This window comes from Aethalodelphis obliquidens, unplaced genomic scaffold (genome assembly GCF_003676395.1).
Source record: "Aethalodelphis obliquidens isolate GAN/ISIS:26980383/991018 unplaced genomic scaffold, ASM367639v1 scaffold26, whole genome shotgun sequence".
NCBI classification, from domain to species: Eukaryota; Metazoa; Chordata; class Mammalia; order Artiodactyla; family Delphinidae; genus Aethalodelphis; species Aethalodelphis obliquidens.
The window spans coordinates 18,601,694-18,657,927 of NW_020837970.1; the positions used below are offsets into that span (position 1 = coordinate 18,601,694).

The window sequence follows — 56,234 nt, forward strand, 5'->3', positions numbered from 1 at the left end:
GTGTGTGTGTGTGTGTGTGTGTGTGTGTGTGTGTGTGTGTGTGTGTGAGAGTGTGTGTGTGTGTGTGTGTGTGTGTGTGTGTGTGTGTGTGATTAAACTACTAGGCAAGAAATAGTTGGACCCCAAAGAGCCTAATGTCTGTCTGTCAATAATGGCACCTGGAAAACTACAAATCTGGGTTTGTATTTGCCTTTGGGAAGATCAGAAGGCACCAGGGGGGATATATGTAGGCCTAGGATCAAAGAATTGAGCAATATTTATTTCCAGAACCTAAGTAATAAATAAATGTGCCCTTCCATAAGAGCAAGGACTTGGGGCCTATTAGCTCTGACTCTGCCTCCTTAGGATAGGGAATAAGGATAAGTGTCGAAGAAAGTAAAGATGGAGAGATTAGCATACATTTCTCCAAACATGTACCATGCGCTAGGTACTGTGTTTTACATAAAGGACGAGATATGACTACTAGGTCAGGAGTAGAAGGGTAAAGACACATAGGGGACAGGACCATGTGGGTGGTATTAGTAGTTAAAGGTACAGAATTTAGAGGACCTAGGAAGAGGATAGAATAATTTACATAATCAAGAAAGTAAGGTGGAGGCTTAGTTGAGATTACAGTGATTAGAGATAATCAGCTCATGGAGAAACTTACTTGGGGATGGGTGAGAAGATGCTGAGGCCAGCTCGGAACTTCTTGATGGTACCACTTGCCTTGAACCAGCTGTGCCTCTTCTCCTGCTGGGTCTTTAAGAAATCGTTGCTGAGATGTTTCCATTGTTGGGATGTAAACATACCCAGGATCCTAAAGAATTAAAGAGCAACAGGCTTAGAGAAGCTCAGGCAGGGGAAGCCCAGGTCAAGAAATAGGACTATGAAAGGCAACTAATCTAAAATTCAGACCCAGGGACTGCAAAGCTAGTTGTTGTAGGGGAAGGTGTGTCTCAAGACCCCACTGATAATAATCTTAGCACATGGAAATGTACTGTCCTAAAGTACCTCTTTACCTTCGTGGGTAAATTCCCACTCCCTTACCTAGTCTAATGGACCAGAAAAATTCTTAGATGCTTTGCCTTTAGAGGGAGATCTCAAAGGTGAGTCTTCAAAGGCTGTGAACCTGGCAATTTACTGCCAAGAAGAGCTATACTGAAAGTGGAACAGAAGTGGTGAGTACCACCCTCTGCCTTATGAATAGTGAAGAAAAGGACAAGGGACACGAAGGGTATGACATTGTTAGGCAAAACATTACATCCCCAAATTTATGGTTTCCAACTTGGGCTGGGCCCTCAGCTAGTCTTGTCAGTCCTTTCACTTGTCCTTGATCAGTTCTCTCTAGTATCACTCTACCTTATTATTCTAAATCCTTATCACCTTCTTTAAGCTCCTAACTTCACCTACAACTGATAATCTCTCTTCTCGATAGAAAAAACTGAAGGCATGAGACATCATCTTCCATAATTTTGCAACCCTACTACAGAATCCATTTCCATTTCTACCCTTACTTGATCCCTCCATTCTCTGGAGACAAGGTAACCTTCCTATTAAGGATCAATTGCTCTGTTTGTCCTCTAGATCTCAGCCCCTCATGGGACCTTGATCTGTCAATCATACCCCTCTCCTGTCAGTTCCTTTACTGAAGTCTACAAAAAGTTTCAAGTTTCTTTACCTCAGCCTAGTTATCTCTCCCTCTTCCCCTTATATCCTCATCCAAATTTCTTAATCCACACTTATTGTTTCTATTTTGTTGCCAATCACTCACTTCTCCAGAATACTTACTGTATTCTGGTTTCTACCTTCACCACTCCACTACAATTGCTCTCACCTTGATGCTAAATCCAACAGAAACTCCTAAGTTCTCCTCTTACTCATCCTCTCTGGCATCTGGCCCTCCTTGTAGAAATGCTCCTCCTTGCCTTCTCTGATTCTATTCTCTTCCCATTGTTCTCCAATTTCTCTGACCTACCTTCAGTGTTTCTTCTTCCTCTACCTACTCCTGCTATTTTGTCTGGGTTAAGGGGTGTTCTGCCCTTGATTTTATTTTCTTCTCATTCTATCATGCTCTCCTTTAGCAATCTCATATTCTACACTGGGTGCAAGTCTCACCCATACATTGCTATATAACTTCAACCTGAACCTCTCTTGTAAGTATCAAATCTACATATCTAACTCTGTATTGAGCATCTCCACTGGAATATCCTAAAGTTAACTTTAAACAACATGTTTAAAATGGAAATAACTATCTGTCCTCATCCCACAAACGTGCTCTTCTTCCAAATCCCCATATAAATGAGTGGTATTATAATTTACCCAGACATCTAGGCTGGAAACCTAAGAGTAATATTCCACTATTCCTTGGCTCTTATCATATACAACATACCCAAATCATTCTTCAAGTCTTATTGATTTTAAACCCTGCAAATTTCTCTAGTCTATCTCTCATCTCTAATCTTACCTACAGTTGTACTTTGGTTCAGGCTTTCATCATCTCATGTATGGACTTCTACAAATGCCTCCTATTAAAACAGTTCTGGTCTCTTATCTCATCCCTCCTACCAATTTTGCACAGTGCTACCAGAATGGTTTTTTTTTTTCTTTTCTTTTTTTTGCGGTACGCGGGCCTCTCACTGTTGTGGCCTCTCCCGTTGCGGAGCACAGGCTCCGGACGCGCAGGCTCAGCAGCCATGGCTCACGGGCCTAGCCGCTCCGCGTCATGTGGGATCTTCCCAGACCGGGGCACGAACCCGCGTCCCCTGCATCAGCAGGCGGACTCTCAACCACCGCGCCACCAGGGAAGCCCTAGAATGTTTTTTTAAAAGCTAAATCTGACCATATCCTTTCTCTGCCTAAAACCTTTCAATGCTCCCAAAAGCCCAATATCCTCTCTGATTTGGACTCCTTCCTGCTTCTCTGGCTTTAACTTTAGTTCCTACCATTCTCCCCTTGCATTTTACTAGCAATACATAACTACTTGAAGCTTCCTACACACATGCTGCTTCACATAACTATGCCCTTGCAAATGTTATTTACTCCATTGTCTACATGGGCAACTCTTATCCATCCTTGAAAACCAGTAATCATCTCCCTTTCATCTTTCATTCATCCACCTGCCACCAGACTGAGTTACACCTACATCTTCCTCTGTGTTCTTTCTAAATCTTACATATTCACTTGTATTAGAACATGTATCCACTGGACTCTATTTGGAACTTGACTGAGTTTACTTCTCAGTATTGTATACCAAATACTTAGCAAGGTGCTCAACACATTCAATAAATTAAAACTGTCTGAAATCCTAGAGCCCCCACTCTGAGGAAATGTGATGAGCATGACTCTAATTCCAGGGTTGCACTTTTCCTTAAATGCTAAGTACTGATGAGTTTCACCTCTCACCTCCAGGAAGCCTCAAGGCCAGATACCCCAGAAACACAAGCTCCCTTACCTAACCATAAATTTGGCTCCCCAAATTTATTTTAGTCTTTCTTGGGCATATCTCAGAAATACACTTTTGGAAGGAAACATTCAAGAGTCTGCCTGTCCATCCACATGTCCATTTCTCTTTCTCTCAATGTTCATAACCAGAAAGATCAAAGTTCTTACTTTTTCAACTGAAGACCCAGCCCAAATCCTTCCTTATTTGATGGCTGGAAAACCTCAATTGATGGTTCTGCAAAGAGAAGAGAAAGCTCCTACTATGTATCCATGTCTATCCTCCTGGGAGTCTAAAGCCCCAGTTCAGTGGATTAGCTTCCTCAGATTCTAAGGGTACTCTAAACAATAATGGTGGACAAGGGAAATATCTGAGGCAGAGGGTAGATTCTGGGAACTGTCTGACCAATTTCAGATAGCCTCAACTTATACTGGAAGTTGAGGGGAAGGGGAGGAATAAGTAATATCTGGGAACAGAAAGGCCTTTAAGGCATGACTATCAGGCAATAGGGTATGAAGACACCAATGAGAAGAGACTGAAAAGCTCCTACCAATGGCCTACAGATTACACCAACAGGTCTTGCTCCTAGTTTTTCTCTACCTCAGTTAACTTAGGACTTTGGATGAGACCACACACAGAGCACCCACATGCCCAAAATCACTGCCTTTACCCGGTCCATCAAGGTACTGGGAGAGTGAAAATCTCAGCCTCAACACAATAGGTTCTGTCCGGAGGACCTTCCAGGCTGTAGAAACTTCCTCCTAAAAGAGTAAGGTCAATAGTTTCTAGTTTAGCAGCAGAGAGGAATGGACTTGAAGTTTTCGCTATATGATACACACATGCACACAGCACTGTCTGCTGATGATCTAGGAAAAACAGGCATGAATAATATGTGCTTCAAATACAGCAGTCAGGAACAAGACTCCAGGCCTACATGGCAAAATCCACAAGCCCAACTAGACATGTTGTTGGCAGGTACCAGCACCACTTACATCGAGGAAGCTGATGTTGATGTGGAGGTCAATGTCCACGTCATCAATAGTTCCATATTCTCTATAGAGATACAGGCAACCACAAGTGAGACTCATTAAGGGAGAAAGAAGGGAACAGAGACTGAGGTGAAGGGAGAACTGAGCCTGGGGATAAGGGAGAGGGAAGGGTGGAAGGCAGCTCTGTATTTAGGTTCTTAGCTACAGCCTGAAGCCACTTTTATGATCTGGGCCTTTGCCAGGCCAGAAGCCCTTCTTACCTCAAAGGTGAAACTATCAGCCTAGAGGAGTCTAGGATACGAGGGAACTTCTAAGAAAAGTGGCTATACTTTCCTACTTACTCCTGTCAGCCAACCTCAAGTATTCCAAGTAACTCCCACCATCATTAAGCTCAAAACTTATCAAGGTCCACTAACCACCCGCGCCCCTATCATACCATAAAGAAAAAACCTCTACCCTTTTAACAACTCAGAAAGAAGTGGCTGAGTCCCCTGACATCCCTGAAGTAGAGTCCCACCTGATGGATACAGAGTTTTCACTGTAGATCTCCTTCACTGCTTCAATGTCTGCATCAAGCTGTGGGTGTCGATATAAGTCAGCTGCACAGCTCCCCTAAGTCAGGAGGAAAAATGGTGGAGGGGAAAGACAGAGGGGAAGAGATGAAAAACAGAACATGATGAAACATCCAGAACAGGGATATCAAACTACAGCAATACATACAAGCAAAAGCTGCGTATGTGAAGGGGCTTTTGGTGGTGGCCATAGTTGGGCCACCAGACAAGTCTCATTGACAGACAAGTCTCCCTCCATCACCACTCTAGGAAGTTTTAGGAGACCAACTGCAGGCTTTGCTTAAGGAGTTCACATCCTTAAGCCTCAGCTTCTTCTCTGAACCCTGACCAGGACACTTAGGGATCCCTTCTGTAAGAACTCAGAACAGACTGAAGAGTACAGAATTTAACTCAGATTGGTTCTGTCTAGAGTCCAACATTCTTGCTCAGGATCATGCCCTAGGCAGTGATAGCATTAAACAATCATTGGTAGAATAATCTTTTAAAATTTTGACCCTAATGAATGAAACGACCCCTGCTGGCTAGTGAGGGAATAGCCAGAAAATAATGTTTTACAACTAAGAACATATGGGTCAGCGGTCCCCAACCTTTCTGGCACCATGGACCAGTTTCCTGGAAGACAATTTTTCCACAGACCAGGGTGGCAGGGGTGGAAGGTGGGGGTGGGAATGGGGATGGTTCGGGCAGTAAGGCGGGCAATGGGGAACGGCAGATGAAGCTTTGCTGGCCTGCCGCTCACCTCCTGCTGTGCAGCCCAGTTCCTAACAGGCCACGGACCACGGACCCCTGATATGGGTAACCTCCATGTACAGAGGGTGTAGTTTACACTGGGAAAGATATGAGTTCCAGGCAAGAGCAAAGATATGAAATCAACATTGACAAGGCAATCCTCAGATTACACTGATGTTGTATCTTCATCTCTACTCCAAAATAATCTTTCATTCTTGACGTATCCAGAGAAAAGCACACATTTAGACCATCCATCACGGGTTTTGGGGGCTGTAATCTCACCTGAACTCCATAGAGAAATTCCTCTGATTCATTATCTCCCTCCGAATCATCATCATTCCAGAACTGGCCTTTGATGTCCTAATGATGAGAAATAAGGATACAACCCTTTGTTGGGTCCCTGTTATCCCACTGAACAGAGTGGGGTTAGGATGGGAAACAGGTTTCCACAAAGAATGGGAGGTCCCTTGGGATAGAATAACTGAGGCCCTAATCCCTTTGCTCCCTTCCCCTCACCCTTTGGGAGCGTCTCACTCTCTTCCTGAATCTGGTCATATCCATGGTCTAGCACTGACTTGGTGTCATGGAGGAAAGCGGTAGGGAATTTTAGCCTTCTTAGGTATGGGGTATGATGATTGAGGCTCTGATAGCCAGTGGGGGAGGTATGAGGAAGATTTCAATGTCAAGGTTGATTCCTAGGCATATCTAAGTTCTAGTACAAGCTGGCCTCTTCTGGATCATTACCCAAGATGGCTCTCAAGCATACCTAGCTCTTTTGTCTCATAACTCCTTTCCTAACCCTTATTTAACTCTCCCCTTCCTTCCCAAGAAAGCTCCCTATACACACACCAAGTAATACTGTTTCCATGCCCCTTCTCCTTCCTTTAACTTCAAATAGCCATTCTATTTACCAAAAGGGTAGGAGGGAAAACACCGGGAAAACGTGAGGTCTGCACTTTGTTCCATCTACCCCTGGATGATCAGTTGGAGAGATGGGCAGTCAGTTCTCACCATTGGGTCAGTGGGTCACACACACTCCCAGGTCAGTGCTAGGCAGCACCCCTCCATACCACCAGTTGAACCCAGGCCAACGAGATGGGCATTTAGGAGGCCACAAAGGGAGACAAGGGAGGGAGGGGGAGATGTCAGGGGCTGACTGGAGATCTGCTGAGGAAGGCAGGCTCTACTGTTGTGGTGGTAACAAGTCACTGTCCTGTAGAAAGTAGACAACAATTGATCTCATCACCACTTAATAACTGGGTGGCATATACACAAGCACACATTTATGGGTACACTTTTATTATACATATGTACAGACACTTGCACACAGAGACATACTTGCATGCATGTACACACACTTGTACACACAGTTCTTTAAAAATAATGAACCGTGAAAGCACTATACAAACATAAGACATTATTGTTCTCCAGCTGGAGAGTTGAGATTGAAGCAAGTTCTTGCTCTAGTTCATAATGCTATATCAACCCCGAAGCCAAAAATGATGACGGTGGGACCAGATGCTTATGCTACTCAGTCTAGTCAGTTCATTTTAGAATATTCTTCATAGTGCCAACCACCATCAGAAGCAGACTCTTTTTCTGGATTCTTTACCTCTAGTTACTTCTCCAAATTGAGTCATTATCTCTTTTAACACCAGTATCCATAAAAGCCTTTATATAACAACCATAGCTACGTTTAAAAGTCCTCAACAACACTGATCATTCTCCGGTAGACACAGTCTGAGTTGTCACAGCCAAAATAATGCCCTGGATTCCTCCTGGAACCTACTCCCCAAATAATGTAATAATGATCCTTAGAAATGCTCAGAAAAACACTAACCCCTACCCCTTTCACAAGATTAAAAACCACTGTCCTAGGCCTTCTTGGCTCTGCATTTATCTCAGTTTCATCCACTCCAACCTTACACAGAGGTGTTCTTGGTCTTTAACATGGTTCTATTTAATCTTAGGTTTCTAGATCAGTGGTTCTCCAGTAAGGTCTGTGGATGTGCAGCATCAATATCACCTGGGAATGTGTTAAAAATGTAAAGTCTCAGACCCCCTACTGAGACCTACTAATTAGAAACTCCAGAGGTCTAGTAATCTGTTTTAACAAGCCCTCCAAGTTATTCTGAGAACCACTGTTCTAAATCCTTGCATGTTCCAAGGGCCTATGGTCTGTTCCTCAGATAACAACTTAAACTTGGTAACTGACGCAGAATGGAGTTATAAAGCACAATGCCAGGGCAAACAGCACAGCAGTCCTCCAGCTGGCAGTGCTGACAGACCCATCAAAAACAATATGCAGGAAAAAAAATGCAAAAGGAAACTGCAACTGAAGTTTAGAGGTGAAATGGCCTGATATCTGAGATTTGCTTTAAAATACAACTCCAGCACAAAAAGTGGGGGGATGGGGGGGAGATGAAATAAACATGGCAAAATGTTGATTACTGACGAAGCTGAATGATGAGTACATAACGGTTTCTTACACTCTCTACTTCTGTATATAGTTGGAAATTTTCATAAAAAGAAAAAAAAATCAGAGTCTACTCTTGTACTCTTGTAAGGGCTCTCTCTAAAAAGTTAACTCTAAATGTGAACAGGAAGATTACCACTAAGACTCCATAAATGTCTTCTTGCTGTTCTTCAAACATTATCAAGCATCTTCCCACCACAGAGCCTTTGCCCCTGCTGGCCACCCTTCTTGGAATGCTTTTCAACCAGATACCCACACGGCTTACTCCTCTACCCTTTCAGATCTCTGCTTGAAGGTCACCTTGACTATCCTATATAAAACAGCAAAACCCCAACACACAACATACTAGCACTCTCCATCCCCCTTCCTTGCTTTTTTTCCACAGCACCTACCACGCTCTGACGTACAAAATGTTTGTTTATTGCATTTATCTCCCACCAGAATGTAAGCTCTATGGTGGTAGAGGCTTTGACTCTTTTGTCTATAATGTCAGCCCCTCAACATGCATTTATTGAATGAGTGAATGAATGAATGAACTGTCTGCTGGAGACGTAAGCCAAAGGGGAGAGACATACAAGAACTTAAACACATCTACGCAGACAAAAATCATACAGAAATGATTTTAAAAAGCAAGACTCCATTCACCTTCAAGAGCAGCCGAGAACCAGAATATGAAGATCTGGTGGCTGTGTTTGTGAGATTTGAAAATAAACAGTCAGGTGCTGATCTGGATGATCACAGAGGAATAAAGAGGGAGGCACTAATGTCCAGCCTGGGCTGTCTCGGGTTGGGTGGTAGGATGATGACAGCGTAGGCCAGAAGTACCAACTTTCACAAGCTCTCTGTCACTGTGGAAGTCAAGAAAACTTAGTCTCTCTCCAAGGGCTGTTGCTGCTTGGTTTCTGTTGTTATCACAAGGAGAAAAAGGTAGTTCAGAGGAAATTTTTCCTGTCCAGGGAAAAGACAATTCAGAAACTACCACCTTTTTCAAACCAGGCTGTTTCAGTGAAAGGGACTCCCACCTTCTAATCTCACAGCTCATTTCTCTGGAGAGATGGAGAATGGGTTTAAATAGTGAAGAGTGGGAAAAGGGGAATGGTGGGTAGTTATGGAATTCATGGAATCACAGACATTTTAAAGAGGAATAAGCCTGAAAGATGGTCTATTTCAAAGCTTTCATGTTATGTATAGAATAATCAGGTGTAGGGAGGTCGAGCTACTTGTTTAGGGTCAGGAGTAAAGTGGAATTGGGACTTACGCACATCTGACAGGTTCTAATTACAGCCACTCCTCCTGTGATTTGGTTACAACCACTTAAGGGAGTTGTTAATGAATTAAGCAAGAGAGACCTATCTAACTTATCCAAATGAGGTAAAGCAGGGAACCTTTCAAGAAAGGCCAGGCCAAATACAGACTGCGTGAAGAATGCCCAGAGAAGGGTGTCTGTTGTTCAGTGCTTTGGATGATGGCAGCTAACGGAGAATTTGCACGGGGACAGGCCAAATGTAAATAAGCCTCAAGTCCGGATGACAAAGGTCCTGGCCTAGGCCCAAGGGCGCTTCCCCGGTGTGACAACTTTACATCTAGTCAAAGCCTCCGATCTCAACGTTTATACTCTGGGTTTGACTCCCAGCTTTGTGGTACTGGGCAAGCAGGTTACTCCGCTCTACAGCGAGTGCTCCTCTCAGAAAGCCTAGGCCATGTAACAAAGAGTGCGGGGGAGAAGCCACAGACCTGCGATTCCCGCTATCCAGGGTACCCGGCGGAGGCAGAGGCCGGCGTGAGCCTCTGAACACTGGCTGCCACCGCGCTCTCAGGACAGGCCCTAAGGCCTCCTTTAGAGGAGCAATTAAAAGCTCTTCTCCGGCTTCCTCCGGAGACCCCAAAGACACGCAACACCTGCCTCCCGGGGAAGAAGCTCTGTGCCCGATCTGGGTCGCCAGCAGCCCAGCAGCCCAGCCTTCAGCGAAGCCTATCAAGGCCAGGAGGGCCCCTCAGAGCCACCCGGCGCAAGCCCCTCACTTTATCCACCCCGGCCGAGGCGGGGCGGGCCCCACACCCTTCCCGCGGCCCGGCCGCCCCGCCCCGTCCCCGTGGCGGCCGCCTCACAGGCTGGCCTCGTGAGTACTCACGGCGACCCCGGGCCGCGCGCGGCCGCCGCCGAGGGAACTAGCGGCCCGGGACGCCCCGCGGGGGCGGAGCGGCAAGCCAAGGGGCGGGGGCCGGGCCGGGCGGACGAGGTCGCGCAACTCCACGCCTCGTCGTTCCGTCACGGCCGCGCTCAGCCACTCTGCGCACGCTCGCGCGCCGGCACCGTGACCACGTGACCCGCTTCGGACCTACTGCCACGCGACCTACCCCTAGGCCCACCACCTCCCCCGACGCCTGGTTGGGGCGCCTGCGCAGTGATCGCTGGTTGGGAGCGGGGTGCGGAGCGGAGGGTGGCGCCTGCGCCATGGGGCTGGGCGGGTACGTGGAGAAACAAGAGAGGCCCGGCGGGTGCATGGAGGGCCCTATGAGGAAAGCTGTTGGCGTTTGGCGCCCCTTGTGGTTGGGAGGAAGGAGAGGGGAAGGCAGTTCCGGCTACCTCTCTACTTTAGAACCCGGGTGGCGGATAAAGATTGAGACGGTCCCCCTGAGACCCTGCTGACTCCAAGAATCTCTAGTTCGTAACACCTTAGGGTCTTTTAATTCTTTTGTTTTTAATTTTTTTTTCTTTTTTGGCTGCACCACTCAGCATGTAGTTCCCCTACCAGGGATTGAACCTGAGCCACCTGCACTGGGAGCACAGAGTCTTAACCATCGGACCGACAGGGAAGTTCCAGCCTTTTTTAATTCTTAAGTTTAACTCTTTTGCTCCCCTGGTAGCTGTGGTGTGCTGGAAAGCACTCTGGCCTTCTGTTGGGACAATCTGGGTTCAAAGCTTGGTTTCAGCACTTACTGATTGTTCAGGCTTAAACCAAGACTTTCACTTTCTGAGTCTTAGTTTTCTCATCTGTAAAGAGAGAAAATATCATCTGGGGACAGTGATATCTGTTTAATGGGGCTGTTGTGGTGAGGATGAAATGAGATGGTGTGTCGAACCGTATGAATATGCAGGTATTTGACTCTTTGTATTTTACAAAACAGAAATTTCATATGGTTCAACCTAACACATATAAAGTAACCAGCAGAATACCTGGGACTAGGAAGTCGTCCAAAAATGGAAGCTGTTAACCGTGGTTATTATGGTTATTCCCCTGAGACGTGGCCAGACCTCCCTTCATCCTTATCAGAATTGGGTGTCTTGGAGCTCCCATGTGCCCCTCTTTTCCATCAGCACTAATGGGGAAAAGTTTATCTTATATCTACTTACCTTCCTCATTTCCTCTTTTTAGCTAGACACAGCATACACAAGGAAGGCTTTGGCTCTGAGTGATGTAAACACGTGACATATCTATCCCTCCGGAGCTGGCCTCAGTCAGAATTTTTGCAGTGAGGGACTTCCCTGGTGGCGCAGTGGATAAGACCCCGTGCTCCCAATGCAGGGGGCCTGGGTTCAATCCCTGGTCAGGGAACTAGATCTAGATCCCACATGCATGCCACAACTAAGAGTTCACCTGACCCGGCACAACCAAATAAATAAGTATATATATATATATATATATATATATATATATATAAAAAAATAATTTCACAGTGACTTTTTTACACTTGGATAACCTCAGCATCTCCCTTCTCACTCTCCCTCCTTTTGATATCCCTGCTCTTCTCACCTGGCCTCTGAGCCTGGGCTTCAACACTGTCTTAATATTAGTTTGTTACACCCATTGTGTATAATAACTGAAAAAAGTTAGGTATATAAAATAACAGGACTTGGAGCCTTAGTGGCAGAATGTAGAAGTTCAGAGTCATTGGGGAAGGAGTTGGCTCTGCTCCCTCAAACAACTCACCAGCAAGGGCCTTATAGCAGCTTTGGAGAGCCAAGCATGTATGGAAGTGTTCGAACAGAAGCACTTTGGGTAAGCACGGGAGGTCTGTCCCCATGAGTGAAATGTCAAAGTCCAGTATTCCATAACCTTTCAGGATTTCCCCTCCTCACTTCCCCCCAACTCACACCACCAACTCTTCTACTCATTATGAATCCCATAAATCTCAACTGCGTCATAGTCGATCAGTATTTTCCTGGCTTCACTTTTTCCATCCGGTCTAGATCCTACGGTCAGTTACTTTAACCACATTTTTGCTAATATGCTTGCCCTTAAAATCATAACCACAGATTTTCCAGCCATCTACCTTCTCTATTCTCCTATCCTAAACCAGGATAACGGAAATCACCCAGTCCCGCAGAATTGAGCTTGTGAGTGGACACTGCTTTATGTTAGTCCAGCCCACGAGCCCTATTCTTTGGGAATTAAGTTTTCCACACTCTCTCTCCAGATCTATAGGCTCCAGGGCCACGTTTGTCTTCTGTGACCCCTGGCATTCTGGCTGCAGTTTATCAAACTGTGAGTGGATTCCTAATGTGAGCTGAGCTAAGCAAATGTTCTCTCCTGGGAATCTTGGATTAGGGCTGAGAGATTATGATTCTAACTGGACTGGTTTCTTGAGCAGAAGAGATACATAAACTCAGGAGCTATGGTGCATCCACCTCCCAGATACTATGAGGAATGAGGAATGGAGAAAGTTTATTTGCAGAGAGAGAATGAAGCCTGGACAGCAGAGACCAGAAATCATGAGACTGCTGTCTGGTTCCTGAAAGTTTCCCAGACCATTTCTGAGGCCCTCTGACCTTAGAATCTATGAGTCACCCTTATCTAGAATAAATCGTTAAGAAAACTTACCCTGGACCCGATATAGAGCTACAACAAATTCACAGTCTCCTCAGCTAGGCCCTGAGTGTACCCAGCAATCCTTCTACACATCAGCTTCCGCCACCATCCCCCCTTCTGCTTCACAGAGAAAATAAAGGCAACGGGGAGGAAACTGCTTTAATGTTCAGCCCCCTCCAAACATTTGAATCTCTCCCTCCCTTTCTTTCTCAGAGGTAGTGAGGTCTCCCTTCAAATCCAAGCTTAATCGTTTCACTGCAATTTGTTTTTCACTCCCTTTGTCTCTTCAGGAAATTTGATCCTTTATTTTCATCTCTCTTTCATGGATAGTCAACTTTTTCCTCTCTCCTACTCTTTGATCTCCGCATATAAACTTGATCAACTAGCCCAACCTAAAAAAAAAAATCCAATTTTAATCCCACACATTACTGATTATTACACACTTTTTCTTGCCTTCAACCAAGCTTCTAGGGAGTGGTTTACACTCTCCATCTCTACTTCCTTACCTCCCATGTGTTCCTTAAATCTAGTGCCATCTTACCTCTCCCCCAAATCTCTACTGAAAATACTTTCACCAAAGTAACAGATGACTTCCGAGCTGCCGAACCCACTGGAAAATTCCAGGCTCAACTGATTTGACCGTTGATGTCAGTTGGCATCGTTGATCAGCAGTCCCTGCATCCCTTTCCTCTGTTGGCTCCTATGGGCTATGTTCTTCCAGCTTCTTCCTAAACCTCACGTGGCTCTTTCACAACTTCCTTAATAGACTCCTTTTCTGTCATTCATCATTTAAATAATAATAATTTTTAAAAAACAGTTCAGTCAACACCCATTTCTCATTTCATCACTCTTTCCAGTGACTTCCCAGAATCTGATTCACCTTCCTGTGTTACAGGTCTTGGAGGTAAGCAGAGCCGACCTTCCATGACAGATATTGAAAAGGTTGGGTCTTTGCTTTCCCAGCTTTTTGGCATCTAAGACAGAGGTATGTGACCTAAGCTTGGCCAAGTAGCCCCCAGAAAAGTAGATTCTGGAGTAAATGATTCAGAGAAATAGAACCATGGAGAATTCATCCTGGTGGCAGTGGCCACAGTGCAATCAGCTCTATCCTGTGCTTGGGGGCTATAGTGGTATGGGTACTGGTGGTGGTGACATCCAGTGTCCAATGGTGATGACAGTGGCAATATTCTCACGGTGCTGGTCTGACATCTGATTTTGGCTTTTGCTCTGGTGGACTGGCCTCCCATTGTTCCCAGTTGTTTTTCAAGCTTGCATGTCCTGCTTGGCAATCCCGTGACCCACCCAGTGCCGTTTCAAGAGACGGCTTTTCTAGAATTTGAAGAAGAATAGATACATGTATATGTTACCAAAAAAACCAAAAACAAAAAATAATAAGCCTGGGAAATCTTTTTCTTAGAATGAGAGAGGGGTAAATGAGAACACTTACACAGCAAAAGTGTTTATAGTTCTTTGCTAGCACTAAAAGAAAAAAGTGGCTTTTCTGTTTAAATCGTCCCGTGTGACACACTGACTGCAGGTGACTGGGACTCCCGAATATACATCTCCATCCTTTACCTCTTGCATTTCAAGTTGCCTTTTAGACAACTCCACTTGTATGTCTCACAGGCAAACTCTTCTTCTTCCTCTCAATCTGCATTTTTTTCATGACCCTAGCTTAGTAAATAGCACCTATGACTTGTTCAGCCGGAACCCTGAGAGGAAAACATCTTAGACTTCTCCCACCCTCATGTGAACAGAACAAATTTTACCTGTTATTAAATTTTAAATCAATCCCTCTTTTATATTTCTACTCTTCTTCACCAGAACCATTGTACTAGCCTCCTAAGTAGCCCAGTATCAACTCTTCTGATCTCTTCTCCACTTAGCTGCCTAGGGGAATCTTTCTAAAACCCAAAGCTGATCATGTCATTCCTCTGTTAAAATTCTTCAATGGCTCCTTACCACCTCCAGGATAAAATATGTACCCCTTCTATGGCTGTGACTCCTAACTGACTCTCAGCCCTCCCTCACCTGCATCCTACGCTCCAGCCAGGTCAAACTACATGTTTTTACAGACCACGCAGGACACGTCTTTACATTCTATGGCTACTTAGTGGGGCTGACAGTCACAGTGCCACCTCTGCTCCCTTCCGTTTTCCACCACCCAGAGGTGGATACATGACCCATCAGGCCAGGCAGGAGACTCCATCCCCCTGGCCAAAGTGATTAGTTCAGGTAAGGGTTTGTCACCTAAGCAGAGCCAATCATAACCTTCCCCTTAAACTCTCTTGCTTTTGAGGCCATGGTGCCAGGAGCATATGAGATTGAAGCTGCTGGCACCCAGCTGTCTATCACAGGAAGAACGTATATTTATGGCAGGAAAGAGAAGGGGACAAGGAACGAAGATAAGCAGAGCCCTGAGAGATGAAGTGAGAGAGGTCTGATGACATTTGTTTGAGCCCTTGAATTCAGCCCTGCGTGGTTGGTAATAGCACTACACTTCTCAGCTCCCTTCTTGCATAAGCTGGTTTGGGTTCATTCCTGTCGCTTGAAATTAAACCAGACCTGATACACAAATGGAATGGTGTGTGCAATCAACAGACTCTAGAATGTATACCTGGTGGAACTGAAGTGAAGTGGAGGCAGTGTGGGGATCTGCCCATCCTTGAGTGGGAAGTTAGAAATCCCTGTTATGTGGTATCAGGTCAGCTGGTTACATGATCTTCTTTTTTTTTTTTTTTTTTTTTTTGTGGTACGCGGGCCTCTCACTGTTGCCGCCTCTCCCGTTGAGAGCACAGGCTCTGGACGCGTAGGCTCAGCGGCCATGGCTCACGGGCCTAGCCGCTCCGCGGCATGTGGGATCTTCCCGGACCGGGGCACGAACCCGTGTCCCCTGCATCGGCAGGCGGACTCTCAACCACTGCGCCACCAGGGAAGCCCCATGATCTTCTATTTTATGTGGAGCTTTGGGTCAGGCATCCATCCTAGATGGAGACTCCAGGGACACACTGGACAAATGTCTGTATGTTGGCGTATGCTGGCCTCTCGCAAGATTTCTAGCAAGGAACTGCAGTTCAGCTTGCTTCCATGCTGGCAGAACCAGACCATATGCAGCTTTGTTTAGAGTTGCCTTTATTGCCTTTGGCCTACTAGCTAGACTGCCAAAGGTCAGATAATCATGTGTCTTACAGATTATAAAAGCCAGATCCTCTACCCCAAACTAAAATGAGTGAGAACAAAGGCAGAGAGGTGGGACATCAAGCAGGAGATACTGAAGCTTAGGGCCTGGAAAGTTCTAGAGAAAAAGCCTGATGCTCCGAGCCACACCTGAATGCATCTTTTTTCTCCCAAATTAAATAATGTTTATTTTACTTAAAATTCAGACAGTCCTGGGGGTTCTGGTGCCTGGGGACCCTGGCTGTGAATCCTGTGGGAGAGAGTGAAATGTATTGGTCACAACCCTCATGCACCTTTCTGGGCTTCCTGGGCCACCTCCGTCTTTCTTTCTCTTGGTTGGCACCCCACCCGTGCCAAGCAGCCCCTCCACTTCCACATTTGTGGTAGAAACCTCCCAAGCAGCCACCCAGAGGGTGATGCAACTCAGAAATGCAGTGGAGTTAGCTCTCCGTGAAGTGCACCTTGGCCAGTAGAAAACAGGAGATGAGAGGGGAACAGATGGGAAAATTCCCTCTCAATTCTCCTCCTGGTGAACGGTTCTAAGGTGAAGTTTCTCCCTGCAAACACCATGTGCTTTAGCAAACAGTCCTGTCAAGTCACCTGTTCTCTCCTCACAGCTCATGTGAAACAGTGGCCACCGCAGTAATATGTTGTCTTGCGTTGCTTCACATCTTTCTCCCCTGCCACATGTCTCTTCTCCCCTCTCATTATCCTGGGCTTCCGTCTCCCCAAAGGGTGTGAGCACTTTAATCCTTGCCTCAGAGTCTGTTTTCTAGAGCACTTGCGTTAAGATATGGAGCTGCTGTCAAAGCCCCCATCCCAACACTGAGTCCCAACAGTGGGGTAGCAAGAAGGTCCTGAGGGCGCAACTGATGTTTCCTGCTCACGTGCAGGAAATCCAGCCCAGGCTGCTGGATTCCTGTCAGAGGCCCGGTGGCAAGGGTGCAGGGTCAGCCCATTTCTGGCATACTCCCTAGAAGAAGCTGAGGCTAATTTTCTCAGGCTCTTTCTGTGGTTCCCTGCATTTTCTCCTGGGTACGTAAGACTTACCTTTGGAAGAGTCAAACCCAGGCTTGCAGCTTGCTCTACCTTCTGGGTCTCTGTGCTCTTAGGCCACTAGAGGGCAGCAGGCTAGAGCATGGAAGTTCAAAGTCCCCTCTACTGACGGCCAATCAAAGGCTCTGATCAGCCCAGCCTGCCATACTGTGATGGCAGTGTCTGAAGCGGGGTTGGAGAGAAAAAGAGTAGCTCTCCACCCTCTCTGAGTTTGCACTTGGCGCAGACTTGGTCAACTCTTTGTGGACCTCACGTGGCTCAAGCTCGAAGGGCAGCTACAGAATCCGCTTTGGCTCTGAGCTTCCTGAGCCCATGAGGTTTATTCCTTCATTGGTTCTCCCAAAGAACACAGGACTGTGTAACATGCTTGAGCAAATATACTGGCTGAGGGAGGCGCACAGGCCCAAGACAGCCTCTGAATCCCTGCTGGATTTGGCTGTGTCACAGTGAAGGCAGGTACAGTGAGGACAGTGGATGCCAAAGATTGCAAACAAAGCTGGAAAAGATAAAGAGAGATTCTGTGACCTCCCCGACCTTAGTATCCTCTTTTGGAGGGTATGACATGCATGTTCTGTTCCACTGAGGCAGAGGTGAGACCCCAGGTCTGGTCAGAGCACACAGTAGATCCAGAGCTGCTCTGAGATCAGAGGTTGTCAGTCCCATCTCAGACCAAAGGTCTTTTCTCTCTGTATCCAAGACACCCAGGTTGCATCCAGAGAGACAGAGAGAAATTCCGGGGGCCCTCCTGAAGGCTGAAGACTCTGCCCACAGTCCCCAAGTTAAACAAGTTCTCAGAGGGCCCCCCAATTCAATGTCCACTGACAGACTCTTCTCAGGAGTGCTTTGGTGACATGGCCTTAGTGTAATAATGGACCATAGCCAGAGGGCGAGGAGTGGAGCAAGCTGCAGATTGTCCAGAATGAGTGCTTGTGTGGTTGCCTCACTCCTGTCCTAAGCATTGCCTTGGGGCTGAGACCTAGGAGCCAGTACCACTTAGGGATTTTGACTATCTAGTCAGGGTCACTGGAGCGTGAGCCAGCCAAGTGTTATATAGGTAATCTCTCTCTGAGGGCACTGAGCAGATTAAGGTTGACTTATTATCACAGACAGGCTATCGTGGAAACCATGAAGCTGAGGGGGAGGGGAATGGGCCCAGTGTGACCTGTTGCTAAGAGACAGAAACCACAAGGGCCAGATCCAGACTCAAGGACAAGAACTCAGCAAGATTCTTGACGATGGTTACTAGCTCACAGAGAGCCCAGGAATCAAATCACTTGGTTTGAAAGGAATTGTCCAGAGAATCCTCACCAGGCGATCGGGGATCTGGGAAGGCATAATCTCTAAGGCAATCTTTAGGTCCAAACCCATGTCTAAAGGGAGGGTGGATGATTCAATTCCAGAAGAGGTATCTTCTCAGGGCTGTCCATAAAGGAGGGAGATATTTCCCAGTGGAAAGGACCAAGAGCGATTAGTTTTGTTGATGAAGAAACTTGCTCCACTGTCCAGAAGGATGTGCTATATGCTATAGATTAGTGACCATTGTTTTCTCTTCTCCCCTATTCCAAATGGAAGGGGTTTTTTTTGCTTTTTTTTTCAATGGTTACCCTATTTCTCTCCATGTTGGTTATGTAGGGGTAGCTAAATTTATCTTTAAGCCAGAGATTGCAAAATCACAAGAAATTATATCCAGACCTGATCAAGAATTGCACATCACAAAGGGACCCTGGACTGAGGGCTCAATAAAGCAACTGGGCATGATTCTGTTTTGTCTCCTATTCAGAAGTGGGTGACTGTTTTTTGTTGAGCCTAGGAACATTGCATTGTTAGGCAGGCACATTTTTGAAAGTGTATGTTTGTCCAGAAAAGTATAGGTGGAAGGTGAACAATAAAGGGGAGGAATACTGTGGATGCAAATTGCTTATCTGCCCATCATCCCTTCTTTTGAAGACCCAGTTCTCCCCTCCACACAGTCCTTGTGAAGTTGTCAATTACGGTGGCCTACTCTTCCACCCTAGAGGTAGCCACATGTCCATTCTGGCCAAAGTCCTCCCAAGGTCTTTAGAGCTGGAACTAGCGAGGCCACTAAACAGAAGGGAGCAGAGCCGAGAGATGGAGACATCATCATTTGAACCCCTAGATCAAGCCATGCCTAAAGGTAGATACATCCTTTGATTTATCAATTAAGTAAGCCAACTAATTTCCTATTGGCTTAAACATGTTTGAGTTGGGTTTTTGACACTTACAGCTGAAAGGATTTGGACTAACACATGCACACACAACAGAGACACAAACACCATTGTTGCTTAAACTCATTAGACATTATACACGTCTTCCATGAGCTTATAGGGATCAGCAAACATTTTATCTAAAGGACCAGATAAATCTTCTAGGCTTTGTGGGCCACATATGGTCTCTGTCTCATATTCTTTTTTGTTTTATCTTTACAGCCCTTTAAAAATGTAGAAAAAACATTATTTGTAGGCCATACAAAAGCAGGCTGTAGGCCAGATTTGCCCACAGGCCATAGTTTGCCGACCCCCTGATCTAGGTCCTGCCAACCTCTGCAACATTTATACATGGCCTGCCAGCCCCTAACCATGAAACAAGATACTTCAAATGCCATTTTGGTTTGTGTCTTGACGTGACTTGATGAGTTAAGGTTCAGGGTAGAGTTAGAAATGGGAAAGGGTCTTATCTTGGTGCCCACTGTCTGCCCCATAATTGGCACTGAATAAACGGTAATCATTATGATTTCTTGCCAATAATTTATCAGCATGATGCGGCTGTCCAAATGGCTTTGTGCATATGTGCCAGTTCATTCTCGAAGACCCTTCCCCTCCTTCATCTTCTTCAGTAAACCTTTCTCTGACCTGCCTTACCAGTCAAGTCTGAATTCGGTACTCTTCTTGCTATCACAGGCTCTCTGGGGCCCTCCATTATCACTACATTATCGGACCGTCCTTCCCCCAGCTCTCAGTGCTTAGCACCTAGCAGTGCTATGCCTCTATGCCTCCATGTGAACAGCTGTTTGAATGTGCAGGTGTTAACATTCCCATCTGTGTCCAGGGTGGTCAGTCTACGTGTCAGCCCTGTGAACTACCACACCTTACCTGGCAATGTTATTTTTCATTCCATTCCCTCCAAAAACGAGTCAAAGACAGAGGAACAGGTGGGAACAAATTTTCTTAGAAACTCTTATTAAGGAGGAACCCGCCGCCCCCGCCCCCACATGCTTTATTGTCTGATGTGATATCAGATCAGAGGCCTCCAGTCTCAGCAACATCTAGGGACCAGAGTGCCCACCACACAGCTGGGGCCCCAGACTAGTTTGATCCAGGTCTGTGGGGTAGAGGGAAAATTATCCTCCTAGGAAAAGTTATGTGCAAGGCCCTGCAGGCCCAGGAAAGGCTGACCAAGGCAAGTGAGTCATGGTGCTCTAAGCTGAATCTTTTGCCCATCTCACAGAAGCAGGCAGGAAGCACCACCATCGATCAGCTTTATATGGTACCCACTGTATACAACAGACAGACAAAGACAGACAGACAGAGCACACACCACTTCTAAGCTGAACACTGCTCACCATCTAGAAGCACCTTGGATAAGCACATTGAGACACTCTTGCATAGGAAAGATGTAGTTTTTAAAGGAATGATGAAGTATTTTGGCAAAACATCTACTTCCCTCCCAGGTCCTGGGTAAAGAGGGACCTCTAAATTCTGAAGCTTCTACATAATTGAAAATTATCCCCTTCTCAATGGCAGTATATACAGTAGCGAACCTTCCAAGTCTGTTGTCACAGCCCTCTACACATATCCTGAATCTACTTTACCGGTGGGCAAACTTAGAGACAGAAGGTGGTCTGGAGCAAGGGGACACTGGGGCTGGCTCAAGGTGAGGGGAAACAGGAGGTGTCTCGGCTCAGCCAAAGGCAGGGCCTCTGTCTAACTGGATGGGGAAGGGAAAGGCTGGGGCAGTCCAAACTCCCTTTCTTCCTGCCTGAGGAAGCAGTGGTTCCACGGGAAAGCCTGTCAAGAAGGAAAGGCAGGTTCCCACCCCTGCTGGCTTAAGGGGTTTTTCGGGGTGGCAAAGAGCAGGGCAGGCCAGAGCTCCTCCTTGAGGCCTCTTCATGGATGCTCTCTGAGTTTGGGAACTGTGGGTTCACTGCTTCAATAACTCTCTTGTTACCTGCATATGAGCCCAGACCTCAAGTCCTTCATTATTTTTAAAGGGTGGTGGGGTGGAGGTGGGGGGCGTTAAGAGGGAATGAGACACAGAACCATCTTTCCACAGCCTTCCTCTGCCTAGGCTGGGGCCTTCAAGGGTCTCCTTCACCCTGCCTCCTAGGGATATTTAAAGGCAGCTTTTATTAGATTCTATACTGTCCTTTTTGTTTTTCTTGTGATTTTTTTGTTTCTTTGTGTATATATATATATATATATATATATATATATATATATATATATAATTCTTTAAAAAGCAATAGTCCTTTGGTCCCTAAACTCTAAGGAATGATATGATTTTGAAAGAAGTAAATCTAGGCTTCCCTTGTGGAGAAGCCCTTGGCACCCCCCAAGGCCCTCTGCTGGTTCCCCTAGACAGTCACTCCTCAGCCAGCCCCAGCGGCCTTGCCAGCCTGAGCTCTACATCACAGGCACAGAACAACCCACTTGGTGAAAACAATCCTGAAAGTGGCCTGAGCCCAGGCACTGGCCTTGGGTCCACCTCCATCTGTGGCTGCTCCTTCAGGAAGGGCTGCTCAAGCATTTCTGTGCTTTTCTTTTCCTTTCTTCTCACTCTTCAGTTTCCAATGTTGGGTATTAATCGATAAGGAGAGAGAAAGGGAAAAAAAGGAAAAAATCACTCTGGAGGGCAAGACAAGAAGAGCAGCTTGCCCTATCCGTGACAGGTGAGTGGCTGGACCTCAGGCTTCCACTGAAGCCAGACCCTGGGCCCTGGGCAGATGACCTCAGCCCAGCACCCCCTCCAGAGTGCTCCCTGGGGGTAGTTCAAGTGAGGCAGGGTCCTGTGGATCTTCTGAGACAGCAATCTCTAAAAGTCGCAGGCAGCCGGCCCTGCCAGAAACCTGAGAGCTTGTCATAGCCCTCCCCATCACCACCACACCCTGTAGATCCTGCATCTTCAGTGTATTTGCTTCTCTCCTCATCTCCAAGTTCACTGCCATTATCCCAGCCGTTACATCCTGTCCCTTCTTTGCTTAAACTCCTCAGTGGTCCTCTACCATCTTCAGGATAAAGTCCAAACTCATGGCCTTTAAAACCCTTCACAAGCTAGCACAAACCTACTTTTCTAGTCTCGTTCTCCACCCCTCTGCCCTCCCCACACAGGAATTCTCTACTATGGTCCCCTGTGGCTATCTCTGGAGTGGAACGAACTGGTTGGATCTTACTGTAATTGTCTCTCCCAGACTGTGGGGGCAGGAATTTTGTCTAATTTATCTCAGTCCTTAGACTGAAGGAAAAACACAGCCTCAGACTGAGGATTCCTCCTAACTCCTGGCTCTTCTCTCCCAGACTTTTTCAGGGGCCGGTGCCCCCAGCATCCCAAAAGGAATATCAAAGCTGGGAGCGCCTCCATCACTCAGGCCCCATCTGCCGGGGGTCCACTAAGGACTCACCTTTCTGTGGCTGGTCAGTGAGAGTAGATCAGTAAGGCCGGTTGGCATCCTTGGGCCTCTTTAGCTGGACCTTGAGCCTCTTCATGCCAATCTGAAAGCCATTCATGGCCTGAATAGCTGTCTGGGCACTGGTTGGATTGTCAAAGCTAACAAACCCTGGAGGGTGTGTGCAGAGAGGTTAGCTGGGAACTCTGCGTGGCAGGGCCTCCTTTCTCTATGACCAGCCCCTTCTCCTTGCCCCCTCAGGCCAGTTCCATCAATCAGTACTCCTCCACCCTCCAGTGTTTGCATGTGTGCACACACACGGACACATGCTCGTACTTACACAGGCAAGTGGCCTGAGTTTCCTAAACGTGTGATTCTTGGAAGGACAGGAGGTAATTCTGAGTGTGTGTATTGGGGAGGCAGGTAGTGTGTTGATGGGGTGTTTCCCTGTCTTTCCCTGGCGTGGGAAAACTCTCTCTCTCCACAGCCCCCATTCTGGTCCTCTGAATTGCAGTTGGAGGGGATCTCTGGTCCCAGACCCAGACTCCACCTGCCCTGGCTAGACTCTAAAGCCTAACCTGGTTGAAGATCTACCAGACACCTGACCTTCCCAGGTGAACCTGAAATAGACTTGTCCCTTGTCTGGGCTTAGCCTCATCACTGGTCTGTGACTCTGTTGAGCGCTATACACTCAGTTTCTAGGAGTCACTGACTTCCGGAGGTACAGTCTTAGGGTCTGTAAGGAATCTCGAAGTTGGGAGTGGGAGAGGCCTAGGGATGGGGCTCAGCTCACCGAAACACTTGCTCTGGTTGGTGGCTCGATCCACAAAGACTTTGGCAGAGACAACGGCTCCAAAGGGCAGGAATGTCTGGATGAGTTCTGCATCACCAAACTCCTGAGGCAGGTGATAGATGAAGAGGTTACAGCCTTCGGGGCCTGCAGGAACAGGAGCAGGCTGGTTCAGGGGAGGAATCCTGAGTCCAGCCCCACCAGGCCCTGATCTCCAGACCCCTGTCCCTCACCTTCTCTTTGCTGCTGGGGCAGGCCTGAAGGCTGCTGGGGAAAAGTTGTGCTCACTGGGGCATAGGCCGACGGATAGGCTGCTGGAGACAGAGGTGGGAGTGGGCAGTGACCCCCCAGGAGCCACCCCCAATCAGGGCCCCATCTGCCTGGCCACCTTTGACCAACTCAGCCAGTGCACAGTAACCCTCACCCCTAGAAAGGTCGTTCTGGGTCCAAGGGTGGGCGAAAGGAGGGTCGGACTCCTCAGCACAGAGCCTAACCCCCCCACCCCCAAATCTCCCTATTACTTTCTGGGGCCCTTCAAACCCCCCAGGCCGCGTAGCGCCAAGTGAAACCTGCGTAGTGGTGCATCCCAGCGTAGGCCTGCTGCAGGGGGTCAGCCACGCCGGGACTCTGGGCTGGGGAGAGAGGGGCGCAAGGCCCACAGTGAAGGTGGGCTGGTGGGCGGGCAGGGTAAGGTGAGAACACAGGGAGTGTGGAGGGAGGCTGTGAGAGGCAGCAGGGAAGGAGGAGGAGTCCCTTCTCAAGGAGACCAGGCCCTGCCACCCGCCCCCCCCCAGACCCCCGCTCCCCACTCCATTTTGGGGGAGATTTGGGCGGAGCGGGTGGGGGGGGCCCACCTGGGTAAGGAGAGAGCCCGTTATTGTAGAGACTGTCCGAGCCAGGTTGCCCGTTGGTCTGGGGGGTCAGGGGGCCGAATCCATTGACCCCGATGGGCGCCGGGAGACCCGGAAGCGTGCTGGGACCGCCGCCCTGCGGGGAATTGGCTGCAGGTGGCGAGGAAGTGGAAGAGTCAGGCCGCAGCCCCGCCTCGCCCCGCCCCCGCCGCGGGCCCCGCCCCCTGCGCGCAGTACCTGCAGCCGGCAAGAGCGGCGCGGCTACCAGGCTGAAGGCCGCCACGTGCTGCATCTGTGCCGCCACTGCGGCCACCGGGCCGAGGCCTGGGCCCTGCGCCGCCGCCAGTAGGGCCGCCTGGTGCTGCAGGATCTTTGGGAGGGAAGAAGGCCGGGTGTGGAGGGCCCAGCGGCGGGCATCTGCCCCGGCGCCCCACCCCCCGTCACCCGCTGCCCGCCCGCGCCCGCCAGGCCAGGCACTTACAGCTGTGGTGTAGGCTCCGCAGGCCCCCAGCGGCAGCGGCGCCGGCTGCAAGGCACTCAGCTGGCCCGCCATCTGCTGCATCCGCCGCAGCGCGCGCTCGCGGTCCGTGTCCGCCAGCTTGACCACGAGGCTGGACGAGGCGCCCTGGGTAAGGCAGGGGAGGCTGCAAGGACGGGTCTAGACCTCAGCCCCGGCCCTGGGCCGAGGGCCTTGCTCCTCAGGCCCTTTCCCCGGCATGTGGGGAAGAGGAGCCAGTCCCCAGACCCCTGGTCTCACCCCGGGCCCTGGCGCCCGCCCTCACCGCCATGGTCCGGCTGCCGTGCAGACTCTGGATGGCCGCCTGAGCTTCCCCTTGACTCCCGAACTTCACAAAGGCACAGCCTGGGGCAGGATAGAGGTGGCTCAGGTCACAGAGGCCAAAGGGTCATGTGGTCCGGAGTGAGGCGGGGTCATCAGGAAATCCAGGGGTCAGCTCAAGTCACCTTTACTGGTGCCATCAGGGCTCCGCAAGACGGTGCACTCCTCGATGTGGCCAAAGGGCTGGAACAGGCGTCTGACGTCCTCCTCACCCTGCTGCTTGCCCAGCATACCCACAAACAGTTTTCGGTCCTCTGGGGACAAATCCAGGAGTCACCTGGGAACCCTAAGACCTCTTGGGCTCCCCAGAGTAACAGGAGGAGCCTAGGAAGGTAGTTAACCACGGTCTGGCTCTGGGAAGAGGTGAGTGAGCAGGCCCTACTCACTTGGGGCCACAAGGTTGGGTTTCTTTGAGGGGCAGGATGACCTACAGACAGATCTGGAGGAGAGAAACTCCAGATTTACATCAGGAAAACCTGGGTCCTGGAACTCATTGTTGCTCTTGTGGGAATGATTCAGTCCATATTTTTGGTTGGATAGAGCCCTACATGCATCATTTTATATGTTTGACCTTTCTGTTCTTAGAGTCTGGGAAATGCTATTTTGGACCATTTCAGCCCTGTTAAGGGAGGGGAGTCCTCAGAGGAGTCCTTGTATTCATACTGGGTCTGGAGAAGATAAGTACACCCTCCTGATAAGCCTGATGGCAGTGGCTAGAGTCCAGGATTCTGGGTCAAAAAAAACAGCACAGAAAGCAGTTGTCTCATTGCACTGCCTCAACCCCAGACCATGAGCACTGGAATGATGAATCCCCAACTCCAGCACCCAACTCAACCTGCATGCCCCTCCCAAAGGCCTAAAGAGAACAGGAAGCTTGGGTTCCTGATCCTCCAACATTGGCATTTTGCCCACTATGCTTACTGAACTCATGACCCCTTTCCTTACCTCCCTTATTCCCTCAGTGAGCTTCCAGGGCCCTCACTGAGCCCTGCTGCCTCCTCTCTGACTTCCCCTGTTTTCCTGCCTTGATCTCTCCCCAGCTGTTCATGCTATGGGAGAACAGGTTCTGCCTATAGACCTGGATGGCCACCTGAGGATCCTTCCCTGTGTCCACCCTTCCTATGGGAATGGTAGAGATGCCCAGAGAGGGGCCGTAAGCTGGGCCCCGTGACCTTGGAGAAAGCTGGAGAGCTGGGGCTGGAAACCAGGGCTTAGCTGCACATCCAGCAAGTCGGGCCTCAGGAGCACTATCCAGGAGTGTGTGATAGAGGAGCCCAGCCCACAGGTCCTGCTGTCAAAGCCTCTCTCATCTGCACCAAGGTAAGTCTCTGATTTTGAGATGGGGCTTCATCGGCGTAATACAAGTTGGGAGAGAAAGAGTGGGTGGGAATCTGGCTTCAGACTTCACCTCTGAGATCCTGAAGCCCAAGAAAACCCATCCCAAACTCCTTCACTCTTTGACAAGCTTGGCCAGGCTGATGGGGGTCCTTGGATCCTGAGTGCAAAGGAAACAAGGCTGGTGAAGGTCATACACTGAAGCCTGGGTGACAGTGAAAAGGAAAGTGAAAAGGCCGAAATTAGCAGTGGAGGGAATCTCCAACAAGGCTATGTGTGTGTGTCCATATTTCACCTGGATGTTGTGGGGTTCAGCCTAGGCTGCCCTGGGTACCTTGGTATCTGTCGCCTGCCTGTTCATGCTGTGTCTGTATGGAGAGCAGGAGCTGTGGCTTACATGGGACAGAGTGTGTTTCAGCAGAATCCTGCCCTCTGTCCAGAGGATTACTGCCCAGAAATCCTGATGGGGAAAGGATAGATAATGTACTTGTGGCCAGAATTCCAGTAGAGGTACCAACCATCTGTGGTAAGAGTACAAAGCAGTGGGTATACTTCACTCCTGGGAGGGTTAGCCACAGAATAGTGCCCTTGGAATGGATCACTGGTTTCCTAACCTTTTAAAACAGCTGTGAAATCCATTGTTCTAACAAAAATATTAGGATGAAGCTCAAAATGTAAGAGAAAAGTAGAACTGCTTGGAAAAGGCAGAAAAGTAGGAGGAGGGCTGGAGTTCCTCTTGCTTCATCTTCCCCTGGTACTCCCTAGAGGGGGCTCCAAGGAAAGTCCTTTGTAAACCACTGACTTAAAAGATAGAAAATAGAATTCCACATGGTGCATGAAGAGGCATCTGAGATCATTCTCTTCAGGAACCTGAGAAGTCAGGAAAGGTCTTTCATGATTCTCTTGACTAATCTGATGGTGGCTTTGCCTTGACATTGGAAGACAGGCCCTATTTGGTCAGGGAATCAAACCCTCTGAGATTGTTATTGTTCTGAGCTATGAAACTAAATTATGCCCATGCGTCTACAAGAGGCCCAGGAGGGGCTGGAGAAGATCCTAGGGTCTCCAGAGTCTCAGGGCTTCATGATGCCCTAATTTATACTGCAGCTGTGACATTGGGTAGGGTCTGCAAGATGATGACAGCACCTAGGTAAGCTGTCATGCCACATGGAACAGCATCCAGGTAGCCCTAGGTAGGAAGAGAGAGGTCATGGCTGAGATGGAGCCCCCAGGACAGTAAAGAGGTTTGTGTGAACAGTGGTCCGATCCTTCATCTGCTCTTCCTCTTTCTGCTCTTTTCTGATGATGGTGGTCAGTCACAGCTCATGTCACAGACCATGAAATTCTCTGATCCTTCTGTTCCAGTGAGAGTCTCCCAAATTAAGAATTTCCATTTCCATGATAGGGCACTGACTCTATGGTTCTAGACTACTGGGCTGTACAGAATTTGAAATTGAAATGAGGTTGGGCTATGGGCTAATCTCTATGCTGCCCATTTCACAGCTGTCACCTTGAATCCTGGTGTCCTCTTTGCCACTTTACAGGGACCTTCATGGTGTTTGACAGGAGGATGGTCTGGGTCACAGTGAATATAAGCATCAGATGATCCTGAAATGGTGGGATAAGTTTCTTAAGAGACCTGGTCAAAGAGAATTACAGGCTAGACTCCTGAGAGTAGCCCGCAAATCCACACCCCTGAAGATTTTCAGGGCCGATGCATGCTCCCAGAGAGATGGAGATGATGGGATTTAGCCCAGAAAATGCAATATCCTCTAGGTCAAACTATACCAGTTTGGTAGAAAAGGATTCTGTAAGAGGTAGATTGGAAATGTCTGAATAAAATCATTCCATGAGTGGTGCGTGGGTCCCTAGAAAGAAGGAAATTCAAACTGGGAGGCTCAACTTTCCTGGAGTGGATGGAATTGGAAGATAGCATCAGTGTGGAGTTGAGACATAGTTGGAAAGACACACAGTTGAACGGTGTAACTGCATTTTCATGATGGCCACCTGTGTATACTCCTTGCTCTTCTACCAAATGCTTTTTTGAACCCAAATCAAGTTGTTTGGACCCTAGAGGTTCATCTCCATAAAGCTGTCTTGCACAGCTGATCGTACAGGGATTCTAAGGTAACAAATGATGGGGTTGGAAGCCCAGAGTCAGAGTCAGTCCACGCCATCTTCCTCAGGAAAGGTATCAAGATGCTGTTCTAGAAAGAAGGCTCTGCCCAAGTTGGCCCAAAGGAGTCCCAAGTTTCTGGCTTCTAAGCCCCCCACAACCACTCACTTCCATGTTGGTGGGATATCATGATTGTAGAAACAGTGCAGGGACAAGAAATCGCATTGGGGTACCAACCATCAGACACATCCTAAAATTACCAGTCCACCTTTCCATCCAAATACCAACCCAGGAGATCCTATTGATGGCAGCATTTGATGCTTTGACATTCTCAGTGATGACTGCAGCATAAGGATCCAAGGAAGACTAGGAAATGAGTGAAGAAAATATCCAGGGGAAACAAAGTCTCCTGATCAGATCTGATGAGTATCAAATAGGGCTTTGTGTATTTTTTTTTTTTTTTTTTTTTGCAGTACGCGGGCCTCTCACTGTTGTGGCCTTTCCCGTTGCGGAGCACAGGCTCCAGATGTGCAGGCTCAGCGGCCATGGCTCACGGGCCCAGCCGCTCTGCGACATGTGGGATCTTCCCAGACCAGGGCACGAACCCACGTCCCCTGCATCGGCAGGCGGCCTCTCAACCACTGCGCCACCAGGGAAGCCCAAGTACGGCTTTAATTCCAAAAGAAAACTATTAGAACTAAGAAACAAATTCAGCAACGTTCTCCTATTAAAAAAATCAACAGGGACTTCCCTGGTGGCGCAGTGGTTAAGAATCCACCTGCCAATGCAGGGGACATGGGTTCAAGCCCTGGCCCGGGAAGATTCCATGTGCCGCAGAGCAGCTAAGCCTGTGTGCCACAACTACTGAGCTTGCACTCTAGACCTCACGAGCCACAACTGCTGAAGCCCGTGCATGTAGAGCCCATGCTCCTTAACAAGAGAAGCCACCGCAATGAGAAGCCCGCACACCACAACAAAGAGTAGCCCCCACTCACCGCAACTAGTAAAGCCTGTGTGCAGCAACGAAGACCCAACGCAGCCAAAAATTAAAAATATAAATAAATAAAGAAATTTATTTAAAAAAAAAGAAACTGCCTGCTAATGCAGGGGACATGGGTTCGAGCCCTGGTCTGGGAAGATCCCACATGCCGTGGAGCAGCTAAGCCTGTGTGCCACAACTACTGAGCCTGCACCCTAGAGCCCAGGAGCCACAACTACTGAGCCCGCATGCCAGAACTACTGAAGCCCGCGGGCCTAGAGCCGTGCTCCGCAGCAAGAGAAGCCACCGTAATGAGAAGCCCGCATACCATAACAAAGAGTAGCCCCCCGCTCACTGCAACTAGAGAAAGCCCGCACACAGCAACAGAGACCCAACGCAGCCAAAAATAAATAAATAAATAAATTTATTTATTTTTAAAAATCAACCAAAAAATCAGTTGTGTTTCTATAGACTAGCAATGAACAATCTGAAAATGAAATTAAGAAAACTATTTCACTTAGCATCAAAAAGAATAAAATACTTAGGAATAAATTTAAACAAGGCTGCAAAAGACTTGTATCCTGAAAACTACAAAATATTGTTGAAGAAAACTGAAGAAGACACAAATAAATGGAAGACATCCTATGTTCATGAATTGAAAGACTTAATGTTGTTAGTTGTCAGTACTACCCAAAGCAATCTACAGATTTAATGCAATACCTATCAAAATTTCAGTGGCATTTTCTTGAGAAACAGAAAAATCGATCCTAAAATTCATACGGGATCTCAAGAGATCCTGAATAGCCAAATAATCTTGGGGGGAAAAAGAATTTTGGAGGTCTCAGTCTAACTGATTTCAAAACTTATTACAAAGCTACAGTAATCAAAGTGTGGTACTGGCATAAAGAGAGACATTTAGACCAATGGAGTAGAATAGAAAGGCCAGAAATAAGCCCTCACATATATGGTCAATTGATTTTCGACAAGAGTGCCAGTCTTTTAAACAAATGTTGCTAAGAAAGCTGGACATCTACATACAAAAGAATGAAGTTGGACCCTTACATTGTACTGTATACAAAAATTAAATGAAAATGGATCAAATGTAAACATAAATGCTAAAACTATAAAACTCCTAGAAGAAACAGGGGGAAAGCTTCATGACCTTGCATTTGGCAGTGAGTCCTTGGATATGACACCAAAATCACAGGCAACAAAATAAGAATAGAAATTTTGGACTACATCAAATTTTAAAACTACTGTGCATCAAAGGACACAACCAGAGTGAAAAGGCAACCTACAGAATGGGAGAAAATATTTGCAAACCATATATCTGATAAAAGTTTAATATCCAGAATATATAAAGAGCTCCTATGACTCAACAACAAAAATAATTCAATTTTTAAAAATGAGCAAAAGATCTGAATAGATAGTTCTCCAAAGAAGATATACAATGACCAACAAATATATGAAAAGATGCTCAAAATCACTAATAATTAAGAAAGTGCAAATCAGAACTATGAGATATCAACTGACACCCATTAGGATGACTGCTATTTTAAAAAAGCGGGGGGGAAATAAGTGCTGGCAAGGATGTGGAGAAATTATGTATGTATGTGCACTAATGTTGAATGGTACAAGCCGCTATGGAAAACAGTACGGCGGTTCCTCAAAAAATTAAAAATAGAATTACCATATTATCCAGCAATACCAGTTCTGGGTATATATCCAAAAGAATTGAAAGCAGAGTCTCAAAGAGATATTTGTACACTCACGTTCACCTTAGTATTATCCACAATAGTCAAAAGGTAGAAGCAACCTAAATGTCTATCAAGCAATAAATGGATAAACAAAATATGGTACATATGTACAATGGAATATCATTTGGCTTTTAAAAGGAAGGAAAAATCTAAAAAAAAAAAAAAAAGGGTTCTGAAGAACCTAGGGGTAGGACAGGGATAAAGACGCAGACGTAGAGAATAGACTTGAGGACACGGGGAGGGGGAAGGGTAAGCTGGGACGAAGTGAGAGAGTGGCATGGACATATATACACTACCAAACGTAAAATAGATAGCTAGTGGGAAGCAGCCACGTAGCACAGGGAGATCAGCTCGGTGCTTTGTGACCACCTAGAGGGGTGGGATAGGGAGGGTGGGAGGGAGACACAAGAGGGAGGAGATATGGGGATATATGTATATGTATAGCTGATTCACTTTGTTGTAAAGCAGAAACTAACACACCATTGTAAAGCAATTATACTCCAGTAAAGACGTTAAAAAAAAAAAAAAAAAAAGGAAGGAGATTCTGACACATGCTGCAACATGGATGAAACTTGAGGACATTATGCTAAGTGATATAAGCCAGTCACAAAAAGACGGTTGCCAGGGGCTGGAGGGAGGGAGAAATGGAGAGTTATTGGTTAATGGGTACAGACTTTGAGTTTTGTAAGATGAAAAAGTTCTGAAGGTTGCACAGCAATGTGAGTATTGCTAACAGTATTGAACTGTACTCTTAAAAATGGTAAAGATAGTAAAGATGATGTTATGTCTGTTTTACCCCAATTAAAAAAAAATACAGTGAAGGAGGAGGCCTGAAAAATAGGGACTTAGATTAAGAAAGAACAGAGACTCCACTGTTCCTTAATCCTGATCCAGGAGAGCCAGGAGGCGAGTAAGAAAGGTAGACCAAGCCTGGGCTTTCAGGTTCCCTTAAGAGAGAAGATCTCAGCCTCCAGAGATGCATTTTTCTTTTGTGGGCTATACACTTGTACCTGAAGGGCTTGTCAGAGGTTCAGACACAGCCATGGCCTAAAAGTGTTACAACAATTAGCTTTGGGTGATCCACTCTGAGTCAAACTGAAGGAAAGCACCACTCTTTTCCTTCGGAGGTAGAATGCATTTCAGGAAGTGAAACATTAACTTGACATTACCAGGTCTTATGCAGTACTGTGAGCCTTATCCAGTCAGGTTTTAGTTGGAAGAATACTTTTTAGAATTAAATCAGTGTGAGGATCAAAGACAGATATGAGTGTCAACTGACTAACAGAACAGTTGTTGCTAAGATCCGTGTCTGATTTAGGCCAGAGAATATGTCCCAGTATTAAGAAATTCTGAAAATTCTAGCTCAAAATTTAACTTTAACTTAAAGTCTGGTTGTTAAACACTGAATAGAATGGAATCCTAGAAAAAAAATTGGAAAAGATGGCTTACTTAGTTCGATAGTAATATATGTTTATTACTCAAAATCCAGGCTGATATTTAAACAAACCCTTGCAAATTCAGGCAGAAATTAAACAATTATAGGATGGTTATAGGAGGGTTGATGTGATGACAGATAATTGGCTTTTGAGTTAAACCAAATGTGAAGATTAAAAAACAGAGGCATTACCTCAGAGAAAGTTTTAAATTTTAAAGTAAAAAAAAAACAAACCCTTAAAGTGAAAAGATTGCATGGATTTATTACTTAAACTATTTCTGTACCATAGGCATCTTGGATCTGTAAATATTTGCTAAGTAAAAAATACAGCCAAGTTGGGGACAGAGCAATCACAATTGTGACTTATGAATTTATTGATTTTATGTTATAAAATTTGAAAGATAGGAAAGAAAATACAGGAGTTCAGTGATTTTGAAGATTTTGCCTTAGAACTAAAAAATACTTTCCCTATATGATTGGTACTTACAGTTCAACTTATTTTTAGTGTTTCCATAGTAGAGATAATCTAAGTTAGGAAAAATCAACCACAGTCTCCATGCTGAAGAGCAGATAAAATAGATCTATTTAGTTACCATTGTCTGAGGGATTTAGGGATCCCTAGCTCTGACCTCATGTAATTTGAGGTTAATTTAACATTTTGAAATACATGAACTTTGAATTTTCATTCAGGCAAACATTTTAATGTTCACATTCAATTGAACACAAATGCTGAGGGAAAAGTTTTTGGCACTGTGTATATTTAATTAGAAATGGGCGCCTTGGGCTTCCCTGGTGGCGCAGTGGTTAAGGATCCACCTGCCAATGCAGGGGACATGGGTTCAAGCCCTGGTCCAGGAAGATGCCACGTGCCACGGAGCAGCTAAGCCTGTGAGCCACAACTACTGAAGCCCGCGTGTCTAGAGCCCATGCTCCGCAACAAGAGAAGCCACCACAGTGAAAAGCCCGCGCACCGCCACGAAGAGTAGCCCCCGCTCACCACAACCAGAGAAAGCCCACACACAGCAACAAAGACCCCATGCAGCCAAAAATAAATAAATAAATAAAATAAACAAATTTATATATATAAAAAGAAATGGGCGCCTTTAGTATATTATGAGATAATTTCACTTTGGAAAATTAGATTAATTTTCCTTTAAGAGTGTACTGTTCAAAGGACTTCCCTTGGTGGTGCGGTGGTTAAGAATTCGCCTGCCAATGCAGGGGACACGGGTTCGAGCCCTGGTTGGGGAAGATAGCACATGCCACGGAGCAACTAAGCCCCTGTGCCACAACTACTGAGCCTGCGCTCTAGAGCCCACATGCCATAACTACTGAGCCCACGTGCCACAACTACTGATGCCTGCGTCCCTAAATCCCACGCTCCGCAACAAGAGAAGCCACCGCAATGAGAAGCCCGTGCACTGCAACGAAGAGTAGCCCCCACTCGCCATGACTAGAGAAAGCCCGTGCTCAGCAACGAAGACACAACACAGCCAAAAGTAAATAAATTTATTGAAAAAATAAAAAAGTGTACTGTTCAATGCCACAGGATGTAAAATATAGGCACAGAGCATGGAGTATATGAAGAGTGTGGGACTTGACTGCAGAATTTATGGGAACTGGGATACATTAAACATATGTATAAATATATATGTATAAACATACACACAGGGCTGGCATACATTAACAGGCTACTATAATATAGTCCATGAAGACTTGGATGCACTCTGAGTGCCACCAAGGCTGCAGGGGATGACCATGAAAGAAGAGGGCCCCAGACCTTCTATCGGGCAGATCTTGTGTTGCTACTATTATTGCATTGTAAGCATTGAATGTGCAAGTGTTACCAGTAACTTCTAAAAGTAATGCAACATACAGTGTGTTTAAAATATAGGTTATTTCGAAGTGCCTATGAGGGGACTCCAAGTCAGACGGGGCAAGTCAGAGATGGCTTTGCCCTCAGAGCCTCTGTTTCCTTATTTGGAAGCTTGGAGGAAATAGTTCTTCCTGCCCTACCTATTCTAGAAGCTTGGTGGGGGGAATCAAGTTCATGAGACTGTCTGTGACCTGTAGAGCATGGTTATACAGAGAGTCTTATGATCTTTCAGATTTAGGAGGAGCCGTTTGGTCTCCTCCTAGGAACAAATGGGTGGTTTTAAGAACAATGATGTTGTAGGTAATGTTATAGCGGGAAGAAGACAGGATGTCTCTGTATCTTTCCAAGGTGTTATGAAAAATATTTTTATAAATTTGCTTTAAACATTTTTTTTCAATGAAAACAATTTTACTTCTATTCAGGCTCTCCCCTGCTGTGCTAACACTTTGATTTCTACAACATTGGCTGGAAGTGAAAATAAAACAGACCTATAATAGAAGTTATAAGAAAATAAAATATAGGTCATTTCAACCACAAACCTCATGTCTAGTGATTAAAAATAAGAGTAATACTACTCTGTTGCATTGGCATGAAAATTCAAGAGATAGAATGTAAAGTAACTATTTTTGTCAAAAAGCTCATGCATGTGTACGTAATAGAATACTCCTGTATGGCAGATGGGAAAGAAAATGGCAGTCTTTGGACCGAAGAAGCAAACCTGATAGGTTTAGTTAGGCTGTCACAATGCGGGCCCACTTTTAAAAATTGAATTAGTTGCCAACATTTAATATAATTTAATATAATTAAAACAGAAACTTTCATTATGTCATGACAGTCTCACCCATTTAGGGTTCCTTACCTGGCTCCTATAGCATTTGAGTAGTGATCCCTGTTTTATGGGAAGAAAAATCTAATAATCCCTTCCGGAAAAAAAATGGCAAAATTTTGGAAGATTACGTTTGCCTTGATACCCCCTTGATTATGTCTGCATTGATACCAGTATTTTTGTCAGATGTAAAAATCATTATTAATCAACCGTAAATAAAGGATTTAATTTCAGGAATAATTTTAAAATATGCAAGCTCAAAGGCTTAACTGTATCAGGGCAGGTGTGACCATTAACTCTGAAGGTTTATAGAATGTTTGGGATAACAGAGATAAGACTTGAATGAGACAAGCTGTCCTACATTGGTGTCAAATGTTACATTTCAAAACCAAATTCAATACCATTTTAAAAGTTGAGTTTCTAAAGCATTAATTTGTGTTACAATTCAGCAGAGAGCTGAACTCACTTTTTTTTTTTTTTTTTTTGCTGTACACGGGCCTCTCACTGTTGTGGCCTCTCCCATTGCGGAGCACACGCTCTGGACGCGCAGGCTCAGCAGCCATGGCTCACGGGCCCAGCTGCTCTGTGGCATGTGGGATCTTCCCGGACCAGGTCACAAACCCGTGTCCCCTGCACCAGCAGGCGGACTCTCAACCACTGCGCCACCAGGGAATCCCTGAACTCACTTTTGAAGAGATATATAATAGCACTGAAGAGAAGAAACACCTTTTGATTAGTATCTAACACAGATCAGTTGGTAGTAAAATACTTGTAAATTGTAAAGACCCAGCTGTTTTGCAAGACTTAGTACATATGCCTCCTGTCTCCCAAATGTGTATCAGGGAACATTTGGTGATTTTGAGTGGGAACACGAAAGAATTGAGAGATCTGGTCATCCAAAACTGCAAGAAGGATTATCCACAGATGCCTTTGGAGTATATGCTCTTTAAAAGCCATCACTTAAGCAATGTAAAGCAATTATACTCCAATAAAGATGTTAAGAAAGAAAAAAGCCATCACTTGTCAAGAAATAGCTATGTTATACATAACTACTAAAATTATGAATTCTACTGCCAGGCAGAGCTCTTTTCAGCTAGATTTTCTTTTCCTGCTCTCTTGAGCTGCTCGGAATCTGAACAGGTGTAGAGGTGAAATGCCATATGTACAGAATATGTCAATGATATTACACCTGAAAAACCAGTACAAAAACGGGGAGGCAAATGATAAAACTCATGCTGATGCCACTGCTGGGAGCCCAGATGACCAAGACATCTGGACTAGACTAAGCAGAAGCATAATCAGCGTGGAGGCCTCCTTTGGGCAGTGGCCCTCACCCTGGCAAGAGGTGTTGGACTCCAAGCAGCAAGTGTGCCCCCAGCATCCTGGATTTAGTTCCTGAACCAGACTCCAAGTTGCATTATGTTCTTCTGAGCTCTGTACATGCTCTTCACTCCACCTGAAATACTTGCTCCCTTGCTCCTCCTTTTTCTGTTTGACTACTTCTTGTTCATTCTTGAGATCTCAGCTTAAATATTACCACCTCTGGGAGCCCACCTTGACCTCCCAGACTAAGGTGCCCCATGTTTTCCCCAATGCTTTTCAATCCCCCAGGACTTGAAAAGCATTGATCACACTGGATGATAGGTTTGTTTTACTGTTTATATCCCCTTATAGCTCCAGAGCTCCATGAGGCCAGGTGCCAGGTCTGCCTTGCATTCCTAATGTGGATTAAGTTACTCAAAAGATATTGGTTGGATGGTTGAACAAACTACAGCCCAATCTGTCTGCTTCTTAGCTCACTCAAGTACTCTCAGGTGACCTCTCAGCTGTCTAGTGTTCATGGGCAGGGCTGAGAAGTTGGCCAACATTGGCCCTGATGCCTAACAGTTTCCCAAGAAGCAGAAATTCTTGGGACAAGTGAACCAGAGGTTTGGTATGCAGCCTGGAACTTCTCAAAAACCAGTCTGGAAAGAATGAGATGGAAAAGGAGGATTTGTGTTTGGAGGAGAGGGAGGAAGCTTGGAAATATCTCCTTAAGACAAAGTGGGATGATAACATCTTGACCAGAAGTGGAGAATCAAAGACCAAAATCAGAAAATCTATAAGGAGGAAGAATGGATTTCTTGGAGGAAAGAACTCCACAATGGAGCTATGAAGCTACTAGAGTCCCTTGTAGGTGTGGACACTGAGCCTGAAGTCTGAGAGGATGTGCAGAATTATTAGGAGTCAATAAATGTCTGTCAATTGGGTTCCATTCTCTCCCTCATCTTGGGCAGCTTCTTTTACCTAATAAAAAGCCATGGCTGACCTCCCTAAGGTGGGGAGAAAGTCTTTTTTTTTTTTTTAACATCTTTATTGGGGTATAATTGCTTTACAATGGTGTGTTAGTTTCTGCTTTATAACAAAGTGAATCAGTTATACATATACATATGTTCCCATATCTCTTCCCTCTTGCGTCTCCCTCAGGAGAAAGTCTTATTTAAGAGGGAGTCCGCAAATGTCAGGGAGGGCTCCAGGCAGATTTCTTGGAATGATTTAACACCCAAGGGCAAGAAAGACACCAAGAACTGACACCAGAAGCTAGTATTGCTTTTCCAGTATGGAAGCCGGCCAGAACTCAGCTGGTTGTCAAAAAGCACAGGCTCGGATGGACCTAGAGTCTGTCATACAGAGTGAAGTAAGTCAGAAAGAGAAAAATAAATACCGTATGCTAACGCATATATATGGAATCTAAAAAAATTGTACTGATGAACCTAGTGGCAGGGCAGGAATAAAGACGCAGACGTAGAGAATTGACTGAGGACATGGGGAGGGGGAAGGGTAAGCTGGGACAAAGTGAGAGAGTGGCATGGACATATATACACTACCAAATGTAAAACTGATAGCTAGTGGGAAGCAGCCGCATAGCACAGGGAGATCAGCTCGGTGCTTTGTGACCACCTAGAAGGGTGGGATAGGGAGGGTGGGAGGGAGACGCAAGAGGGAGGGGATGTGGGGATATAGGTATACATATAACTGATTCACTTTGTTGTACAGCAGAAACTAACACAATATTGTATAGCAATTATACTCTAATAAAGATTAAAAAAAAAAGCACAGGCTCTCAAACCCTCCTGTTCTTAAGGAGCATTAGTCTTTCTGCACTAGGAAACAGTGCAGCTAAAAAAAAAAACTTTTGAAGACTTTCCATGGTCCTCAGCATAGAGTTCAGTTCCTTAATATAGCCTACAAAATCTGTCTTATGAGCCTCATCTTTTTCCCAAGGCAACTGAAATGAAGGAATGAATGGCTCCAGCCCAGACTGGACTGAGTTCTCTGTAATCAGAAGATCTGGAAAAGGAGAATAACTCTAACCTGGTTCTTCAAACAAACCTGGAAGTTCCACCTGTTAAAACAGGAATGAACTCTCTCCAGGGGCAAGGTAGCAAGAACTCCCTTCCTCTATGTCCAGCCTCTATCTCCTGCCTCTTCTGGGTCTGGGGATGCTGGGACCCCATCCCTCTTCAGTCTGACCTGGGATGGCTGAGCTGTCTGGTGCTAAATAATCTGGTCCCTCCCTAGTTGCCCCCCTTACCCAGGGAGGCTCTAGTAATAAACCCTAGGTAGGCCTGACTCCAGAAGTGGGCCCACCATCCCCGACATGGATGATACCCTGAGATTCGGCAGGCAGGCAAGTTACCTCCTCGGCCCTCACTGGCAGCCGGCTTCACTTGGATGGGACGATTCATCTGAAAGACATCGGACCAACACACCCAGTCAGCGTGACTGCCTGGCCCTGCCCCGGCTTCTCCACCCCTGGACTCCTCAGGATCTAATCCCTCACCCTTTTGAACTCTACACCCCACCACTGTCACACAGGGATTATAGATTTTCTCCAAGATTCATCCCTTAAAGGCAGGAATTTAGAAGGTGCTGAAGCCTGAAGGATTAGGCGATAGGAAGCTCAGGGGCAAGCAGAGGAGGGACTGTGGAGGTCAAAAAGATTCTCCTGCCTTGGCTCTGTGTAGGGACCAAGTGCGGCCTGTCCCTCTGGCTCCTGGACTTCCTTGAAGGCTTTGGGTGCGAGGAATTGGGTAGTAGGGCAGATGTGTGTTCTGTGTCTAAAACTGAGAATATACTTCTATGTGTCACTTAGATTAAATAATCTGGGAATCAGATTTAGGGCCATCTACCCCCAACTCTGCCATTTAATGGTTGTATGACTTCGAGTAAGCCATCCTCTCTCAGATTCAACTTGTCAAATGAGAAAAACCTTCCCCAAGCTTCTATGTCATCATAGTTTCTACCCTCACCCTCTCAGTCCCCTCCCTGGGACCCCTTCCCCTGAGGATGCTGGAGTTCTCCAGGGCAGCATCCTTGGCCCTACTCATCCCACTCTTCCCTTTTTTCCTGGCTAATCTCATCCACACCCACAGCCTCAGCTCCTGTCCCCACAGTGATGACTCAGAGCTCTGCGTCTCCAGCCTTTACCTCCCTCCTGAGCTTCAGACCCATGTGCCCAGCTTCTTGCCGGACACCCCGCCTAGAAAGTCCACTGGCACCTTCCACTCAACACACCCAAACCAGAGCTCATCTTTTTGCCCAAACCTGATCCAGTCATCCAGGCTATAAACCTGGAAAGCAGCTTGACTCCTCCCTCCATACCCTCCCCCACCAACCAATTTCACCTTCTAATTCAGGGGTTCCCTGATCAGGGGTAGATAAGAATCACCTGGGAACCATATCAGACTCTTAAGTTGGGGGATTGTATAATTTGTAAAGGCTCCTAGGTGATTTCCATATATACCCCACCCACTCCCCTCCCCCAACCACCCTGAGAGAATTCACGATTGAATCCCCATCTCACCTTCCTCTCATGGGTGTTGTGGGGATCACATGACATAATGGGGACGCAAAAGGTCTTTGTAAACAGCCAAGAGCTGGATGCGTAGGATGTGAGGAATTATTGTTGGGGGGGCAGACAGCTGAGTGCCGGAAGGAAAGAAGAGCAGCCTTCCTGTTCATGGAGGAAGGGGTACTGATGGCCATCTGGCCTGAGAAGGTGATGATCTGACCCCCTCCCCTCAGGAAATGCAATGCTTCTGCACCAATCAGGGGCCACTCCATCCCCTACCAGTGTGCTCGTTGCCGAGACAACAGGCAGCTTCCTGTTACCATAGCCACAAGTGCTACCTAGTAACCATAGTAACGCCCTGGCAGTCACAGTTGAGCAATTTCCTTTGGATCAAATTTGGGGGAGGGGTGGGGGGAGGGCTTAAAAAAAAAAAGGAAAGGAAAGGAAAACAGGCCAAGCCTGAACCAGAGCAATCCCCCTCCCACCCAGGGCTCAGGTTCTTATGCGCTCTTACACACCCACCCGCTGGTGGTGGAGCACCTGCAGTGTACCAGGCTGTGGGTGAGGGCCGAGACACCGACAGGACTCGGGGTGCAGTCTAGAGGGGTGACAGATCAATCCAAGGAGATCAGGGCGAGCTGGACAGGTCTGGATGGCCTGCACCAGGGACCAGGAGGACAGGACCCATCCCTGGGCATGGCCACCTGTGACTGTGGAGGAGAGACCAAGAGACAGAGCCGGGCTTCCCTGGTGGCGCAGTGGTTGAGACTGTGCCTGCTGATGCAGGGGACACGGATTTGTGCCCCGGTCCGGGAAGATCCCACATGCCGCCGAGTGGCTGGGCCCGTGAGCCATGGCCGCTGAGGCTGCGCGTCCGGAGCCTGTGCTCCGCAACGGGAGAGGCCACGACAGTGAGAGGCCCACGAACAGAAAAAAAAAAAAAAAAAAAAAGACACAGCCATGGAGAGCAGAGACACAGGGAGAGATGAAGAGACATAGGAAGACAGAAATGATGAGAGAATAAGACAGACCGACACAGGGCAAGGAAAGAGAGAAATACTGGGGGAGATGGGAAGGAAATGAGGGGATAAAGGGTCAGGAAGGGGGGGTGCAGGAAAGGTAGGGAGGAGTGTGGCAGAAGGGTAGAAGCCTGGGGTGGGGGGCAGTGAGGGTGAGCAAGACCATCCTTATTTTATTAGTTCTTAAATAGATCCTACGAATTTCTCACTGGAGCCTAGAGTGACGAGCACATGTAACAGCAGTGGTTTCCATGGCGGCTGCCTCCCCGGCTGGGTTTCTGGGGAGGTGGAGCTCATCGGTGCTCTGGAGGATGTCCCTTTTCCCCCTCCCCCTCTCCACCACTGTTTGATGGAGAGTGGGCATTAGGTGGTACATACATGTCCCACGTGGACCTGGCAGAGTCCAGGTCTCAGAGGCTGGGCACCTAGACTTTCCACCACTCAGGCATGTTGCCAGTATGTCCAGAACTCTGTGAAGAGCCCTGGGCTGGGCCCTTCAGGGGAGACAGCAATGACCCTAGGACACTGTCCTCAAAGGCGTATAAGAGGGGAAGATAATGCCACCATTTCCAGAGAGCCCACTATGTGCCAGGCCCTTCCTGGGGCACTTTACATACATTGTCTCTAAATTCCTTCCGACCACTCTGCAAGATAGTGCCATTGTTCCCATAGTATAGATGAGAAAGCTGAGGCTGAGGGGGGTTAAATCACTTGTCCAAGATCACATGGTGGGTAAGTTGAGCTGGGATTTGCCTCCAGGTCTGCCTGACACTGAAGTCCATGATTTTTGCATTGTGTCACTCAGCTCTATTCTTAAGACATGAACACAAATAAAGAGGCACAGAGGGACCAGGACCTTGGGAGGCGTGCAAGGCAAAGTGCTGTGGGAGAGGCTGACTCCAGCTGGAGAGGCTGGCTCAGGGAAAGTTTCATGGGGGAGGCAGGGTTTGAGCTGGGTCTTGCAGCACTGGGGTCATTTGGGCCATGTGGAGATCGTGGGAGAGGTGGGGCTGGAGGCTGAACACTCCAGGTGTCTGGGGTACGGAGAGGGAGATGCAAGTCTGAAGAAGCAAGGGTTTTCTGGTGGGCACCTGACACCGAGGGAGCTAGGGTAGTACAGATTGCTGCCAAGTCAGATAGACGTGGGTTTAAATCCTGGCTCCATCACTGACACCTTCCTTAAGGTCTCTGAGCCTCAGTATCCACACTAGTAAAAGGGGACTCCGGATCCCACCTTGAAGGGGTGTGGTGAAAATGACAAAGGCAAGATCTTAGTAGGTGCACCAGATGTAATAAATTTTTCGTTTGTTTGTTTTTGTTTGTGTGGGTTTTAAATGGAAGGATATGAAATTGAAGGGTAGGCAGGGGCCAGATCAGGGCAGGTTGTGAAAACCGTGACAAGGAACTTTGACTTTGTTGTATTTCAAAGGCAATAGGGATCCAGGGAAGGATATTAAGTAGGGGAGGGATCTGTCTTATGAAGGATGCCGTGAGCTGTCATTCTGCAGAGAAAGGATTGGAAAGGGAAAGATTAGAGGCAGGAGGATCAGTGATACAGGTGAGGGTGAGGGTGACCTGGACTAGGGCAGAAGGAAATGGACAGATTCAGGGGATGTTCAGGAAGAATGAACTGGACTAAAGTTCTATTGGATGTGGGGACTGAGGGAGAGGAGGGAATTTTGGCTGACTCTCAGGCTTATGGCTTAGGTGTTGGGGAAGTCGGTAATTTGGGAGTTAGGAGGTGCAGGGGAAGTCCTCAGGGGAGGAGCCCAAGATGGTGATGACAGAGTTGAGAAGAGGAATGGTCCCCAGGCTCTGGGCCTTCAGTCTCCACTGGGAAGTGGTTAGGGAGGACACCCGGTTTTTAGGTATGTTCTGTGTGGCTAAAGGAGAAAGAGAGCTGCCCACATGAGCTACCTGGGCAACCCTACCCTGCCTCGTTCCTGCCACAGCCAGGGGAGGGATGTGGAAGCGGGGTCAAGGAATCACTGTTCCCCTTTGAAGAAAAGAGGGCATTGCTTCCTGGGCCAAGCATTTGTCATGGGACCTCACGGGAGCTGTTGCCCTTGGCTGGGCACCTATTCCCCTGAGGCTTTCCCAAGTCCAGGCACATTTCTGCTTCAGGGCCCAGCCCTGGAGGGGAAATCAAGGGAGAGTATGTCAGAAAGAGGAGAGGACAACCTACTCCAAGCAGTGGAGTGGAGAAGGTCAGAGGCAGGACAGACACGTACGGGGTCCTAGGCCTTCTGCCCCTGTAAGCAGCAGGGAAGGCAAGATCTTACCCCTTCTCCCTGCTTGACTTGCCAAAAATTCCTGCCTTTGGGGTCCACACTGCCCTCTTCACACTCTTCTGTCCTGATCACAGCTCTTCCCTCCACTCAGCACTCATGCCCTCAGCCCCTTCCCCTCACCATGGGAAAAATGCTTATTGGAACCTCCCCAAGGAAGGGACTACTGATGGGTCTAAGAGAGGTGTCATGGGTGCAGGAAAGAGTGGAGCAGATAAAAAGGAAACCACCATTTTCAGTACTTTGTTCTACCTCACCCCCTTCCTCTAATTCAACCCACTGCCAAGTCCCATTCGTTCTAGAATCTATATGGATTTCCTAAATAGTTCTCAAGTCCATCCTCTCCTCTCAGTTCCCACCCTAACCCCAGCTCCAGGCCAGTATCATCACTCACGTGCCCTCAGCAAGTGTTTCCAGAGGGTCATCTGCCTCCAGCATTGCATCCTCTCCACCCCAGCATTCACGCTGTAGCCAAAGTGATCTTTCGGTACCAGTCCCTCACTCTTCCCTGCTCAAAATCCACCCACAGTTCCCCATTGCAAGCCGCCCAGTAAAGCCCGAGATCCTAAGACTGGGAGCCAAAACCTGTTAGTCCTGCCTCCCGTGCTGCCCAACATGCATGATACTCTCCATTCACTTGGAGCCGTAGACATCTTTGCTGGGCGCTTTCCCTGACTGTCCCCAGAATTCCAGAAGACACTTTTGTCTTTTAGGTTTCTAGGCCTTCAAACATGATGAAGTATGATCATGATTCAGCTCAGACAGCATCTCGCCTGTGAAGCATCTTCTCCTTCTCCACCCCTGATGCTTCTTCTACGTGCCCAGAGGTTAAACCCCATTTAGGTGCAACAAGTTATTTCTGGGCTGGAAGCTCCTTGAGGGCAAAGGCGCCAGCTCATGCACTGGGCAGCTGCTAGCACATACAGTGCCTTTGTGTGAGTTACATAGAGGCAACCCTGTGGGCAAATTAGGAAAAATGTCCCCCTTCCTCTGGGCTGACACAGTCCTGTGATAATGTGCATGGCTTGGTCAATAGAGCATGGCTGGATTTCAGGCCCTGTTTGCCTTTTCCCCTCAAGCTGTTTTGTGCAGGGCACGGCCTGCAAAAGCAAATGTACTCAGTTATGTCTGTCTCCTTCATGGTGTTTGAAGGGATGGATGCCCAGGGGAAAGGAGAGCATGAACATGGAGGGAGACAAGTGCAGGGGCAGGAGGGAACCTTCTGAATCCCAGAGGGTGGGGCTGAGGTTGGGCCTCACTTTCTTCAGGTGGATTCTGGAGCCTAAAGTGAGGCTGAAAGAAGTAACTCTAGCTTCATGGGGAAGAAGCTGTAGAAGATGGGACAGACCACTGAGGTTTGCAGGAAGTCCTGAGTAGGGAGTCAAGCTTTGATAGGTGACAGAAATTAGCAGGGAGCTCGTGGAGGGGGGCCGACGGGAGGTCCCAGTCCAGCAGATAACATGACATTTCTCCTAGCGGTTCAGGCTTTCTCTTTAGGTTTGACACAGCCTTTCCTAGTCCCACAGCGACAGTCCTGCCTGCCTCCAGTCAGAGTCCAGATTGAAGTGTTGTCCCTGCTTCTCCAGCAGATGGCAGGTGTGCCCAGGACCCAGTGCCTACAGAGAGCTGGGCACCCTCCTCTCCATGCTGGTGGGCCTGAGGCCAGGTGACTAAAGCTACTGCTGCCCCTGGCAGGCCCAGAGGAAAGATTGATGACTCGGCCATTGTTGGGGCTGGCCAACAGGGCCATCGATTTTCATTTAGGAGAATAATTAAATATTAATTTTCACTTTGTTAAGCTGAGGAGGGTGAACAAGCCAATCCTGGCAGTACAAGAGGAAGTCAGGCCATGTTGGAAGCCTGTAGATGAAAGGGTGAGAGGGGGCAGATGTACCCAGTCACCATCCCCTCCAGAACTTTAGACCCCTATCTGCCACCAGCTTGGCTCAGGTAACAGTGCAGTGGTTAAGTGAATGAGTTCTGGAGCCAGACTACTTGCATTCAAAGCCCACATCTTCCCATTAGGAGCTACATGACCTTGGGCAAGTCACTTGTTTTCTATGACTCAGTTTCCTCACCTGTAAAATGGGAATGCCAATAACAATACCTTCTTCATAGAGGATTAAATGAATTTGAACCTGTAAAGTGCTAGGAACACTGTCTGGTATCAATATATGTTAGTTATTATTATTTCTCTTTTTTCTCCCAGAAATTGTCCCAGTAGTATAGGGCTTCACTGTTCTTATCTCAGGTGCCCTCAGCCTCATAGAGTACCCCAGGTACCCCGTCTCTTGTGGAGCCCTGTGGCTGGTTGAGGAGGGGATTTTTTTTTTTTTTTTAACGTTTATTGGCTGCATCAGGTCTTAGTTGCGGCACACGGGGTCTTTCGTTGCAGTGCACAGGCTCTTCGTTCTGGTGCACGGGCTTCTTTCTAGCTGTGGCGTGCAGGCTTAGTTGCCCCGCGGCATGTGGGATCTTAGTTCCCCGACCAGGGATTGAACTGGCATCCCCTGCATTACAGACGGATTCTTTACCACTGGACCACCAAGGAAGTCCCTAAGGAGGGGATTTGTTCTCCCAAAGTTCATCTTAATTTTTTCAGTGCCTTTCATTTGCTTTCAGGATAAAGTCCAAACCCCTCGGCCTGGAGTTCAAAGTTTCCTCTTCAGCCACTGCCCTCTGTGGATCTTCTTTCTGGTCTGGCCCCTGCTCACATGAGGGCCCCCTCCTCTACACTCCCAGCCTCATTTCACACCCATCTGTTCCTCTTGTCTCTGCACCTTTACCATGATGTTTCCCACGTGGAGTGTTACTGTTCGTATCATTGACTCAGTTCTAGTGACAGAAGTCATTTACTCCCAAGGTTGGATGAGTAATGACTTCTACTATTACTCCTAGTAATGCTGCTGTTACTACTACTACTACCACCACCAGCTAACCTGTATTGAGTACTGATTGTCTGCCAAGATCTGTGTTAAGCACTTTACATGACTTCGTTCATTTAATTATTATAACAACCCTACAAGTTCAATTTCACAGATGAGGAAGCTTAGGCTTAGAGAGGTAAAGACTTGCTCAAGGTCATAGAGTCAGTGAGTGGTGGGGCCTGGATCGACACCCAGGTCTGTCTGACTCCAGAGCCTGCATACAGAGGATTGGCGAGGGTGATAAGTTAGTGTTAACTTGACACTGAGTCTTCAAGAGCGAGGCTCAAGTTCCTTCAATTACAAGGATTGGTTCTAGGATCTGACACCCCAATGACAGCCTGATCAGCTCTAAGTAAAGCCTGCCTTATTGCTGGAGAGCTCCAATTCAGAGAAATGACTTCTTTACACAGAGCTGAAATTAGCGCATCTGTTCTTTATACCCCACTGCTCTGTGAGGCCACCCATAGGAAACCAAATCCCTCTTCAGGATGTGAAAGCGGTTACCCACCCCAACAGTAATATGTATCAAGATCTTACTCTGTGCCAGGCACTTGCTAAGCCTCGGTTAATCCTCACAATAGCCCAGAGAGCTAAGTGTTAGTATAACCTACTCCTTATAGATGAGGACATTTTCTAGTAATGTATCTGAAGACACAGAAGTGGTAAATGGCAGAGCTGGGATTCAGATCCAGTCTGTGAGTCTCAAAAAACTAGTATCCTTAATTATTATGTTATGATGCCTCCCTATTGCAGCCCCCCACTAAACCCTATTTTCTCCAGCTAAATATCCCCAATTCTTCAAATTATCATTCCATGATATATTTTATGTTCCCATCCCATCCTAGTCTCTTTATGGTAGGCTAGTGACCCTCTTAAATCTGAGGCCTGGAAGTGGATATGTGTCCCATGTTTGGCCTGCCTGGGACATTTGAATAGCATTCTTGTTCTAGACATTATCACTCCTTGGACAAGAAAGAATGAGGCTGTGTAGTATGACTTGCTCTTGGTGAACCCACACTAGTTCCTAACAATCACCACTTTCTTCCTTCCACAGTAGGTCCCACTTTGCCTTTTGTCCAGTGATTAGCAATTAGCCAAGGCCATATCAAGTGCCACTGATACACAGTAGCCTAGCTGCCTGTGGAATCAGATCTCTCTTAACTTTAGCTGTGTGTTTGGGGTGTGGAGGGAAAGCAATCTTGGTGAGTCAAGACACCCCAAAAAGCATTACAGGAAGAGGACCAGAGGGAAGTGCACCAAGGACCCTAGAACTGGAGGAAGTGGGATTCCAGAACAGCAGGGCCTCTCCTCCATGTATCTGCATATATGCTCACACCAGTGACAAATGACACCTAAAAATCATGATTTTAGCCAACATGGACAAACTCTAGCATAGCTCACAACAGTAATGCCTTCCCTAGCTATGGGCGTGGTACACTTAGCCCAAGAGTCTTGAGCCCGTTTCTTTGGACCAGAAGACTGAACATAACACATAACCTGTAGCTGTTAAGGGTACAGGTAAGTCCTCTCCTGGAAAGATGACTCTTCTTCTAGTTCCTGGTCCCAGCCCAGCCCCTATATGCTGCTTTGGCATGCACATAGGGCCTATGTCCCCAGCCTGAGGTGATTTCCACCCCCCCCACCAACCCTGGTGGACTTACCCCTGGCAGGGTCTTCTGCTCGTGCAGTGCACTCTGGGCCTTGAGAGCAGAGTCCCGGGCGCAGTAGGTGAGGAAGGCACAGCCTGGGGAGGAAGAGGCTGGCTCAGGGGGTTTCCTGAAACCCCCAGATACTCTTCCTGGAAAGACCCCATTAAGTTGACAAACTCAAGGCCACTCTCCTTTAAACAAGGACACTACTTCTGAGAAGGCTTCTCTGCCTCCCACCTTCTCTGAAGGGAGGGGCTTCGTGTGCCTGTGTCCCAGGCTCTGGCTCCTTCTCAATTGCTCATGGCCTCTTGCCTACGGAACATGTGTACCCACACCCAGTCACATGCTAATACAATCCCACATCTCCCCTCCCCACTCCAGCCATAAATCCTGTTAGGGTTAGACCTCCTTAAGCAGCTTTGCCTTCAGCTTTAACCCCAGCCTCCCCTTTCCTTTTTGGATTCATACTCCCAAAGTCTCTCAGAATCTGCCTCAATTCCTTCCCAACTCAGTTTCAGATGGGAGGAGACAGAAGAGGAGGAGAAAGGTTGGGACCCCAGGACCCCAGAACTCCTTCCTAACACCTCCTCCTAGTTTGAGTCTGAGGAAGGGATAATTTTGAGGCTTGGAAGATGGGACTGGTTTAAGGGTGTCCTATGGGTAGGAGCTTCTAGGGACTTCCAATCCTATCCAAGGAACTTGATCTGTCAGCTCTCCCAGGACTTCAAGATAGGGCCTCTTAAATAGTTATTGTGCCCCAAATTTGACTTCTCTAAAAGAATCAGTAGATGCAGGGGAGAGAAGGAGTCGGGGTTGAGCCAGAGGATCAGTCCTACCCTCTCTTTGTCCAGCCTCAGAACCTGTAGCCTGCTAAGAAGCACAGGGCCAAGATTTCTTCCTTTCCAAAAGTCATTGAGCACTCACTCATTCAGAAAAGATTTATTGAATACTTATTATGGTGGGACATTATGAGGGCTTGAAGGTAAAGTGGCAACAAGACAGATACATTTCCTGCCTTAAGGGGGATCATGTAAAGGATCATGAGGGGGATGTATCTAACTCCACAAGGTTGAGGAATGTCTCAAAGAACACACTGAATTCTCAATAACAAACGGGTGTTAATGAGGTAACAAAAAGTGTGGCGATTATTTCAAGCAGAGAGAATAGTACATATGATGACTGAGTGAAGAATTCAGTGTGTTGGGGAAATGGATGGAAGGCTAGTATGGTTGGAGATTGGTAACTTAGGGGCAGAGTGGCCAGTGGGGTGTGCAGGGATCAGCTCATCTATAACCTCAGTCTGGATTTTGAACTTTTTCCTAAGAACAGTGGAGAGCCACTAAAGGGTTGTGACATTAGGTCTGTGTTTTCAAAAACAGCCTTCTGAGTGTAGGAAGGAGAAAGACTGAAGGAAGAGAAAGTGGATGTGGGAAGCCATTAGGAGTGTGGTGCAGTTTTCCACTTAGACCTCAGCAGACTTCAAAGGCAAATGGGAACATTTTCTCCAATGTCTCCTATGTGGTTGCCCTCTTAAGGTGGGTGGATATCTGCCATTCATTGGGTTAAAGTGACCTTAGAGAACTCCTGGGACAAACTCTTATCATATCAATAGGGAAACTGAAGCCCAGAGAGTATACAAGTGGCAGGATAGGGTTTGGAATCTCCAAACTCCTAGGCTGAGCTTGTTTTAAAAGCACTGTGGCTGCCCCCCGTGGTACTCAGCCATCAAAAAGAAAACAAGTCACTCTGGCTTTTGGACATCACTGTTGCTGGGGAGAAGGTGGAGAATATGTTGACTTGGAGACCCTCCTCAGTGATCTTGCAAGGCAACCCTGCCTTCAAGAGCTGTGGGTTGGTTTGGGGATAAATCACCAAACACCTGATTCCGCTTACATCTCTGTTCCATCTACTGCCACCAAGCCGTATTAGCTGATGTCAGAACTGGGCAGGGCTGGGGGCCTCTCAGAAAGGCTCGAGGGCCTAGCTGATGCCTAAAGGAGCCCTGTGTGACTACCTGGGAAAGGGAGTGGAAGAATGAGGGATAAAAAGACAGAGACGCATGGCTTGAAGGACAGATGAATGAAAAAAAAACAGGAAGAATTGGAACTAAGTGTAGAGAGAAAGAGAGAAAGGGTGAGGGAACAGTTCAGAGACTCCGATGGTGTTTGAGTGAGAATTAAAGGTATTCTATACACTTCCCTTACTGTACAGATGGCTCAGAAAGATTAGCTTGTACTTACATACTGAAATAAATGTCTAGAAAATAAGAAAATAAATTGCTATGGATGGATGTACAGCTGGGCAGCTGGACTGTGTTAGAAGGAATCTGGATGGTATGCTCTTGTCATTTCATGCCCCTCTAAAAATGACCCCACCCAGGAGGGTGGAAGATGCACTGCTTCATAGCTGCTCCCCAATCTTCTATGGGCATTTTCCTGGAGCCTCTATGTTAGTGTGCCTAGGAACTCTCCAAAGCCTCTGAGTTGAAAAGGTGGCAGCCTGTTTCCAGCTCTTAGCCCTTAGGAAAGTACATTTAACTGTTACCCAGGACCCACCACTTCTCTCCTGGAAAGATCACGGAGGATAGTTGGGGACCCTCCCCCACTCCCCAAACCCTGAAACTGCAGCATGGTGAAGGTGGGGAGAGAAAAAGGTGTTTCTTCTCAAATAATTTCCTTCCCCTGCCCATGTATGAATGTGTCTCTGGCTCTCTTACTCCAGCCCAGCCTGGACAGACTTTTCTGCATGTAAACAAGCCTCCTCCCTATTCCTACAGGAGGAAAGGGGTGTGGCTGGATAGGACCTGGTGCGTCTCTCTCTAGCTAGGGCAGGGAGAAGACCCCTTTCTGCCTCTTCAACCTGACCCACCCTGAGGCTCTGGTCCACAGGCTCTGGTCCAGGACCACCCTGTGAGGGAGGGAAAGCAGGAGGCCATAAAGAGGATTGGGAGGGGACAAATATGTGTCACAGGAGTGGGAAGATTAGAGGGTAAAAGAAGCGTAGCTTCAGCTGAGAAGAAGCCTGAGATGAGGGGGCACAAGGTGGCTAGAGTTCCCAGCTGAGATCAGAGTTCTGGACTCAAATCAGAAAAGGAAGACAGTGGTGGGATTCTGGATGGGAGTAGGAGAGATTGGGGCTATTGTTAAGCATGAAGGCGGAATTTGGTGCTGAGAGCCTCCTGGGAGGGGAATTGGATTTTGTGACTTAGACAGGCATGGGTTCTGAAGAAGCGGAGAGTTTGTGTCTGTGAGATTTTAGGTTGGCAGTGTGAATCAAAAGAAGGTTCTGGGGGTTGACTGGTCTTGGAGGCCAGAATGAGGGGTGCAAGCCCAAAATGTGTGTGAAGGTGGTTAGGCCTGAGTGGGGTGGCCCCAGATGGGGGTGGAGGGATGGTGGTTCAGGAATGATTGGGTCCAGGGTTTGGGAGATTGAAGGTGTCAGAGACCTAGAAGGTGGAATAAGTTTCCAAATTCCAGGATTTGAGATGTCTGATGGGAGAGATAGAGGGAAGTCCAGCTGAAAGGCGAGGAGTGTTGCAATGTGAGACGTGAAGGGAAGGGAGTTGGAGGTTAGAGTGGAGTACATGTCGGGACCAGAGTGATGATCAGAGGGAGGATGTCAGAGAGAAAATTCTGGGTTGGGGGTTCTGTGATCTGGGAAGAAGACTGGGCTGAAGTGGGCTGGTATTAGACTGGTGTTGGACTGGCTCTAGATAGAGCTAGGGTTGGGGCTGGGGTTGAGGCTGGGATTTGGGCTGGGCCGCACTCTAATCGGAATGGGGCTGGGCAGGGCTGGGCAGGGCTGGGCAGGGCTGGGCTGGGCTGGGCTGGGCTGGGCTGACCCCGCGCACCTTTGTGGAGGCCGGTGAGCCGGTCCTTCAGCACCGTCAGCTCGTAGATGCGGCCGAACTCCTCGAACAGCGGCTTGAGGTCCTGCTCGTCCAAGCCCCTCGGGATCTGCCCCACGAAGAGCTTGATGGCGTCGTGGTCCTTCATGGGCACGGCAGGACCCGGGTTTAGCCCGCTCATGCCGACGCCGCTGTCCGCGGTGCTGAAACCCAGGCGCGGGCCGGGGCCGGCGGGCGGCGCAGACCCACCGGGCGCCGCGGCCATATCCCCGCCCGGTCCGCCCTCCCGCCGGTCCCGCCTGTCCCGCCGTCCCCTCCCTGGACCGGTGGCGAGAGCCAGGGGGGGAGGGGGCGGGACACAGGCAGCGAGGGCGGGGGGCTGTACCGGGGGCGGGGTCCGGATGGAGGGGCGTAGAAAGGGTGGGGCGGGCTGGAAAAGGGCGGGGCAGGGGGCGGGGCAGGCCCGGGCCGAAGCGGCGGGATGCTGGGGTCTAGCTTCAGGTCCCCGCGCCTCGCTCTCTGGGCTCCCGCCCGAGCTCTCCCGGAGCTGAGCCCCGAGCCCCAGCCCCCGTGTTTGATGACGTAAGGCAGCTGGCCGCCGGGTCTACGCAAATGATTTGCATAATGAGGAAGCAGCGGCCAATCAGAGATGGAGTTGACCGGGCTCGGCCGGGGGCGGGCGGGGCGGCAGGGCTCTCGCGCTCCTGCTCGCCATGGCAACCGGACCCTCGGTTACCCTGTGTGTGTCGAGTGTGTGCAGGCGTGGCCGTGGATCGCGCGTGTGCGCCTTGGACCGCGTGAGGGGAAGTAGCTTCGTCATGCGTGGTGATGTCTGCGGGAGTCAGAGCTAACCCTCTCCTCACACACCGGCACACACAAGCACACACACCTCCAATCACTGGAGCGTTTCCTGCGGGGGCGGATGGGGATTCCTCTTCTCCATTCCCACTACCAAAGCCAGTTACTCGGAGCCGATCCCACCCCGCCCTATCACACAACTCTCCCTTCGGTGTTTTCAACCACTTCCTTACCCACGAGACTCCCGTGCATACCCCAAAAAATAAAAATAAAATTTTAAAGAAAGAAAAACAAAACAAAGACTCCAAAACACTCCTAGAACATGAATTCCTCCTCAGGAGAGTGAGGGAACTTACATTAGCCATATTTGCTCAGGTGCCTAGTTCATCCGAATTCGTGAGCTCAGGAGTGTTATTGTCCTTTTCCGGAAAAGGAAGCTGAGGGTCTGAGGGTCAAGGAGGTTAGGATCAGGCCCACCCCTAACATCTGCTGGGCCCAGGGCAAGAGAAGAAATGAAAAACAGACATACTGGGTATCTAAATATTTAAAAGATATAAATCAAGTTACAATTTGTTAAAATATGTTCACTTCTTATTTCCACAAATACACTTTCATAATAAAAATGAAAAATACGTGTAAAGGGCTTCCCTGGTGGCGCAGTGGTTGGGGGTCCGCCTGCCGATGCAGGGGACGCGGGTTCGTGCCCCTGTCCGGGAGGATCCCATGTGCCGCGGAGCGGCTGGGCCCGTGAGCCATGGCTGCTGAGCCTGTGCGTCCGGAGCCTGTGCTCCGAAACGGGAGAGGCCGCAAGGCCCGCGTACCGCAAAAAAAAAAAAAAAAAAAAAAAGTGAAAAGTTTTTTTTATATGACTGAAAGTTGGCAAAATATCAGACCTGATAGAATTTTATTACTCTTGCTCATGTCTGAGTATACTCTTGATGGGTCAGTGATGTTCAGAGAAGTAATACAATAAATTATATGTTTATTTCATTAATTTTTTCTTGCCTTCTTTCAGTAAAATTGCTAACCTGTCAATTCCATTGACTATTCTAAGAAACTGCTCAAGAGCAGCAGCAGCAACTGGAATCAATAAAATGTTCTTACAACAATTCAAATTCAGAAATAAACTGTGATTTTTTAAAATTCTTTTTTGACTTTTAATAAAAGTTACTCCTTGTAATTACCTGATTATGGAATGGGTTGCCAGAACATTTCATTTTCACTGAGCTTGATGTATTTTTAAAAATTTCTTTGAAACGTCCTCATTTTATTTATAAGTGTATTGTTTAGTTTCCAAGTGTTTGGAGATTTTCCTGTTATCTTTCTGTTACTGATTTCTAGTTTGAGTCCACTGTGGTCAGAGAACATACTCTGTATGATTTCAATTTTTTTTACATTTGTTGAGGTTTTGTGATCCTCAGAATATGATCTATCTTGGTAAATGTGGGTTTTTTGGTGATTGAAAAGAATGTATATTCTGCTGTTGCTGGGTGCATTGTTCTATAAATGATGATTAGATCCTGTTGGTTGATGGTGCTGTGGAGTTCTGTATCTTTTCTGACTTTATGGCTACTTGTTTTATCACCTGTTGAGAGATGCGTATTGAAGTCTACAACTGTAATTTTAATTTATCTATTTCTCCTTTCAGTTCTATTAGTTTTTGCTTCACATATTTTGCAACTCTGTTGATTGGTGCATACATATTTAAGATTGACTCTTTTATCATTATGTAATATCATTCTCTGTTCTTGACAAATTTCTTGCTCTGAGATCTACTTTATCTGATATTAATATAGCCACTCTTGATTTCTTTTGGTTAATGTTTGCCTAGTATATCTTTTTCCATCCTTTTATTTTCAACCTACCTATACTGTTATATTTGAAGTGACAAGATATAGTTGGGTCACTTTTTAAATTCAGGCCATCAATCTTTGTCCTTTAATTGTTGTATTTAGACCATTCACATTTAATGTAATTATCAATAATGTTAGGGCTTAAATCTGCCACTTAACTTTCTGTCTTCTTTTTGTTCCCTCTGTCCTTCATATCTCTGTTTTTTGTTTTTTACTATCTTCCTAAGGATTACTTGTTCCTTATTCTAGGTACATTATACATACACATCAAAGTTTACTGGTGTTGACATTTTACCAGTTCAAGTGAAGTATAGAAAGTGTACCTACCTTAAGTCCCTTTATCTTCTCTCATTTATAATATAATTGTCTTAACTATGTTTTCTACATACTTTGAGAACCACATCAGTATTATTCAAAAACAACTTGGAAAACTCAAGAAGACCCATAAAGCCTATTATATTTACCCATATTTTCATCTTTTTTAAAAATCTCATTTAAAAAAATTTTTTGGCTGCGCTGTGCAGCATGCAGGATCTTAGTTCCCTGATCAGGGACTGAACCCGTGCCCCCTGCACTGGGAGCGTGGAATCTTAACCACTGGACAACCAAGGAAGTCCCCCCATATTTTCATCTTTCCATTGTTTTTTCCTCCTTCCAGATAGTCTAAAATTCCTTCTTTTATCATTTCCTTTATATTTTAATAACTTCTTTAGCCATCCTTTTAACATAGTTTTTCTGGTGACAAATTCCCTAAGTTTTCCTTCATCTGAAAATATCGATATCTTGATTTCCCCTTCATTCCTGAAGGTTATTTTTGCTGAATACAGGATTACAGCTTTTTTTAAAAAAAACATTTACTTATTTGGCTGCGCTGGGTCTTAGTTGCGACACACGGGACCTTTGTTGCAGCATGCAGGATCTTTGCAGCATACGGGCTCTTTTAGTTGTGGTATTCAAACTCTTATTTTTTTACATTTATTTATTTATTTATTTTGGGCTGCATTGTGTCTTTGCTGTTGAATGCGGGCTTTCTCTAGTTGTGGAGAACAGGGGCCACTCTTCGTTGTGGTGCGCGGGCATCTCACTGTGGTGGCTTCTCTTGTTGAAGACCATGGGCTCTGGCATGCGGGCTGCAGTAGTTGTGGCACACGGGCTCAGTAGTTGTGGCTCATGGGCTCTAGAGCACAGGCTCAGTAGTTGTGGTGCATGGGCTTAGTTGCTCCGTGGCATGTGGGATCTTCCTGGACCAGGGCTTGAGCCCGTGTCCCCTGCATTGGCAGGGAGATTCTTAACCACTGCACCACAAGGGAAGTCCCGCGGGCTCTTTCAATTGCATCATGTGGGCTCTTTTAGTTGCAGCATGTG

General features: G+C 47.2%; 2 protein-coding genes across 17 annotated transcripts in view; both read right to left on the minus strand.

The window, feature by feature from the left end:
• Positions 1–10,466, minus strand: part of PARP6 (poly(ADP-ribose) polymerase family member 6) — a 28,342-nt gene extending 17,876 nt beyond the window's left edge. For 7 of the 10 annotated variants that reach the window (XR_003436454.1, XR_003436453.1, XR_003436452.1 and 4 more), the window contains exons 1-8: positions 8,833–10,311; positions 6,723–6,924; positions 5,994–6,071; positions 4,928–5,022; positions 4,414–4,474; positions 4,092–4,182; positions 3,592–3,658; positions 650–799 (exon numbers count right to left, since the gene is read on the minus strand). Coding sequence is in view for 1 of the 10 variants with exons in the window: in XM_027123520.1 (XP_026979321.1) it covers positions 650–799; positions 3,592–3,658; positions 4,092–4,182; positions 4,414–4,474; positions 4,928–5,022; positions 5,994–6,071; positions 6,723–6,725 (545 nt within the window). In the remaining 9 variants the exon portion in view is untranslated. The other 3 variants (XR_003436455.1, XR_003436448.1, XR_003436447.1) reach the window with 3 other exon arrangements.
• Positions 10,467–21,675: 11,209 nt separating this feature from the next.
• CELF6 (CUGBP Elav-like family member 6) lies at positions 21,676–52,624 on the minus strand. Of its 7 annotated transcripts, XM_027123523.1 has the most exons (13): positions 52,222–52,624; positions 48,384–48,466; positions 39,334–39,382; positions 25,456–25,584; positions 25,275–25,354; positions 24,974–25,117; positions 24,730–24,862; positions 24,496–24,642; positions 24,211–24,273; positions 23,875–23,955; positions 23,645–23,788; positions 22,867–23,022; positions 21,676–22,026 (listed from the first exon to the last, which is right to left on the minus strand). In XM_027123523.1, exons 1-12 carry the CDS (start codon positions 52,481–52,483, stop codon positions 22,895–22,897), a joined length of 1,443 nt encoding a protein of 480 aa, XP_026979324.1. In that variant the 5' UTR covers positions 52,484–52,624; the 3' UTR covers positions 21,676–22,026; positions 22,867–22,894. The 7 variants fall into 7 exon arrangements, with proteins under 7 accessions (XP_026979324.1, XP_026979327.1, XP_026979325.1 ...); XM_027123526.1 differs by lacking the exon at positions 24,496–24,642; XM_027123524.1 differs by lacking the exon at positions 23,875–23,955.
• Between the last annotated feature and the right edge of the window lie 3,610 nt (positions 52,625–56,234).

Coding starts and splice junctions, on each gene's coding strand:
- CELF6 (XM_027123521.1), bottom strand. CDS start 52,483: ATGGCCGCGGCGCCCGGTGGGTCTGCGCCGCCCGCCGGCCCCGGCCCG. Junction 48,467..52,221: donor GCTCACCGGCCTCCACAAAG/GTGCGCGGGGTC, acceptor CTTCCTCCCCAG/GCTGTGCCTTCCTCACCTAC. Junction 23,956..24,210: donor TGGGATGCACCACTACGCAG/GTTTCACTTGGC, acceptor CTCTGTCTCCAG/CAGCCTATCCGTCGGCCTAT.